Source organism: Micromys minutus (genome assembly GCF_963924665.1).
Source record: "Micromys minutus genome assembly, chromosome: 20".
Lineage (NCBI taxonomy): Eukaryota > Metazoa > Chordata > Mammalia > Rodentia > Muridae > Micromys > Micromys minutus.
In genome coordinates, this window is record NC_137955.1 from 11,771,452 (window position 1) to 11,843,540 (window position 72,089).

Sequence of the window (72,089 nt, forward strand, 5' to 3'; positions counted from 1 at the left end):
TGTATCTATGTCCTTGACTGTACCAAGCCCACGCTCCCCTCTCACTGGTCGCTTGTTCTCCTTTTCAAAGGCCCAAACACCTCTGTGCAAATCACAGTTGAATTCACATTACACTGGATCATGCTCTCGATTGAAATAATTTGTTACTGATAAAACTGTCATTGTCATTTTTCATGTCTCTGACTTTGCTTATCCTTAACAACGATATTACCTGTGACAGAAAAGCTAGAGAGAAGTGCTTGTATGCTTGGAAAAGGACCTAACAGCAAAGAGTTAGAGAATGCTGCCCTCTGCTGGCCAAAAACCATGGCTTGGCCTTAGGTGCTTTTGTATGTGGGCCCACTTGTCACTTCCTTTATAGAAAAATATGACTTGTGTGCAGTGGAACTTATAAGTCACGGGGCTCTGGGTGGGCACAACTCAAATGATGTGTAAATTAAAATTTTAACTGTTTTACTTGACTTTATACAGACTGCCTCAACATACTAGTACCCTAAAGTCTTTTTGTAAGCCAACTTGGACTGGTAAAAATGACCCCATAGTTATCCCACTTAGAAACAAAAGGTACCACATTTCTTATAGAATCAAGAGAGATTGACCCCAGCACCATTTATTCACACCTTCCTTCATCTACCTTTTAATCCATTATTCTGGGGGAAATGGTCTTTATTCCTTAATCACTAGAGGGAAATTTAAAGTATAATGATTTTTACAAAGAGCATTGTTTAGTGATAAAATTATACTTAATACGTCATAAGCCAGGAGTAGTGGCATGAGCCTTTAATCCCAGCACTTGAGAAGGAGAATCTCTGTGAGCTCAAGGCCAGCCTGGTCTACATAGAGACACCTTGTCTCAAAACAATCAAAGCAACACAGCCACAACATCTAAGAAAATTAGGATGGGCAGGATTCTAAAGCGGTGGACCTTCCAGTCTTCTGTTTGGAAGTTTTCCGGCACATTCAAGCAATCACATCCAGCCCCTGCTTTCCACTCGCCTCACTGCTTCCACTATGCAATCTTCACAGATCCTTACTTACAGGGAGACTGGCTACCCACTCCTCTCCAACCCCCTTTGCATCATTTCAGCCCGAAATGCAGAAATCAGCAGAGCTTCCTTCCTCATACTGAAGGTGAATTCCTTCATCTCCCTGTCCTACATTTTGTCTTCCCATGAGTCCCACTGTCTGACATCTGGAGCTAATCTTTGCACTGTCAGCAGCTCCATGGGCTCCATGACAGCGATCCATGGGCTCCATGACAGTGTTCCATGGGCTCCATGACAGTGTTCCATGGGCTCCATGACAGTGCTCCATGGGCTCCATGACAGTGCTCCATGGGCTCCATGACAGTGCTCCATGGGCTCCATGGGATTCTGCTGGAGAGGATGCTAGCTGGTACTCTTTCTTCATCATCCCTGCACACCTTATTCAAGGAATTAAACAACTATCTCTGACTCTGCATAGATTATCAGTGAGTCTTGGCAGATCTTGCTCTCTGTTGATGTTAGCATTTTGCCTCCTGGAGCCTCTTTTAGCTACTCCTTTGTTTCTAGCTCTGCTACCCCGCTTTTTTTCACTCTTCAAACTCTCAGGATTTCACCTTTTTTTTTTTTTTTTTTTTTTTTTTTTTTTTTTTTTTTTTTTGGTTCACGAACTTCCTATTTAAATAACATTTAAAATGATGCACTCTTTCATGGTGCTGTAGATATTTGTCGTAAGATTATAGAAGCTTCAGAGATTGTGCAGATAATTATAGCAGAAATCTACAAAATATTCTACTCAAATATCAAAGAATATACATTCTTCTAAAAAAAAAAAAACCAAAAACCATGGAACTTCTGTAAAATAGATTACATACTCCCTGATGGATATAGGTGTAAAACTCCTCGATTAAACACTTAAGAACTGAACATAGGAACATATTAAAGATTACCTGCCATGCTCAAGTTGGCTTTATGCCACAGATACAATTATGATTCAACATATATGTCAATGCATGTAATCAAGTATGTAAAAAGATGTAAACCCCAGCCATCTCATCTGTATAGAAAAGACTTCTGACAAAATCTTACATCATTTAAGATAAGGTCTTAGAAAAAAATAGGAGTAGATGAATGGATACAAGAATCGTGGTATATTTACACCATGGAGTACTACTCAGCTATCAGTAACAATGACTTCATGAAATTCCTAGGAAAATGGATACATCTAGAGAATATCATCCTGAGTGTGGTAACCCAGTCACAAAAGAACAGACAGTCACTGATAATTGGATACTAACCCCAGAAAGTTCTGATCACCCCAGAAACACGTCACAGGCCATATGAAGCTCAAGAAAAACAAAGGCCAAAATGAGAAAGCCTCAGTCCTTCTTAGGAAAAAAATAAGTGTATAGTACCCTCTCAGAGTGTGGTACAGCTGGACCTTAAATCATTAATAATCCAAGAGCTAAGAATATAGCCTTGTGGCAATTTTTGGTATTCAAAAATCATCTATACACACCAAAACAAAAACAAAACAAAAAAAAAAAAAAAACAAAAAAAAACTTCTAACTGTTTCTATGTTACGTTCTGTTCTACATGCACTTTATGCTTATGGTAACTAGTAAGATTTAAATGCATATTATCAAACCTCTAAAAGAATTAAGTACTGACAAAAATCTATTCATATAGTGTTACACCAAAATACCTTTAAAAATCTGTACATGTGTCTCTCTTTTTAAAATGAAGTTGTAAGAGAAAAAAAGAAAGAAAGAAAAAAAGGACTGAGGGCAACTCAGATCTGACAAAGCCATAGCCAACATCATCTTAAATGGAAAAGCAATTAAAAATTAAAATATAGTCCCAGTAAAATAAAGAATGAGACAAGCGTGTCCACTATACCCAATCATTTCTAATAAAGTCCTAGAAGTGCACCAAGAGCAGAACCTGAAATTAGAATTAAAGGGAAAACAAACAATAAATGAAGTCAAACCACCCGATGTGCAGATTATATTATGCATAATAGATCCCAAAAATCTTCACAGAAAACCCTCCAGAAAGAATCGGTGATTTTAGCAAAATGTCAAGATACAAAATTAACTCACAAAAACCCTAGTGGCCTTTGTGTATAACAATAGAGCCTTGGTATAGAAAAATGCATCCATGAGATCCAACCATAAGGCATTTTCTCAGTTAGTAATCAATGGGGACAGGCTAAGCCCTGGGAAGGTGGTCCTGGGTTCTGTAAGAGAGCAGGCTGAGCAAGCTCTATGAAGCAAGGCAATGGGGAGTACTGCCCATGGCTTCTGCATCAGTATCTGCCTCCAGGTTACAGCTCTGCTTGAGTTTCTGTCCCAGTTTCCACCAGTGATGACCTACCATCCAGAAGTATAAGCCAAATAAACCCTTTCTTCCCCATCTTGCTTTTTGGTCACGGTCTTTCATTGCAGCAACAGAACCCATAAGACAAATAAAGCCATGAAGTGGAAGCTGCCTTGGACACCTCAAAGATAGTAGGGATGTTAGAGCTGGGGGATGCCTGCTGACGAAAGCCACTAACAGGAAGTGGAAACATCCAGAGAGAAATATTTATTTATTTATTTATTTTTGAGAAATATTTATATTGCAGCTGACAAAGCTGAAAGGAGTTAGACAGCAGACATGAAGATGCAGAGTTTGGAGTTTTCTCAGCTGGACTTTGGTCTGTTCTGGTTCAACATTTTCTCATGACATTTCAGAGTGATAATGGATACCTGTAATATTGGAAGTACGTGAGCTAGAGTTTTTGTTTTCATTTTTATAAGGGATTACATGGTATTGCATAAATCTCAGAATAGACTTTGAACTTTGGACTTTTAAACATTGTTGAGACTGTGATAGGCTATGGGGACTTAATGTATTTTGTATTCTGCTATAGCTCAGTATGGTCCCCTTACATGCATGTGTTTGAACAAGCCTATGGGGGACCAGGAAGTGGAATGTGGTAGTTTGAATATGCTTGGCCCAGGTAGTGGCACTATTAGGAGGCATGGCCTTGTTGCAGCAGGTGTGTCTTTGTTGGAGACAGAGTATCACTACGGAGATGGGCTTTGAGAGTTACTAATGCTCAGACTCAGCCAAATGCAGAAGACTGCCTCTGGCTTCCTTTGAATCAAGATGTGAAACCTTTGGCTTCTCCAGCACCATGTCTGCTTGCAGGTCTTCCTTCACACTATGATAATGGACTGGACTTCTGAGCCTCGAAAACCCGAATTAAGGGATTCATATTAATCACTCTGTGCAATAAACTAATTTTAGATGGATCAAGACCCCGCTGGGAAGCCTGAATCTGATACTTCCAGAAAAAAAAAAAAAAAAAAAAAAAAACATAGGGAGTACCATATAATATATAGATGTAGGAAAGGACTTTCCAAATAAGATTCCTTTTGCTTAAGAATTAAGGCTAATAATTAACAAATGGGCCTTATTTAAAAAAAAAAAAAGCTTCTGTGCAGCAAAGAAAAAATAGGCAATGGGTCTGAATTGAGAGGGTTCTCAAAAAAAGAAATAAAAGTGGCTAAGAAATATCTCAAAAAGCATTAAACATCCTTATAGGTAAATAAAAATTAAAACTACTTTGAGATTTTGTCATACTCTAGTCAGCATGGCCAAGATCAACAAGACAACTAACAGCAGCTGCTAAAACTAACCTATCATACGGCACAGCTGTACTAGTCCCTGGCATGTGTCTAAAGGATCCTGCTTCCTACCCCACAGCACTTACTTAACCATGTTGTATTGGCATGTTATAAGTCCATTTGGGTTCTTTTTATCTCTCTACCTGACTTCTAACCTTATTTCTTCCAACACCCCAACACCAGGTAGGAGAGAAAGGAGGTTAGAAGAAAATGGGGACATAGGTCTCTTTAAACTGCTTCCTCTGAATAGGGGCATTGAGAAGCTTGGGCAAGTCTAATCTTCATCTTGTCAAGATATCTCCAACGTTTTGTTCTTGTCTCTTTTCTCTGGATCACTAGCAACAGCAGCAGCAGAAACCAGTGGGAAGAACAGCCACACCCCTGTCTTCAGAGTGCCTCCTCCCTTCTTCAGAGAGTCCCATCTCAGTCTGGCCTCTGGCATTTATTCCCTCTCAAGAATTCCCAGGATTAAACCATCTGCAGAGCTGGCACAAACCGTGCTCCTGAGAGAGCTAAGGTAAATAGTCAGCTGCTGTATATCTAATCTGAAGCAGCCCTGTGTCCCACACCTGAGATTAAGACAAAAGCAAGTTTACGTAACATAACTGAGTTTTTAAAGAAACCAAAACTCTCACAACATTGTTCATTGCTGCTTTATTTACAATAAGGAGAGAGTGAATGCAACCTAAATGCCCTTTGACTGATAGGTGGAAATGAAAATGTGACACACACACAAAGGGGTACCGTTTAGCTAAAAATAAAAACAAAAACACCCAATTTGCAGGTAAGTGGATGGAACTAGAAAATATTGCAATGAGTTGGGTAATGCAAACCCATGAAGACAAACATCACATTATCTCTCATCAGTGGTTCCTAGCCAAACTTTTAACTGTGAGTGTTCAACCTTGGGTAATCACAAAATACAGAAAAATCACAGAGAACCATGGGGATGGGGGTAGAGAGGAGATCTACAGAAGGAAGGAGAACACAGGTGCTGTGAGTGTGGTAGGAAAACTGGGCAGGGCGTAGAAAAACTTACCCAGGGAGGGGGCAGGTCAGGAAATACAGAGAAAGAGGGTGGTGGGATAAATAGCAGTAAGGATGTTTGAAAAAGCTATAGGAAGTAAGAAGCTGGAACTAACCTAGAAACCTCTTCACTAAGGAATAGCTCTCACAACATTAGAAGGAGCGGTATAAGCTGCCAAAGTAACCAGCAGCCATCTAATTAAATTTAGTGCTGGCTTAATAGGAGGATGTTCATGCCTGCTACTGTAAACCACGCCATGTCCCATGGCTAAACAAGTCATAGGCCCTAGAAGAGAATCTACTACTGCCCTTCATTAAACCAATATAATTTCTACCTGTGTTCTAAATACTCATCCTTATACTTGAAGATAATTACATCTCTTACCTCTAACCCTGGAAGCCCCCAGCCAATCCCACTTCCTATAGATGGAGACCATTACAGAAAACAGCTAATCAAAATTCAGAGAATTGACCAGAGGTGCCAAGTACCAACTATTACATCCACAACCCAACTCAAGGCTCAAAGACTATCACAAAGAAAGGCTGTATGTAAGAGAAATACTGAAGTCAGGACCTATCAACAATGTGGTTGCTTAAACAAGACTTGAACAATGACAGCACCACCAATAAACACCAATATGTGTGTGAGGGGGGAATCTCACAAGACTTCACTAATGGCTGCAGAGATAGACAGATGGACGGATGAATAGATAAACATACAGGGTGTCTAACAGAGAGAGACAAAGAGAGACAGATAGAGATAGAATGAGAGAATGAGGCTCCATCTTCTTCAGGGATGAACTCCCGAGAGTTTAGCCAATCCCCAGAGGTCATCCCTAAACACATGTGAGCAACATGAAATGATCTCGGCAGGCTGCTTCTATAAGCATCTAGGTATGTGTTTATAATTATTATAATTATTATAATTAAATAATATGAGCTGTGAACTTGAGGAGCATCAGGGACATGGAAGGAAACAAAAGAAGGAAAGGAAGGGAGAAGATGATGTAGATATAGGTCTCTTATATGAAATTCTCAAAATATAAATATAAAAAATATAAATTTAAACAGTAAGAAATGTAGGGTCTGGTGGATGTATGGTCTAGGGTAGGAGAGATGTGAAATGCTGACTTCTGAATGAGATATTGCTGTTGCACACAATTCTCACAGCAGCAGGGAGGTACCTGCAAGATACCTGCACAAGATCAAACTAGTCTTGGCACTGATCAGAGAGGGGCTGTCAAAACCCCACCCCTGGCAGGGAGATTTTGGTAGTTAATAGATATTAAGGGAGAGGGAGTCTTTTTTACCCAATAAATCGCCCGTGCCTCAGTAGAGGGCCCTATATTGTGAAAAGATAGATAGTTCTAATTGGACACTAAGGATTGTTGATAATAATGATAATTATAATATTAATGAAGTGAAAATTGAGATGAGAGGGAATTGAGGCAGGGAGTTCTGGGGGGTTGGAAGGAGTTGAAGGGGGCAGGATGGATATCATCAAAGGACATCATATTCATGTAGAAAAATATCAAAGAATAAAAAGACTAGGCATTTAAAAAATTCTTGCGTTTTAAGTATGCTTAAGACTCAGAAAATACCTAAAGACCCAGCAATACCACTCTTGGAAATATACCCAGAAGATACCCAACCATGCCACAGGGGTACATGTTCCACTATGTCCATAGCCTTATTTGTGACAAACAGAAGCTAGAAACAACCTAGATATGCCATGACAAAAGAATGGATGCATTCTTGTGGATCATTTACACAGTGGAGTACTTCTCTCAGCTATTAAGAACAAGGACACCTCGAATTTTACAGGCAAATGGATGGAACTAGAAAATATCCTGAGTGAGGTAACTCAGACCCAGAAGGACATGCACAATATGTGCTCACTAATATGGGAATATTAGCCAAAATAAATTGCAAAATAACCCAAGATGCAGTCCACAGAACTCAAAAAGGTCAGCAAGCTGAAGGCTGAAGTGGGGATGCCTCAGTCCCACTTGAGACAGAGAAGAAAGCAACCACAAGGATCTGCAGGAAGGAGGGATCTGGGAGGAAAAGGGAATGAAGAAGAGGGGAACATGACCTGCTATTGTGTGTGTGTGGTGGGGGTGGGGGGAGAGCTAAAACCCTGAGGGTCAGCAAAAACAATGAAAACAGGTGACCACAAGGTAGGAAGTTAGGGGACTCTTCAGAATGTACCAGAGAGATCTAAGAGGTAAAAGACCTCAGGACTCAAAGGGTTTGAACCTTGGATGAAATGTCCTACAGTGGGGAGAGGCAACTTGTAGAGCCCCCATCCAATAGAAAGACAGGCATCAAGTGAGCCAAAACTCTGACCCATAATTGCTCCTGTCGGAAAGAAGTGCAGGCATTGAAATGAAGAAGAGTCCAAGGAAAAGAAGGTCTAGGGAAAGGCCCTAAAGGGGATCCAGCTCAAGGGGAGGCCCCAAGGCCTGACACCATTCACTATGGATACGGAGCGCTCACAAAAAGGGACCTATCATGACTGTCCTCCAAAAGACCCAACAAGCAGCTGAAAGAGTCAGATGCAGATATCTGCACTGACCCAATGAGCAGAAGCTGCTGACCTCTGTGGTTGAATTGAGGAAAAGCTGGAGGAAGTTGAGGATGAGGGTGACCCTGTAAGAGGACCAGCAGTCTCAGTTAACCCAGACCCCTGAGATCTCTCAGACACTGGACCACCAACTAGGCAGCATACACTAGCTGATATGAGGCCTCCAACAAATATACAGCAGAGGACTCTCAGGTCTAGAGGTTCGGTCAGAGAAGATGCACCTAACCCTCAAGAGACTGGAGGACCCAGGGAGTTAAGAGGTCTGGTTGGGTGGGTGGGGTGGGGCCATCCTTGTGGAGATGGGGGGCGGGGCAGGGAGGAGGTATGGGATGTGGAACAATAGGAGGGTGGACCGGGAAGGGAAAAAATCTTGACTGTAAAAATTTTTAAAAAGAGTATTAAAAATATATTCTTCCCCACTCCTTTATTATTCTATGTAATCATGCTTCACCCACACATCTGCCTTACACTTGATTTTCAGTGTTTATTTTTAGGTCCTTCCATATTAATCATTGCATTTGTTTGTGTTCTGTTTTTACAACGCCCTTCAATACCATTGTGTGAGTTTATCATCATTCGTCTAATCCATTTTCTATTTATAGGACTTCAGGAGATTATTAATTCTTATTCAGCAGTGCTGGAAGGAATGACCTTGGACCCCACAGGGCAGCTGCTTGTTTCTCTAGAGGCTTTGGAAACAGATAGTCTCTCCCTCTACCCTCGAAGGATAGCTCAAGTCTGTATGAGCACACATGACCTAGACAGGGTTACTATTGCTGTGCGGAACTAACAGCAACCTGAGGAGAAAGGGCTTGTGGAGCGTACACTTGCACATCACAGTTCACCATCAAACAAAGTCAGGACAGGAACTCAAACAGGGCAAGACCTGGAGGCAGGAGCTGATAGAGAGGCCATGGAGGAGAGCTGCTCACTGGCTTCATGCTTATGGGTTTTTTCGCCTGATTTCTTGGAGAATCCAGGCTCAGCAACCCAAGGTGGCCCCATCCACAGTGGGCTGGGCCCTCCCACATCAAGCACTAATTAAGAAAATGCCATGCATACTTTCCCACCTACAGCCTGGTATCATGGAGGCATTTTCTCCACGGAGGTTTCCTACTCTCAGGTGACGCTGGCTTGTTGTCATAAAATTAGCCAGCCTAGCTTGCTTTTCAATAACTCCCACTTTACAAAACTCGTCTTGGGTTTCATTTCTCATTTGCTAATGCCTGGCAGACATCATTTTATACACAGGATCTTATTCGTTAAATGAATTCTGAGTGAGTCTGTATATATACTCAAGCCAACTTACCTTTTTCCAAGACTGAACTAACCTCTATTCCCAATGTATGTAATGTGTGTGAATTAACACTTCATCAGTACAACTTGGCCACAACGTGTCGTGTTTTACCAGTTTTGGGGCATCTCAATACACTTTTTAGTTCCAGGTTGTTTGCTTTAAATGAATTTGAGCAAACATGAGAGGGATTTGTTTGGTTTATCAGCCCTTTACCCTCTTGGTAGAAGCTTTTTATATTATAGGAAGACGTGTGCTTTTGGGGATTTGAAGCTGAATTTTTCAGTGTATCATCTTTTATTTGCATTGTCTTTGACCAATGAAATATTATTTTAATTTATATGTGGTGGTTTGAATGAGAATGGCCCCCACAGACAAATATGGTTGAATACTTGGTCCCCAGATGGTAGAACTGTTTGGAAAGGATTAGGAGGTGTGGCCTTGTTGTCAGAGGTGTGTCATTGGGGGAGGGCTCTGACGTTTCAAAAGGCTGATATCATTCCCAGTGTGTCTTGTTCTTCCTTTATCTCACAGTTCAGGATGTGAGCTCACAGCTAGCTATTCCTGCTACTGCACCTTGGCTTCACCATCATGGAGCAGTTGTTATAGTAAGCCCACATGCAATGATTTCTTATGGCATTTTGCCACAGGAGTAGGAAAATAGCTAAGACATTCTGTAAACATATTAATGAGTCATTTCTAAGAATTATAAAATCTAATTTGTGTTGGCCAATCACTCCTGAGCCTGGAGCCTGCCCTGGAATGTGGCACATATACCCAGTGTCACGCTATTGAAGAAAACTGGTTTCCCGTCTGCCAGTAGCTATCAACTGTGAACAACTTTTTGGCTGGGAGTAGGACTTGGGATTGACTTCTTCTCAGCACTGAGATTTTGTTTGGCATCAGCTTGTAAAGGTCTTATGCATGCAGTCACAGTCTCTGTGAGCTCATAATGCCTGCCCTTTCTCTCTCTCTCTCTCTCTCTCTCTCTCTCTCTCTCTCTCTCTCTCTCTCTCTCTCTCTCTCCTCTCTCTTATAAATTCTTGAGCTTTGGGGAAAGGAGTGTAATAAAGATGTCCTTTTCATGGTTGCACACTCCATAGTTGTGAACTTCTGTGTTATTATTTACTGCAAGAAACAGCTTCTGTGATGAAGGTTGAGCGATGTGTGGATCTATAGGTATAGCAGTATGCATTGCTGTGTTTATTTGCCAAAATAAATGATAAGATTCCTCCTAGAGCTCACAGGCAGTCTAGTCTCAGGTACTTGGCCTTATTAACAATATCAGGTATGAGTTCTATTTCATGGTGTAGGCCTTAAATTAAGTTTTAAAAAGTGAATTTAAGTCCCTAACATCTATGCCTCTATTGCATTGGTGGGCTTATCTTGTAAGCAGGTCATTATTATAGATTGTAGGGTCTCTCTCTCTTCTCTCTCTCTCTCTCTCTCTCTCTCTCTCTCTCTCTCTCTCTCTCTCTCTCTCTCTCTCTCACTCTCTCTTTCCTCCACACACACACACACACACACACACACACACACACTCACATCACTTTCTCACTTACTACAGAGACATGTACTCATCTGTGCTCACTGCTACTCTATTCCTAAGAGCCCGGAATTGGAAACCGCCAAGATGCCATCAACAGACAATGGACAATGAAAATGTAATACGCTCACATAATGGGATACCATTCAACTACTAAGAGAAATGAAATTTCCAGGTAAATCGATGGGTGAAACTAGAAACAGTCATCCTGGGTGAGATAACCCAGACCGGGGAAGACATGTTGTGTTTTCTCTTCTTTGTAAACATTAGCTGTTACTCTCCAGACTTGTGAGTTCTGTTTAGAAACTCACAGAGGTTAAGCAGAGCACAGAGAAGGAGGGGACCGCAAAGGAGATGAAACAGAACATGAAGGCTAACGGAAATGTGAAGCGGAGAATCAAAGGGGTGGGTGATGGGGCCGGGGAGATTAGGGAATATGAGCGAGGGGAACACCCAAAATTAAGAGTTGTTTGAAACACTACTGTTGAAGAAGCTTCTTAAAATATATACATGAATAAAAGGAATTTAAATGGAGTTATATAGCATCGGAGGCAACACTGTGATTTGATGCATCATATGCTACCAAATCAAACTTCAGAACGTAGGTTACATGTTTTTGAGTCATTGACCAAAATGGTCCCATAAACCATTGCCCATTGCCTTGCTTACCCCTAAAACTTTTTGGTAAGACCATATGCTGGAGACAGACAACACGTGCTTATGGGATAGAATATGGAGAACCTGATATGGCAGTCCACAGGAAGCTGCAACCCTAGTGGCTAGAATTTTTGTTTGCTTGTCTGTTCTTTGTGTCTGAGTGATTTTTGCATTTGTATCTTTGAAAGCAGCTTTTATCTTAGCGTTGCTTGTCATTTTATCCTTGACCAGCAGAGGGCAGTGTAGGTCCAGGCAATAGATTCAGTTATCAGTTCACTAGTGCACAATCAGTTTGCTGAAAAATGTGTGCAGAAAATAGATGATAAAAATTACCACAAATACATGAACTAGTGATAAGAGAAATGTGACTTTGGATACACTTATTATAAAGCACTTTTGAAAAAATCAAATTACAGGTTAAGATTCACTGCACTATTTTTACCAAGAGCTGGCAGGTCAAAATAAACATAGGGGTTGGAGGGGGGATATTTGATACTTAAATCCAAAATTAACCCTTTACCTCTTCAGAAGCTAATTTACTAAGAGTTGAAGAGTAAACCTCAAAGTCTAAGTGTTTTGGGAGGAATAGAATACAAAGCCTGTTTCCTTTTTAGCTTCAGGATCGGAGTCTCTGGAGCTGGTGTGTGTTGGAGCCAATACCCACAGTCACATGAGTTCTGCTTTGCCGAAAGGGAGCAGTACCTGTACAAAAGAGGGTGCAGGAAGTATTCTAGATCCCATTCACCCTTCGCAGGCTTAACAAGAAAACTGTGACACAGAATCTGCGCAGGGCACTACCTTTCTTTGTTCACAAATTATCCAAATGAAGTTATTTTGTTATAGTACCAGGAATAGACCTTAACAGCAGAATACCTCTAACTAAGACTCCAGTACATCCAAATCTCAATCCTCAAATCTTAGAAACACACCTACATGTTGAAATATTCTTTTACTGAACCACTTTCCTCAAGATATGTGCTCATCAGAAACGTTTTTCTCTCCTGGACTTAAAGGACAATTTTATTATTTGTTATAGCTAATAAATAAATAAACAAGCTGGTGGTGGTGCACACTTTTAATCCCAGCACTCGGGAGGAAGAGGCAGGCCTAAAACTCATGTCTGAATCTGTTCTTAAATTATTAGTGAAACTAAAACCTCCAAGAGGGGATCCTGAGTTTTCTGACATCGTCTGGTGACTGTGAAGGGACACCCCTGCCCCCAAATTCAGTAACATAAAGGCTTTCAATTCAAGCCATAAAACTTGGAAGTTGCAGTGTTTCATGGTCTGTCTCTGTCTACACATCTTAACTTGAAATGTTCACTGCTCATTGGTCTGGTTCGAGGTCCCTGACTTCTGCTACACCATCAATACCGGATCCTCACTGGGATGCCTCTCAGATACCCTGTTGTTGCCCTGTGTCATAGAGATCCTGCAGCTGTGGTTCTGCAGAACTGGCCCCTTCATTTGTCATAGGTGGGGTAGATATTGAGGTGGGCCAGTTCAAAGCCCTGGGTCTGGGCCTGGTGGTATCTCAGTTGGACAGCCCTCAGCTCTCCTGACCCAGGGCCAGCTCTCCCACTGTGCCCAAGTGAGGGGCAGGGCCAGAGTCTGGCTGCTGATTTTAAATGCTCAAATAAGCATGTAACAATTTTAACATGTCTCTTCCCATTCTATACATACACAGTTTGTCCTTTGTCATTTAAGCTTTCTTTTGATGAATTGAGGTTCCTTTTTAAAATGTTTTATTTATTTTATACCCCAATCACCACAGTTTTCCCCCTCCTCCCTCCCCTCCCCCACTTCCCCTCTCCACTCCCTCCACACACACCCACTCCTTCTTCCTTTTTCTTCAGAAAAGGGCCAGCCCTGATGAATATCAACCAACCAGAGCACATCGAGTTGCAATAAGACAGGGGTACTTCCCCTTTTACTAAGGCTACACAAGATAACCTGGGGGGCTGGGGGGAGTGGAGACAGTCAACAGATGAGTCTGTTCCCATTGTTAGGAGTTCCACAAGAAGGACAGGCTCTATAACAGTAACAACAATGTGTAAAGGGCTTAGGTCAGTCCCATGCAGGCTTCCTGTTGGGCAGGTCAGTCTCTCTGAGCCCCTACTGACTCAGTTTAGCTAATTCTGTGGGTTTTCTTCCTCTGATGAGAATTGGGCTATATGTCCCTCTGCCCATCTATAAGTATAGCAGAATATCATTGACTGTTTTTTGTTTGTTTGTTTGTGTTTTTGTTGTGGTTTTTGTTTCTTGCCATTTGTGTTTAGCTCTAGCATGGGTCTAGGCTATCCAGGCTTCTAGCCCTCCAGACAGTATCAGAGATGATTCTCTCTCACAGCACAGGGCCTCAGGCTGGGCCACTCAGTGACTGGCCATGCCCACAATTTCTGCTCTACTTTTACCCCAGCACATCTTGTAGGTAGGACAACTTGCAGATCGAAGCTTTTGTGGTTAGTTTGTCATCCCAGTCCCTTTACTGGATGTCTTGCCTGGTGACAGGAGATGGCCAGTTCAGGTTCTGCATCCCCCACTGCTAGGGGTCTTAACAAGGGACCCCCTCATTGATTCTTGGGAGTTTCCATTGCACTAGGTTTCTAGCTCATCCCAGAGATGCCCCCTCCCATTCCAGTTGTCTTTCCCAGGCTTCTCTCCCTCCATCCTCCTCAAACCTGATCTGTTTTTATCCTCACCCCTACCCCATCCAGTTCAGTCCTCTCTCCCTATCCACCTATGATGCCTGTCTATTCTGTTTCCCTTTCTCAGTGTTATTCGAATGTCCTTTCCCTTGAGCCCTTCTTGATTCTTAGATTTTGGGGGGTCTGTGAATCCACTTACAGGTGAGTACTCTTTCTGGGTCTGAGTAACCTCACTTGGGTTGACTTTCTCATGTTCCATCCAGTTGCCTGCAAAATTCATTATGTGTTTGATTTTAATAGCTGAATAGTATTCTGTAGTGTAGATGTGACACTTTTTTTTTATCCAGTCTTCAGTTGAGAGACATCTAGATTGTTTCCAGATCCTGGCTATTATGAATATAGCTGCTATGAACATAGTTGAGCAAGTGTCTTTGTTGTGTAGGGGAATTGTTGTGTAGTTGAGCAAGTGTCTTTGTTGTGTTTGGGTCTATGGCCAAGAGTGCTATGTTGTGATAAATATTATAAAGATCCACCAGCCCTCACTATAACCAGTGTCATTAGAGCCATATGGCATCAGCGGGATATATTATCTCAACAGTGGCTGGTTCCAGTGTGGCACCATGCCATGTGTCCCCCCAGGTACTCTCTGACCCCAGTGGTCTCTCTCACATTAGTTTTGGCACAGGTGGGTCACATAGAACCAACATTATATTTATCTCAACATTGGCCGCCCTCTGGTTGTCTCTCTCCCGGCAGAGGGCCAGGAGATAAAGCCAAACAGATCTCTGTGTTCAGGGTCAGCCTGGTTTAGAGTAAGTTTTAGGTGAAAAGAAAAAAAAAAGCTTAAGTACATGCATGGTGGTACCTTTAAGGAGACAGACGTGCAGATCTCTGAGTTCAAGGTCAATCTACAGTTCAAGAACAAGGTTAGCCAAGCTTAGGCAGTGAAGGAGCTGAAAAACAGAAAGTTAGTGATAATGTAATAGACCAAGGGGCCGTGTTCCAGATCCTGCAAACAGCGGAACTTGGCAGCTTTAGCCACATGGCTCTGGCTTTAGAGTGAATATTAGAAGGAATTACTGGGATAATTGATGCTGGTCAGCTGGAGCTAAGAAATTAACAGTGATTATGAATAGACCAGCATCGCTGAGGTGAGATCTCCTGGGAAGTGTTTTCTGAGAACACAAAAACCCTCCCAAATGTGTAAGATCTCTAACCCCTAGTACTATAGAATGCAGTATTTGGCAGTAGGGATGTTAGAGATGCTTAAGGTCGAGTTATACAGTGAGTTGGTCGTAATCCAGCCTCTGTCCTTATACAGTTAAATAGATAAGACCAATGGGCACATGTACATTGGAGGGCCACCAAGTGAGTAACACGGGATCAATAGGAAGTTAAAAGTAAATTAAAAGGAGAAGTATCTAAAGAGACCAACAGCCAACAACTTTGTCCTTGGATGATTAGTGTCCAGAAATGGAAGAAAATAGTTGAAATATCTAAGCTATGGTATATTGGTGGCTCTAATTCGTTGGTGGGTGTTTCTGCCTCCCCGTCTCCTTTGGTACCTTGAACTTTTGAAGTAGATTTTTATTCAGCTACAGACGTTGACACGGATTCAGTCAAGAAACATCCCAAATTTACAAAAATGAATGGACCTATCAATGAATTGATAGATTGTCAACTGCCAGCTTCACTGTCCTCTCCAGGATTACCAAACCGGCAATTGGAAGTCACTAGCCATTGGTTGTCCTAAACCTAAAGAAGTCTCTGTGGATCTTGGCCTCTGCTCTGCGCCATCTTCTCCTGCAGTCACTCATTTCTAGGAACAACAGGTCAGATGCTGCAACAAGTCCTCTGGGGGAGAAACCTGAAGCCACCCAGGTAATAGCATCTTTCTCCTCACGCAGCAGGTCCCCAGCTAGAGCTACTGATTGGCCGGATCGCCGATGGAAACTGAGGATGCGCACTTGTGCTCCTCCCCTCCCTCCCAAGTGTGTCACACGGAAGTTCTTGCCAGAGCCTCAAAGATGGGACAAAGGACATTTGAATCCCCGGTCCTCCCCAGTAAGGCCACAATAAACAGAATTTATTCCTGCCTCACCATGGTTCTTTCTGTTTGGTTTCTTTAAGAAATCGTCTATTTTGGGATCCCTTCTCTCACGGCTCTTTTTAGTTAGACTTGCTTACCGTAGGGATCTCACCGCGGATGAAATACTGCTCTTTTGTTGATCCGAATCTCTAGTCTTATCCCTCACTAATGTACCTCATTTTTACTCACACGGAAGTTATCTGTAAATGAAATTTACTGTTCCTTTGCTTATTCTGTCCCTTTGGTAAATGTGCCTAACTACCTCAGCAGCTTACTAGCTACAAAGTCCTTGTACAGCCCAACATCTGCAAAAGAAAGACGATTCCTTCCTGCTTGAAGCTGATTTTGCTAATTTTGATCACTTTAAAGATGATAGAAGTTAGTTTTTCAGCTTCTCCCCAAAAGCCTCATTGGGATTCTGGCACCAAAAAAAAAAAAAAAAAAAAAAAAAAAAAAAAAAAATCTCCATTCAGAGCACAGACCTACAGAGAAATACTTTGTAATTAGAGTTACTACCAGGGAAAAGCAGCTTTGTTGTTAATATAGACTACAGTTTTGATTCTGTCCACATGATGCCACTACCATAAAGAAAATCATTCTTCCCCAGTTGGCAAGGACTCAGCATCTGTAGTTTATGAAATGCCTGTATATTTTTGGTAGAATTGAATTTCACACGGAATGTTCAACAGTCTAGTAAATACTACAGTATCCCTAGGAAAAAAATATGATAGTGTTTGACACAAAATTGAAGTTAAAAAATGTTTTAACTCTCCTTTTAGTATTTTAATTGTAAGGAGCACACACACACACACACACACACACACACGCGCGCGCACACACACACACACACTCACACACACACACACACACTCACACACACACTCTCTCTCTCTCACACACACACTAACACACACACACACACACACACACACACACTTAGAGCAAACTCTCTGTGGGAAGTAAGGTGGTCTTCCCTCACCAGCAGGTGCATCCAGTGGCTTCTCCCAGGCTGGGGAGCAAAGGTCATAGCCCCACATTTATGAATGAAGCATGGGGATTGTGTAATTCTGAGTCTCCACTTCCAGCCCCGCCTCCCTCTTTTTCATACCTGGGACAATCTTGGGTTAAAGTCTCCCGTGCTTTGTGAACAGCATGCCCGGGCTTGCAGTGAGCTAAAGCACTGGAAGGGAGAGCGTTTTGCCTGTCTACTCTGCGCTGCTAATGAAGCTTCCTTGTACAGAGCTGGGAGTACCCAAGGCAATACCTTTTAACTGTAAAGACTGGATTTGCCTATGTTTGCTCGTGGTCTGAAGGAAAACCCATTTGCTCTTAATTTGAAATTCTACCTGTCATTCTTTCTCAGTGGGCAAGAGCTGAGCCTGCATATCTTTAGAAGTCAGAACTCCAATGCAAAGCAACTGTTTACATACTATGTTAACTGAGACAACAGGTCTGGCATAGAGTTCACAAAACGTCGTGGTTCCATGAAAAATGCATTCATAATAACTATTTAAATTGTCTAGGACCCAGTTTCTTCGCCTGTAAAATGGGAAAGACGTAGACTAGACTATATTACTCAAAATGTGTCCACAAGAAATTAGGCTGTCGCAACCTCAATATACTGCTGAGTCGGGATAAGTCTGAGTTGAATTAAAAAGGGTAGGTAGACACAGAAGCCTTGAAAATGGCTCACCGCTCTTTTGTAAGGAAAAAAAAAATCACATTTATTAAAAGAAATCGCAAGTCCTAAGAAAGTTTCCTGAACCAGACAAAAAGAATGATTCTAACAGAACAGTAAGCGCCGGCACCATTGTCATTGGAACAACAAAGAAGGGTTAGAACTGAACAGTAAAATCGATCTTGTTGACAGCCACATTTTAGCTCAGCTGCACTGCTTCTTCACTTTACCCCCACCGTGGGACCTTGATTGACTGTGTACCAGGGCGGTGACATCGCTTAGTGACACTGGATCCACGCAATCTGAATCACCTAGTTGGAACAAGAAGTCACAGATGACTTCAACTGTAAAATCATAATTAGCAACCGAACACTTTTAGCATTACTGTGGAAGCTCATATTGTTGCTAACGAACCTCGGCCCACTCAGACCGTTAATCGTTTTTCTGAAAAATTCCACAGGATGGCGATCTTGCTCAGACTTGTTGCGTACCAAACCTTCGCCGGGCGTCAAGCTCTCTTCTCCCCAAGGTTAAGAGCCTGGCTCCCGACAGGGGTCACTTATCAGACTGTGGGAAGAGGCTGCCGGGAGCTCAGCTACACCCACGCCACAGCAGGTCACCGGGATCTACGACCCGGATTGCGCCTCGTTCCGTAGCTGCCCTGACTCTGCCTGATGCCCGATTCCACCGGGCCAGCCACTGAACCCCCGGCTCCACGGGATCCTAGACTCAAGGAGCCCGCGGTAGCGGCGGAGGTCCCCAAGTGCTCGGGGTCTCCCGGTGCAGCCCCGCGTGGCTCGCTGGATGACACCGGTGCCGGATTGCACGGCGGTCAGGAGGGCTGTGCCAACCCTGTGGCTCGCCCGTCTGCTACCCCGCACCCCAGCAGGGTCAGGACCCAGACAGGGCGTCCGCTCTTGAGTTTCTGTTTGCCACGTCCAAAGTCAGGGCACTGGAAGAACCGGGGGCGCTTTGCGTACCGCCGCCTCCAGGCCAGGCCGAAGCCCATGACAGCCGCGCGGCCACCCAGAACCTATTCACTGCGCTCACGCCAAGGGCCGGTGGGTGGAGCGCCATCCGTGACGTCACGAGGCCCCGCCCACCAAGCCGGCGCGTATTTAAAGGTTCGCTGCTCGCTCTCGCTCGCACAAGCGGAGCTGGACGTCAGGGTAGACAGTAGGGAGAGGACTGGGGCTTGAGGGCCAGGGCTAGACCGGACGCGTGTCCGCGCCTCGGAGGTGGCAGTAGGCAGTGTCGGGTGGCGAGGCTGCGATGGAACTCCTGCGGACTATCACCTACCAGCCAGCCGCCGGCACCAAGATGTGTGAGCAAGCGCTGGGCAAAGCTTGTGGCGGGGACTCAAAGAAGAAGCGACCGCAGCAGCCTTCTGAAGACGGGCAGCCCCAAGCCCAGGTGGCCCCGGCGGCCCCGCACCACCATCATCACCACTCTCACTCGGGACCCGAGATCTCGCGGATTATAGTCGACCCCACGACGGGGAAGCGCTACTGCCGGGGCAAAGTGCTAGGCAAGGTGAGAAGCCGCCGGCGCCAGGCTGCGGGGCGGGAGGGCGAGCTGCCCGGGCAAGCTGAACCGAGCAGGGACCCAGCGCCCGCTTTGCTCGCTCCTTCGGCTGGCTGGTTCCCCGAGCGACCTGGGTCCCCCTCCTGCCCTCCTGGGCTTCTGTGCGCCCACAGCGCTGGGGATCGGCTTTGTATCCTCAGCTACGGTTTCCTCCCGGTCTAAAGGCGGTTAGTCTGGGAGGGTTAAAGGCGTTCTACCTTGGCCCCGGCTCTCACTACCTGATCCCCGGGGAGCTAGCCTGTCAAATTTCTTCAGAGGGCATTTTCCACCCTTTCCCCTTCCACTCCCTTCTCTTTAGAGTTCTTTGTAAAGGGGAAACGAGAAAACTGGTCTGGTTTCCAGGAATGTTTCCCTTCCTGAAAAACCAAAGCAGATTATTCGCTCTACCCACCCCTTGTTCCTCAAATGTTTGGTTCCCCCCCCCCCATTTATGTATTCATTTATTTTAAACGTTGGCCCTTCGGGATTTTTCTTTTTTCGTCATGCCCAATTCCATCTCGGCTTTGTTTCCTCTCAGGGTGGATTTGCAAAGTGTTACGAAATGACAGATCTGACAAACAACAAAATCTACGCTGCAAAAATTATTCCTCACAGCAGAGTAGCTAAACCTCATCAAAGGGAAAAGGTGCGCATGACTGTTGAGTAAAGTATTCTCTTTGTGTGCAGGGGATGGCCCTACCCTGTTAGAAAAATGTCTTCTGCATGTGTAAGCAATGTCTTTCCAGAACGATGAGAGGCCAATAAGCCTTATCTTGCTTTCCCCCCCTTAGATCGACAAAGAAATAGAGCTTCACAGAATTCTGCACCATAAGCATGTCGTGCAGTTTTACCATTACTTTGAAGACAAAGAAAACATTTACATCCTCTTGGAATACTGCAGCAGAAGGGTTAGTGTTAACTCCTGGGTCAGCGTGCTTGCTAACAGAAAGCTGGGGTGCTGTTTGGGTTACATTTTATCTGCGATCTTGGCTGCAACAGTTCATTCTTCTCCCAGAACATGAGCCTGCCTCACTAGACCAGCCAAGGGAAGACTGCTCTAGGTAACTGTGCTTGACATGTTCTCCTTTCTCCTCCTCTTCCTTCTAGTCCATGGCTCATATCTTGAAAGCAAGGAAGGTATTGACGGAGCCGGAAGTCCGATACTACCTCAGGCAGATTGTGTCGGGACTCAAGTATCTTCACGAACAAGAAATCTTACATAGGGATCTCAAGCTGGGTAAGCCCTCTACCGCAGCAGCTGGGGGAGGGGAGGAGGGAGGGAACTTTGCCCGGCCTCTATCCTCTTTACTGTGCTTTTTGAATGGGTGCCTCCAATGGAAGGTGCTGGCCTTCAAATGTGAACCTTTTCAAGGGAGTTCATGTTTTGTTTTGTTTATCTTTCAGGGAACTTTTTTATTAATGAAGCCATGGAACTGAAGGTTGGAGACTTTGGTTTGGCAGCTAGACTGGAACCATTGGAACACAGAAGGAGGTGAGAGGCATGTCCTTCCTGGGTTTTGTGGAGACCAAATACACCTCTATTATTAGTTCATAGAAAGGTAGTTCACACTACAATCTGCAAAACACAGCAGTGTTACTGAAAGGAAACCAATGCCTACTCTGAGTTAGGTAACTTACACCTCTGAATTGATTATTAAGGCAATCAATAAAATAAATGTTCAAGTTTGCCTGTTTAAGTTTGCATACATATGCACGCACAGTCACACATACACACACTTTCTGGTCTCTTTTGGTTAAAAACACCTGGTCATAGGGGCTGAGAAAATTATACACATAACCAAAAGAATCGTGGTCAAATAAAAGCACCGAAAAATAGTGAAGTAGAAATTGAGCAAAGAATATCAAGCTTCATTTCCCATTGTGTCATCCCCAGTGAAATAAGTTTTATTAAAGTCATGTTCCTAAGGAGATCTTTCTATATTCTGTCTTCTCAGAACAATATGTGGAACCCCAAATTATCTCTCCCCCGAAGTCCTCAACAAACAAGGACATGGCTGTGAATCAGACATCTGGGCCTTAGGCTGTGTAATGTAAGTAAATGCACCGGAATGCCTCAAGAAAGCAAATCTGACTCAGCGCTCCTTTTTGACCATTCCTGAAGATGTGCTTCTGTATACCCAGGTACACAATGCTGCTAGGAAGACCTCCATTCGAAACTACAAATCTGAAAGAAACCTACAGGTGCATAAGGGAAGCGAGGTATACAATGCCGTCTTCGTTGCTCGCCCCTGCTAAGCACTTGATAGCTAGCATGCTATCCAAAAACCCAGAGGACCGCCCCAGTTTGGATGACATCATTCGGCATGATTTCTTTCTTCAGGTCAGCACACTCTTTGACCTTTCCTTTCAATTGTGTGGCATTGCCCTGGTTGTTGGAGAGGTTTCTGACGATCTCTGATCTCTGGTTCCACAGGGCTTCACTCCAGACAGACTGTCTTCTAGCTGTTGCCACACAGTTCCAGACTTCCACCTGTCAAGCCCAGCTAAGAATTTCTTTAAGAAAGCCGCCGCTGCTCTTTTTGGAGGCAAAAAAGACAAAGCAAGATATAATGACACACACAGTAAGTTCTCAGCTTTTCTCCCTTAAGTCTGGCAATTCCACTATCGTATGTGTGTACTGCTGACCTTCGACACGAATGGAAGAGGAAATACACAGCTAGAATTGACTGATAGCTTTTGTTCACCCCAAAACACTGAAGGGTGCTGCCTGCATGGCTGCAGCCAAGATCAGTGATGACATCGCCCCAAGTCTTGGTCCACCCTTGTTGAGATAAGCTAACATGCGCAACTCTTTCCCTTGATTTACAGATAAAGTGTCTAAGGAAGATGAAGACATTTACAAGCTTCGACATGATTTGAAGAAAGCGTCCATAACCCAGCAACCTAGCAAACACAGAACAGATGAGGTATGCTGGGTAAACACATAATGAAAAGGTCATTTCCATGCTTAGATAACCAGCATTTTGATGATTATTGGGCCGAGGCAATGCTTCTAGTCAGGGTAGCCCAGCAGATTTCTCTGGCGTAGACCCAGTGCTCTTCGATAAGCTTTTCCAGTAATTACCGTGATCTTATGCTAACCTGAAATTTCAGATGGAAATAGACCTAGCCCTTTGACTCACTGTTTGGCTCTTCTCTCCTGTTCCAGGAGCTGCAGCCACCTCCCACTACCATTGCCAGATCTGGGACCTCCACAGTGGAAAACAAACAGCAGATTGGAGATGCGATTCGGATGATAGTCAGAGGGACGCTTGGCAGCTGCAGCAGCAGCAGTGAATGTAAGTGCTCAAACCGAATTTTAAATAAACCGTGGGACTAGTGCTGAGTAACCTCGGTCGATTTTGTAATCTAATTTACGTAGAAATACAGTTATAGAATTAGGGAAAAGGCATTGAGTAGCCGTAATTTCTCTCTGTGTGTCTTTCAAATTAGTGGAGGGAAACAGCATTTCCTGATCCCGAGGTTTGATTGTAAACAATGTTGTCATTTCCGGTTCTGTGACTTTGCAGGCCTGGAAGACAGCACCATGGGAAGTGTTGCAGACACAGTGGCACGGGTCCTTCGCGGATGTCTAGAAAACATGCCTGAAGCTGACTGTATTCCCAAAGAGCAGCTGAGCACTTCCTTTCAGTGGGTCACCAAATGGGTCGACTACTCCAACAAATATGGCTTCGGGTACCAGCTCTCAGACCACACTGTTGGAGTCCTTTTCAACAATGGCGCTCACATGAGCCTCCTTCCAGACAAAAAGTAAGTGTGTCTGCTTAACGCAATCTGCCAGCCCTCTGCCGTTGCACTAATGAGATCTGGAAGGAGTGATGAATGACTTCTAATCTTTCTTCTCTCTCCTTCCTGGTTCTCAGAACAGTTCACTATTATGCAGAACTCGGCCAATGCTCTGTTTTCCCAGCAACAGATGCCCCTGAACAATTTATCAGTCAAGTGACCGTGCTGAAATACTTCTCTCATTACATGGAGGAGAACCTCATGGATGTAAGTACCGTGTTAGAGATGTGTGAAGCAGTCTAGACCCAGTAGCACTGCATCCCTTTGAAGTCTGTTTAGTTGAGATTCTCATGCCTTAGCTTAGATGCAGTGCGGCCTCAATCTCTTTGAGGCAGAGCCAGGAATCTCAGGCCATTCTGAGGCTTAAGTTTGAGAGGCCCTGTGTAATGTCTACACTGTACAGTTTCAGAGGCCTTAACCCTCTTCTGATTTCTCCTAGGGTGGCGATATCCCTAGTGTTACTGACATTCGAAGACCTCGGCTCTACCTCCTTCAGTGGTTAAAGTCTGACAAAGCCTTAATGATGCTTTTCAATGACGGCACATTTCAGGTAACTGAGTCTTTTATGGACCTGAAATCTTTCTACCTAGCTACTTTGCTTTTGTGGCAGAACCTTTATTACTTGTTACTCAGCAAGTTCTAATGTCTATGTCTATGTTTTTAAAGGTGAATTTCTATCACGATCATACAAAAATAATCATCTGTAACCAAAATGAAGAATACCTTCTTACATACATCAACGAAGACAGGATATCTACAACGTTCAGACTGACAACTCTGCTGATGTCTGGCTGTTCGTTAGAATTAAAAAACCGGATGGAATATGCCCTGAACATGCTCTTACAGAGATGTAACTGAAAACCTTTTTTTTTTTATCTGAGCGGACCTCATGGGACTCTTTTCCACTGTGAGATCAACAGGGAAGTCAGTGGAGGGATACAGAGCATGTTAGAGAAATCGGACAGGTGTTGGTACGAACCCAATCCTCTGGCCTGCTGGACTGCTGGAACCAGACCAGCCTAAGGTGGACAGTTGACTCTGGACAATCTTAAGTGTGGAGCCGAGTACAGTTTTCCCGAAGAGACCTGTCTTTAAAGGGTTTAATCAGACAGTTTTGCAGAAAGATGCATTGCCTCTGAAGTTCTCTCTGCTGAGAGTGTTTTCAGTTGGAAGACTTGGAACTGTGAATATACTTCCTGAAGGGGAGGGAGAAGGGAGGATTGCTCCCTTCGGTTTAAAGGCTACAATCAGAGCAGCTTTTAGCTGCTTAACTGTGAACTATGGCCATACATAATTTCTTTTTTGGTTATTTTTGAATACACTTGTGGCTGGAAAAGTGCATTCCTTGTTAATAAACTTTTTATTTATTACAGCCCCAAGAGCAGTATTTATTATTAAGATGTTCTGTTTTGATTTTTTTTTTATGTTGACCATTTTGAACTCTTGGCAATAAAGAGTATGAAATAGACACAGTGGTGCCCTGTCCTTATTCCTACACAACACCGCAGCATCACCTCAGATACACAAGCAAACTAGAAACCTCTTTTCTTTCCCTAGTGACCCTCCTAGGAAATCAGTCTTTAATGTCATAGTTATAATAACTTGAAGAGTATAAAGCTATTGTCACTCTTTACAAGCTCCCCCTAAACAATTGCACTCTTTCCAAATCCTAAACCACTTTGTGCCAAAAATAGCTATTCAAGAATCATTTAACTTACAGCCGAAAGTCAGAATAATCCTGTGCAAAGAGACCCCTCATCACTAAATGAGTAGGTTCGGGAGGTTTACCTTAATATGGGCAAAACTATGAGTTACAATGCATGCATCACTGAGATGTGGTACCCAGCGTTCAGCTGCCTAAGCACTGCCAGTGCCTCTGGTAACTAAGCTTCATAATCTAGTAGCAGGAAATGCGAGGCAAATCTGACACGGTTTTTCTTTCGGTGAAAGGTGTAGAAGCAGTTGTTTATCCTGCCTCTCTGAGCACACAGTGACCTACACAGGACCCTAAGAAGACTTGTTCAACTGTAATCATACTACAAGGAGAATCACATCCACATTCTAGAGCAATTTACACTGTGATTGGGAGCTATATGTTTACCTGAAGATAAATTCTGTGCCTCATACACTCTTACTGAAAGCCACATCTCAGAGACTGCTATGGATATCGGAAGTCCTCAATTACCTTTTATTGCTTTGAGATGTCTATGCATCAAAATGTGTTTTTTAATGACTTTCAATGATGGCCAAGCAAGACTAAATAACAGGTGTGTGCAACATTAATCTAATTTTATGAGGAGAAAACAAGCAATAGAGTTAAAATAGTTACACACACACACACACACACACAAGAACAAGCAATAGAGTTAAAATAGTTACACACACACACACACAAGAACAAGCAATAGAGTTAAAAGTTACACACACACACACACACACACACACACACACACACACACATCTTTTCCTTTTGAGATTGACATTGGAACACCGCATGTTACTTTAAGGTGTTAGAACAGAGTTACTCATTCTTGGAGTTACTGAGTATATGCTGTGTGGCGGGGTACAGGCTCCGGCCTTGAGTGCAGTACACCTAGGTCTCTTTTTGCCCTGCAGGGAGTCTCCCAAAGGTAGACAGTGGGTCAGCCTTGGTCCGATAAGAGCTGTGATGTGTTGAAAGTGTGCACTGGGTGCTGTGATGATTGAGAATGGGAATCAGGAAAAAGCTCTGATTCCGTGGTAGACTCAGAAACAGCTTCTGCCAGAGAAAGAAAATCTTTATGCTGTGGTTGTGTGTGAGGGCCAAATAGTTTTGAAAGCCAAGAGAAGCCAAATAGGTTTAAGCACGTGAAATAATATAAAACAAGAAGCCGAAGACTGGAGAGTTCATAGCAGATGTATGCATGCTAACTTGGTATGTAATTTAGAGGCAGCAGCTAATGTATTTCTCATGCATCCCGATGCATTAAAGCTGCTGAGTAGGGACCTACTGAGGAGTATTTTTGGTTTGTTTTAGGTTTAGATTTTTGTTTTATTGAGATGCTATCTAAGGCAGCTTGCAACTCAGTATGAAACCTATTCTGGCCTGGAACTTGGTAATAATTTTCCTGCCTCAGCCTCCTAGTGAGTGCTGGAATTACACACATTTGTCACCAGGTCTGGCTTGCTGAAATTTAAAATAAAAGAAAGGAGTGTATTAGATCTACAAAATGTATCCAGGTAGCATAGATGGAAGGGATGAAGAACAAAATAAACAGAGGGGGAGCCCAAACAGGAAGGAGGTGAGTCACGTGATCCAGGAGAAAAAAAAAAGAAAGACAGGTTATCCTCTCCATTGGCCCAGTGGGGGATACGGATGTAGGTTGAGATAGCAGTTGGATAAACCCATCTGTCTCTCCAGAGTGTGATTTGGGAGTGACAAGGTGCAGAATAACACCCTGGGAATGGGAACACCCCAGGGATTGATTCTTATTGTCTATCCACCCAACAACCTTTGCATTTGAAACTGCAGATGGAATCTCCATAAAACACAACAGCAATAGTACAATGTGACCATGGAGGAGAAGGTTAAATATTACCAAATAACCACCACAGACAGAGATGCCACAAAATGTCCCTAACATCTTACTGAGCAGATTTGGTCTAAAGACTTTTTTTTGACTAACTACAGTAACTCCTTGCAGGACATAGCTGAGAAAAAGACAAAATCAGTTAGCCTTGTGAACAGCAGTAACTACCTTCAGCTAAGCTTGGTATGGCCATGACATAGATGTAGTTACCCAATACTCACAATGTATATATTTTAGGCCCCTCAAGCCTTCCTGAATTATTTCTCAGTGTAGTCTTAAGTCTGCAGAACAGGAAGCATTTTTCAACAAAAAAAAGCTTCAAAGTCTGTTCTGACCTTTCAAAAACAGCATGAGTTTCAATAAAAAGCCATCTCCGAACACTGGTCCCTGTTTGGTCCTAAGAAAGCAATTAATACATCAGAGGTGCTCAATAAATACTCCTCTTGCTCTGGTTACCCTCTTGTTTCCCATGTGCATGTCACCCTCTTGTTTCCCATGCACATGATGACAGGACTCCTGATTACCTAGGACACAAAGCAAATGTCTCCTTGTTTCTTGCCTATCCAGTCTTCCTTTCTTTATGAGGCCTGGTTCAACCAGGACAACAAAAATAATTGTAAACTGTTCAAACAGAAGGAATTTAAAGGAGAGCATTGGCTTATACACACTGAAACAGCTGCACCACCAAGCAGGAGTTACAGAGGAAACCCAGATACTAGCAGCAACTGGAAATCATTACTACCCCAATGGCTATAGATATCCAGAAACAAGTTGGATTGCTGAGATCTGTGGTCTTGTAAAATATACAGCCATTGCCTACCAGGATTTTAAAATCATGGAACAAATAAATGTAAATATTGCTGTGGAGGGCCTCCTTACATAGTTGTTTGAGAAACAAGAGGAATACAATATTCTGGAAATTTCCTCCTTGCTCTTCAGCTTCCAACTATCCACATGAGAAGGAGTCAGAAGAGGATCCTGGGAAACACAGTTCCAAAGGTGGATTCTCACACTACAGAGCCAAGGAAGGAAAGGCAGGGAACCCATGTGAGGCTCAACCTGAACTCTCCTCTCCTTTCATTTGGTTTCTTGTCTGAAATCCCAGAGTGAGGTCACTGTTTGGAGCAGCAGTGGCTCACACAGAACCCACACAGGTCTGCGTCAGATGGGGTGCTATAGCTCAGAGGAGAAGTGGACACACACTCTTATCCCTAATCCAGAAGCTGTCATGATGGCTGCTTGCAAATAAAAAGTTTTCTTTGAGGGACGACCACTGGCAAAAGAAGCCACACGTAAGGGCAGGACCGATGCCCAGTTGGAGATAGTCAACAGAGAATGGACATCTTGGTAGGTTTGTTGTCTCTTGGTATTAAGGCAAGGCATTTTTGTTTTTGTGACCCTGTGTACCCCCCCCCCCCTACCTTACAGGACCTTTGCATACATATTATTGCTCACAGTTTGGGGGGTTTATGGAATTCCTGAATGTGTGAGTGTGGGTGTGTGTGAGTGTGTGTGTGTGTGTGTGTCTGTATCTATATGTGTTTCCTATGTATTTCTTTGGCTCTTATTCAGCTGTTTTGTCATATTCTAAATTGTTTGTACTTATTTATTTTATCACTTTTAGATACCTATTTGGTTTCTAAGAAGAGACAGAAAGGATGTGGGTCTAAATGGGAGGGAAGGTATGTAGGAATTGGTAGAAAGACGGAGGAAATGCCATAATCAAAATATATTGTATAAAATAAACTTTTTAATAAAAGGAGGGAACAAAAGAAGAGCTATAGTCATTTGTTACTACAAGCAGTGTGATATTTAGAAGGGGAGGAAATGGTAGAAACATTAAAACAGGGTTTATTTGTACTAAGGACTATATTCATGCAATATCAGATAAGATTTTGTATTATAGAGATATTATTAACCTATTGAAAACTGAGTGACTAAAAATAAATAACGTATGTGAATAAGATACCCTTAGGAATCAGTTATCAGTCCTACATGGCAGTTCAGTATGTAGGAGAATGAATATATATTTTTAAAGCTTGTAACATCTGACAAGCCATCTTGTTTTCCTTTGCTCGGATGATATGCCAATCTTTGTATGATCAGACTCTTGTTTCTTTCTAATGTTTTTTAATGCCTCATTAGCTTTCATAATGGAATGAATTTCTTTGAATTTCCACAACTTAATTGTATTTGTGGACTCAAATACAAAAAGTAAAAGTTCCATGTGAAGCTTTGGACTACAATATCATGGTTCATCAGTGCTCAGAATTCAGCTCAATAGGATATATGGATTTTGCCTCTGGGATAAGCCTGATAACACCTTTCTGTATAAAGCAAAATTGATTTGAATCTTTGAGGTACAAGAGAAAATGGAAAAATTACTGAGTTATCTCTGCCATGAAATACTGGATGATTAGATATTTTAAGCCAACCATGCAAGTGAGAACAACTGTTTCCAGCTAGGCCTATAACAAATTAGTGCTTTGAGAAGTCAGGACACATTTTGTTTGTTAAATAAAACAAAATGCACAATGCCTCTCTTTTGTGTTCCCTTGGGATCTGTAGCTGCAAGTTGACCTTCATGGTTGAGATTCTAACACCGACATGCCGTTAGAGGCCCACTGAGATATCAACTTGTAGGATGTGCAAGATCACACTACACAGAAAGACTGAAACAAACAAGATCGGGTGAGTTTTGAGAACTTTGAACAGAGAAGATGTCCAAATATGTCAAGAGCTGAAGGCTTGCCAAGTCCAGGCAAGTGACACAGTAGCTGGGAAAGGAGCCAGTCAGACAGTTAGATGATGGCAGAGCTGTTGCCTGGTGAATGTGTAACCAGCAGGTCTTGGTAAACCAGAGAGAAGCCTGACTTGGTGTCTTTGCTGACTCTGACTTCAGGACCCCAGAGTGACGTCACTGCACATGGAGATGGAAGGAGATATATGACCGCATGCCATCTCAATCATAAATACAGATTTAGAAAAAGACAAAAGTAACTCCAAGAGACAGGAAATAGTGAAGATGACCAGGTAACAATGCGTTACCAGTATTTATCCATTTAATATTGTATTTTATAGTTTAATTTTTAATGATGGTCATGTTAGCAATTGAATTGCATAATTCCTGAAAGTTTACTGGTCATTCTGACGAACTTGGGTAGACAAGATCCTGTGTGGACAAAACCAATAACTCAAACTTAATAAAGATCTCTGAGAACCAGGAGATTGCCCTACATTGTGAATAAGCAGCAGACTTTGCTGTGGTCCTGTGAAATCTCCAACAGTAGCTTGGCCCGTGGTATGAAAGGCTTGGATACTTCCTCCTAACCATATGGTATTAGAGGGCATCTCTTGGTTCAAAACAACTCCAAAGCTAGAAAGGACACTGTCTGTGTGTGTGTGTGTGTGTGTGTGTGTGTTTAACTGAGATTAAGGATGTGATTCTAGGTTCACAGTTAGGGATCCACTGGAATACATGTGTAGGCTAAGCTTTTCTAGGTCACAAGCAAAAAATATTTAGTTTCTTAAGTAGTCAAAGTATCATCTATATCAGAAACCAAGAGTGCCAAGTATGGTGATACATATGTTTGAAAATACTATAAGAAAACTATTTTATGTTAAGCTATGATTTTTTTTTAAATATATTATCATGGTTTGAATATGCTTGGCCCAGTGAGGGGCACTATTTGGAAGTATGGTTTTGTTGGCATAGGTGTGTCACTGAGGGCTTGGGCTTTTACACCCTAGTCCTATCTACCTGGAGGTCAGTCTTCCACTACCAGCCTTCAGATAAAGTTGTAGAACTCTCAGCTGCAACAACAACAACAACAAACCACCAAGCAAAAAACCTCTAAGCTGCCTGCACCATGCCTGCCTAGATACTGCCCTGTTCCCACCTTGATGATGACAGACTGAACTTCTGAACCATGTTGTCATTGATAAGACTTGCCTGGGTCCTGATTTCTGTTCATAGGGGTAAAATCCTAACTAAAGTGTATCTATATACACTTTGGTGTTTTATATATATATATATGTAAAGAGTGAAAGTAATTATGGCAACAGAATCAAATGTTAGTCTCAGAAACATCTCTCAAATTTTGAGCTCTCATGTTAATGGTATTTTCCTGATCTTGTTTCAAAATATTCCCCAGTTGTGTTCCAAATCCCATAACAATGGCAAATTGGAAAATCCCTGAGGAAAGATGCTAGGATAAATAAATTTAAATATTTATTTTTTTAAGTAAGGAGTTGTTGAGAGCTTTATCCATATTGATTAGCTCCATGAGAGGAAGGCCTGGAACCCCAGGAGAGTGTGTGTATGCCAAGAGAAGCATATTGTGTGGCCCCAGCAAAGGGACAGCAAGTCCAGGAGAGGGCCAGTGTTATGTGAGAACTTTCCTAATTGTATTTGCTTTCATTGTAATCACCTTTGAAATTTCAGAAAACGTTCCTTGGGAACGTATTTTATCAATAAATGTAGTAGTTCATTTCTCTTCTCCTTTTTCCTCCTCTCTTCTCTCCTCATCTCCCCTTCTTTCTCTTCTCCTCTTCATTTTTTCATCTTTCCACTTTTGGTAAAGGGTCTCATTATGCAGTCAAATCTGACCAAGAACTTTTTGTATAATCCAGGTCAACCTCTTTCCTCTGCTTCCCAGAATTGCAAGGATGGGCTTCTACACTTGAATATTACTCATTGTCTATAATCAATATTTAGTTCTGAATGGCAATGAAATCCAGAAAGCAAGTTTGTCTGGCAGTAGGATGTCCCCTCTAAAACCATAGTTCTATAGGTTTTAGATTTTTATTCACATTTTTACTCACTAAGAAAATTTCCCTTCTGAAGAGAAAAATGCATTGACCAGAAACCAACCCAAGAGCAACTTTGTAGTGTAGACCCTAGCTAGGTAATAAGGATTGGCCTAGCTAGCTGTTAGATGCTTCTATTTTTTTAAAAAAATAATGACTGACTACAATGATTAAAATGAATTGAGTCTATTTAAGCCTTGGTGTGTAACAGGCACTTGAGATTAAGAAAAGATTGTCTTGGCAGTCCTTCATGTTGACTAGCCCAGCTGTGCGAGCACGAGGCTGCCTCCTCCTTGACGCACCTCCTGAGAAGAACTGGCCAAGCACAGCTTGTGGGAAACTCCCAGTGAATGTGTAAGGGCAGTAATTTCACTCTTGATCACAGTCAAGGGAATCAGAAGTGGCCAGAGCATGATTTTCAAATTTAAAATTTAAAATTTCTACAGAAAGCCCAAGTTCAATAGAATTTTTATGGGCATGGTGAAGAAAACACATATATTTAGAAATGAATAGTTTCGTGGAAAATGTCAGAAAGCACAAATGAGTCCACACATAAAAGTGTTTTTTATAAGAACTGTAAAGCATACCATTCCTTCAGTGGCCACTATATGTTTTAGGATATATGAGGCTGATTAGTGACAAAATTGTCTGGTTTTTATAATTTATCTTCTGTGCAAAGGTTACTGAGCCAGGTGTGGTTAAGTTTTCCCAGGTAAACTGGGATACACACTTATTCCTCACATATAGGCATTATATTTTCTGCACTAACCTGCTGTTTATTATTGGTGAATAAATGTCTCTTTAGAAACATTGTCAGCCATGTGATTTTTTAATCGCATCCCACACAACCATTGCTCAAGTTACCGCGCCTTTGTCTTGGTGTTTGGGAAAAGAAGGCTAATATTGTTCTTCATATTGTGAGTATCTATGACATTGTTTTATGGTTCATTAAGCAAAGCAACAAAAGAAAATGGATTCAGGATATACAAACTTACTCATATTTTAGGTCACACTATGTCATGTGGTACTTCATAGGCTTAAGAAAATTATAGTTATTTCAGTAAAAATGATTGACAGTCAATGGCAATATGGTAAACAAAGATGAAAGACACGCATTGGAGCGGACATGATCTCACCAGCTCCTAACCAAAAAGAGTCTGACCCATAATCAATTGCCAGTCTTCTGGATTTGAAGGATCGGGGCTGCAGTAAACAGTAATATCACTTTGTGTTAGTTACAAAGAGAACAGACAAATAAAAATATAGACTACTTGCTTCTAGGAAAAGGGATTCCCTTCTGTTTATGGCAGACATCATTGAGAAATAGCTCATAAGGAATTAGACGAAACAGAAATATGCTCCAAGAATAACAGAACCTATTGACTCCATTGTGATCACCATGTCAGCATTGGGGGTGGGGGTGAAACTTGCATGGTGATAAGCATTTAAATTTAGCCACAGGAGTTTCTTCTGTCAGCATTAGTTGAAATATCCTTGGTAACTAAACAAGCTACAGTGTTGTAATTGTTTACTTAGAAACAGAAGTGATAGCACGCTAGTCTTCTGAGTTCCTAGAAACATCAAAAGGGTTTCACCTTGGACACACACATTGTTAATGGTTTAGTGATGCATTCAGAATGGCAATTGAGCTGATTTATTTTATGGGCGTAGGTAAGGGCTGCAAGTATTAGGAGCCTTGAATAATTCCATAGCAGCTGGTACATCTGAGTGAAGTATAATCGATCAGATAACAATTTTCAAAAAGATTCATGAGAGCTTTTCTGATCTAAGGGGCTTTTCCTTAGCGCTTGTTCTACAAAGATAGCACGTTATTTCCCACCATTGCATTTCTAGTTTATTGATGAAAGGGAAGAAAAATAAAAATCATGTGTTAGAACAATAAACACCAAGACCTTTGTTACATGTACCTAAAGACTTACAGCGGGTAAGTCCAAAGGAACAGTTTTCAAATCTTTTGCCTGTATAAACTCTTTCATCGAAAACCTAAAACTCTATGATATGTAAAAAATAACCTACTATGGGTTGCACCACAGTGTTCAAATTCACTAAAGAGGATAGAAATAAACTTTTATTATCATTGTAGACTAAAGTCTTTTTTAATATATTGTTTATTGCACCAGAAAATCTGTCAAGTTTAAAAACACCTGCTACTCTTCCAGAGGCCTGGAGCTCAGCTCCCAACATTAAAGTCTAGTGTCTGCTTACTAGGGTCTGTAGTTCCAGCTTTAAAGAATGCAAAGCAGCTCTGACTTCTGTGAGAACACACACTCATGTGGTTCTCTTCTCTCTTTCTCTCTCACACACACTCACACACACAGTCACATATAGTCACACACAAAGAGTTACACACACACAAAGTCAGACACACAGAGTCACACTGAATCACATACACACACACACACACACACACACACACACACACACACACACACACACCTACCTTAATATACCGCTATTTCAGTGACGCAGAAAGTTTTTTTCAGTAAACCATTGTAAAGTTTTCAGCACAGCATTAGATGTGTGAAAATTCTTTTCCCAGCACAGATGTCTCATTGCTAATCTGAAGGGAAAGCATTCTGAGTGTGTGCTTGTTCTGACAAGAGCTATTGGGAGACATGGACAGGTGGGAATCTCATTGTATAGCTGTGGTCTTCTCTACTGGCTCCATTGAAAACACTGGGTGCTTGTTTGAAATAGGTGTAGGATGGACAAAAGAAAGCTTCCTGACAACTATATGGAAGCTCATCGCTTAATTAAATAAAAGTACCACAAAAGGCACAGCGACCGAAGACAAACACACTTGGGCAGTTGTCAGGAGGAAAAATTAACAGTTTTTTCAACCCATTGAGCTAGGCTTTAATGTTTAACAAAATTAAGTTAAGATATTTTCTTTCCTGGACCTTTTCATGAAACACTGGCAGTTAGGCATAAAGAAAACATGATTTCAGATGTTTTTTTTTGGGGGGGGGGGATATCTTTCTTACTTTGAAGGCATTTACCAGTATATAGACTCATCTTGTTGCTATAAGGAAGAAGATAGAAAAACTAAATAGTTTTAATCAGCTTCAGAAAAATGTACTTTCCACAAAATATTTAATGATGTACAGCTCACCCATAAAAACAGTTCTTTGTCAATTTTTGGTTTTGTTAGAAAAATGTTTCTTCTCAACGAGAAGGAAGGCCAGAAAGTGGATGATGCCTCAGTCCTTCTTAGAAGGAAGAACAAAATATTCACAGGAGGAAATGATGGGACAAATAGAGGAGCAGGGATTGGAGAGAAGATCATCCAGAGACTGCCTCACCTGGGGACCTATCACATATGCAGCCACTAAACCCATGAACTATTGCCAATGCCAAGAAGTGCTTTCTGGCAGGAGCCAGATATGGATGCCTCGTCAGAGGCTCTGCCAGAGTGATACTGATTCAGATGAGGATGCTTGCAGGGAACCATTGGACTGAACACAGGACCCACCACAGCTCCCAGAGACTAAAACAACAACCAGTGAGTTCGCATGGAGAGACCCATGGCCCCAGGTGCATATGCAGCAGAGGACAGCATTCTCTGGCATCAGTGGGAGGAGAGGCCTTTGGTCCAGTGAAGGCTCGTTTTCCCAGTGTAGGGAAGGCCAGTGTGCTAAGGTGGGAGAGGACAGTTGCGAGAGGGAGCACCTTCATGGAGGCAATGGGAGGGGAGGAAGGATGGGATTGGAAGACAGGGGATAACACCTGAAATGTAAATACAGAGAATATCCAATTTAAAAAAAAAAGAAAGAAAAATGCTTCTTTATCATCTCAAGGTCAATGTTCATACCAAGGGCACCTGTGTGGAAAACTTTTCTTTGGTTCAGCTGCTCTTGTATGTTCAATATGAAAGTTTGCACTTCTTATCTTAAATGTCCTTTCAGGAATTAGCACACCAGATCAAATTTACAGGTCAGGGTTGTCTCCAGGGCTTAATGGTTCCATCCACAATAACTGGCTTGGTTAAGTAGACTCATCCATTTGGAAGACTTCAGCTGTCTGGCTGCCGTACCCTGGGCTCTTTCTGCGAGATTGCATCCCCTCCAGTTTCCCTGTGTAAGCAGCCTGCCAACCTGACTAATAATGACTGTCCCTGGGATTGACAGTCACCAGGCCCACCTATGCTTCTCAGCCATTGCTGTGTTCTGTAGTGCAGTCACACTGTTTCTATCACAGTCGCTCCAGCTTTGGCACTTGATGCTTTTTTTTTTTTTTTTTTTATGAGCTAGTGTCTGAAGAACAAGGTGTTACTTAAAAGGAGCAATAGCCATGTTCGTATCCAAAGTCAGGGAAATCAAGGATGCTGCACAGAGGTAAAAGATAAGGCATCTGAAGTACAGAGCTGTGAGCTCGGAAAGTTCATTTACTGCCTTGGCGATTACATTGAAAAAGAAAAGCAGTACCCTCCCGGCATGCATCGCTGACAGCGCCTTAGTAAAGTGAAACACCATATTTACAAACCAGCCATATAACTCCCATGTTTCTTAGCATGGCCCTTGACAACACTTCAGAAACGCTAGTCCATTGGCTTGGGTTGTAGTTTGTGTGTCAGGTATCTTCCTCCACGTGATCATGGCTCAGTTTGCTCTTGATGGGTGACTGCTTTTCCTGAAGATTATGAGTATAAATAAAATACACTTATCTCTGTCTCTGTTCTCTTCATCACAAAACTGTTTGAAGGTGCCCCATAATAATTCACGGAGACAAGCAAATCCTGGGACCGACTCTTCTACTGACTTAGGTGTTTGTTCTTTGTAGAAATGTGGCCCCAGCTAGAGCAGCAGAAAGGAAGGGGAGGGGCTATGGCTAGACAGCAGGGGAACTGTTCACTTGGCTTCCTTGCTCATGAGCCATCTTACTTAGACCAGGTCTCCCTCTGAGTCTACGTTTGTCCTCATTTATAAATGAACACAAATGCTTGCCTTCAATCCACACACCCTTATTATGAGGATCCCAGTTTTTGATGTATCTTTGATTTTGCTGTTGATGTTTTGGGTTTTTTTTTTTTTTTTTTCCTTTTGTTTTTCTGTGATTTTTTTTTTTTTTTTTTTTTTTTTTTGTCTTTGTTTTCTGAGACAGGGTTTTATTGAGTTTCTGAATATGGCCTAGAACTCACTATCCAGCAAGAGGCTAACCTTGAGCTCTTTGCAATCCTTCTTGATAGACCTGACTACTGGAATTACAGACACGAGTCTCTGTCTAGCTCTTGATATACTGTTAGAAAAGGCAAACCACAAAAGTGCTTTACTCAAGTGGGGCAGGCAGAGGCTTCTGCTGAGTGTCCTGGGCGTGGTCTGGTGGTAGGAATGACCTTGTAAGCAGGAAGCTGAGATGAAGTCTGAGTGCGAGAAATAGTTTCCATGTTCATTTCTGGGATCTCTCTTCAACTAGTTATTACAAAATCTTCAGCTTCCACATTTCCTCTCCTCTCTGTTCTTGGAGGCTGCAGGGGACTTCATGCTGGTATTCAGATGTGGCTTCTACATGGGGGCTGGGGAGCAACTTACATAGTGTGCAGAAGCTGTGTTTGAAGCTTTGTTGTAACAAATTCATCAAATGCCTTACCATGTTTAATACACTTTGATCATTTCTACAAACATATGCCTTTAATTTTTCTTTGAACTTTTATTGTTCAAATAAGTGTCCCCTACTTTCCCTTCCATTACCAGATTATTTATAATATGTGAATTTTTATCACAGTCTTAATATTTTCATTCTAAATTTTCTTTATGAACAAAATGAGATTATTCACACAGGTACAAGAGATATAATGAGATATAACTAGCAAAACTAATCAAAATGTTCTGAAGGGCAGCACGCTGTGTGGATAAGGATGAAGTGGGCATGGGAAGTACAGCATCAGCACCAAGAGTCATGTTTTATCTCTCCAAATGCACATCACTAATAAACTGTGCTTATTATATGAGACAGGGGATTAGGTGATGCTCAGTTTATGTTTGAAACACCTCCCTTTTCATGTCTACAGATGTGGATGTGCTCAGAATGAGAACCTAGGCATTTAATTAGCATACAGAAGAAAGCCATTTCTAAAATCTTCTTAATTGTATGTGCTGTGCCTTCTCAAGGGTAAATATATTACACTTTAAAAAAAAAGATTAAATTTTAACTCCTTTCCAAATAGACACTTCAAAGCACTAAGTTCCGTTCCCAATATGTGCCCTGGAGGCAGGCGCCCCAGATTAAAGAAATGAACCTTGTGTTGTGAAAGTTACCCCAGAGGATTTTATTGCACTAACATCCTTTTTATTCATAAAGAATTTATGTCAAACTTATTTTCATGTATACTCATGAATATGCTAATATAAATTTTGTTCCTATGCACAAATGAGTAAATATTTTATGGGCAAAATTAGTTCACTATCAGGCTGCAGATGCTGACCCACATGCCTTTTGGAGGAACTTCATAAGCATGCACAAGGCTGCACAGATCAGGTTATTAGAGATTTGTATGCAATTCAGGCTTATTTAAGTTTGCCTGAAACCACCGAATCATATTTACTGATATGAAGTCTCAATATATATTAAACAAGTCCTGCTTTTATTTCCTGAATAGTAGTTCTAGCATTTCAAGATGAAAAGTCACAATTTACTTAAAATTATCTATATTTACCATTTAAAGATATAGTTCTATAGAAAAGAAATGAAGCAAGAAGATTGAGTTAGGGACACAATTATGGAAAACGAAGAATTATAAGATTTGTCAAGTTAATGGAGAATTCTTATTAACATGAAACACAACAAAACAGAGAATTAGATGCCAGTCAAGGAAGCACTGCACACAAGTGTCATATTAATCAAGGTGTCATACACACATGCCCAAGTTTTCTTGTCTTAACATTTCAAGCTGATCGCTAAACACTAGTATCAATTAAATAAGGAAATCCAATCTTTAAATATCAAACCACAAAAGGTTATAATGTTTCTACTTGTTGAGTCAGCTGGCAGGTTTCCGAGTTTGCAAAGATTTGAGAAAGCGTGATTGAGCCAAGAGGCCCCACTGTCTCCTGTCTGTGGGTGGTTTTAGGCAGAAATAATGAAATGTACTTAGCTCAGCTGAGTCAGGCTGCACCTTTTGTTCTAAGTGAGTGTTTACCATCTCCACGATTAACCACCCAGTGCCTGTTTTACTCAAACCACCCTCTTCATCTAGCTTATCTTTTTCTCATCCTTCCCAAATGCATTGATTATGATGTTTATGTAACAGGATAACAGTAGCAATATATACAGTTTATCAAGGGCTTACCAAATGTCAATTTCTGTCCTCCGTATTTAGCATTTCATTTTTACAGTAGTCAAGTGGATGGAAATGCAGTTGACGAACTGGTCATAAAGACATAGGGGTGTGTTCAGCCTCACAAAACTGACAAATAGACCTGGAGAGAGTATAGTTGTAGGGATTTTAATATTTATGTGGAGAGCTAACAGTTGAATACTTTCTCCCATAGTTTCCCAATTGTTGAACAAATGGACACTTGTGGAGTTACATATGTTCATATACATTATGAGGCAACATATGGATTATCATCAAGTGACAGTGTAGTTGTAAGGACTGTCTGGACTAAGTGACACAGGCTTATAATGGCCTCTGCTTTCTGTTGACTCACTAAGTGTGACCACATGCCTTATGATTTTAGTGTCCTCTGAAACTTAATCAGGTGTTTTAGATACTTGATAGAACGTCAGAGTTCCCATTTTTACTGCATAGTTCCTAAATGTGTGTGTGTGTGTGTGTGTGTTTTGGGGGGACCAACAAATGTATTAAAAGCAATACCAGGAATTTATGAAGGATACAAAAGTTGGGATCCATTGTCTTGCTATCTTTGGCTAAAGAAGTCTAGTAATCTCCCAGAGAAAACCTAAATCATATGAAAAAGAATAATCTACCATTGCCTATTCCTCATTGTCATGACCTCTTCGGGAAAGAGAAAAAGTTTTGTTTGCTTTGTTTTGGTTTTCTCGAATGAATTTCAGACATCCCAGGTCCCCAAAAATAATTCTTAAAATATTGGAGGCCACACACTTACCACTTAGAAAGAATTCCTTAGTAGGTGTTTCTTGATTATGTGTTAACTCCTCTGAAGACAGACAGCTAACACTTGGAAGCATTGAACCTAAGCCTTAGAGAGCAGATACAAGGAAGATTTCTGGAGCTTTCTGCTAACCAAACTTCACAATTTGGGAACTTTGGATTCAGTGAGAGACTGTGTCTCAAAATGTAAGACTGACTATGGAGACGGACACCCAACTCCAACCTTTGGCTTGAACACTTGGGCATCAACATATACACTCATGCATACAAATGTGTACACAATTCTCAATACTCCCCCACCCCTCCCATACACACTCATGCCAGAATACCAAAACTAAAACACCAAAACAGAACAGCCTCCCCTCTAGTCCAACTTGAATTCTGGCTTTACTGTTTGGCAATTCAGAGATCTTTTCAAACCTTCCTTAACCCTTCTCAGTGTTTGCCTTTATTCATTTTATGCCTATTTTAATGAGAAATTTAATGAGAAATACATTAATATAATATGAGACACATTGTAGGCATTCTATAAATATTGGCAATGATGGTGGTTCTTGTACAGACCAGTCATTATGTGATTCTGCTTGTGATCTTTTCAAAGCTTGTTGAGTACAGTAGACTCAACTAGAGCTTCACAAGCAGGGCTTCAGGGGAGGAGGGACACCTAATTTCAGGGTGTAAATAAAACTGCAGGAAGTGAAGGTCACAGAAATTCATGTGTGATAGTTCGTATATGCTTGGCTCAGGGAGTGGCACAGTTGGGAGTTATGGCCTTGTTGGACTAGGTGTGGCCTTTTGGATATGGACTTTAATTGCCTTATCCTAGCTGCCTGGGTGTCATTCTTCCAGTAGCAGCATTTAGTTGATGATGTAGAACTCTCAGCTCGTCCTGTACCATGCCTGCCTGGATGCTGCCATATTCCTGCCTTGGTGGTAATGGAGTGAACCTCTGAACCTGTAAGCCAGCCCCAATCAAATGTTGTCCTTATAAGACTTGCCTTGGTCATGGTGTCTGTTCACAGCAGTAAAACATAAACTAAGACAACTTGGCCACTAACATTCATGGAATCTTGAAGTTCAAATAACCACAAAAGAAGACCATCCAAGTTCACAGCTGCAAGAATCACAAAATAAAGGATTAAAAGTCTTCATCTGTTCTCTTGTAGAGCTTACTCGGTGGTTTGTTAATGAAAAAGGGATAATTATGTGGCTTTGTATAGCTTTTGCTTCCAAATTTTGTATATATTGTTATCGGTCAATTCTAATGCAAGGGGTTTCATGGTAGGAAGCTCCTTCTTTTCCATTCTGTGAAACACAGAGAAATGTCAAAGACAAGAAAATATTTGAATGCATTACTGAACAGTGGACATTTGCTTTTGGTGAATTATCTGTTCTTCTGTCTAGCCAGATACTTCTATGAATTGCCACTGCAACTTTGCTATACACATATGGCAGCTCCCACATGCAACCTTGTAATACAACCACTGGTCACTGTCCATCTCCACTTCCACAGTGAGACAGGAGGTGTAAGTTAAAACAGTGCCCTGCCCTTAATGAACTTTCATTACGTATTCACCCATTACATGTGAACAAATGTATTGAGGCATTTGAGTTTTGTTACTCAGTCTATTATTGTTTTATGGGCATAGGAATCTGTAACGATTAAGAGCTCAACTCAGACAGAGAAAGAAGGAAGGATCAAACAAATACAAACAGAATGGCTCGTTTAATGATTCCAAAGAAATCCTTGGAATGTTTCCATGAAACAAAAGCATCAAAAGCAAATGTTGACATTTCTACAGAGGTTGACTAGCAGCATCGTGGCACTGGCCTTCTGCCTAACTGCTGCTACCCAAAGAGAAGATGATTTTATCTCCTACTTCCGCAGTGGATTAGGACATCTCCACTTCTCACTGGGAGATTTGTAAAGGTGCACGATGGAAAGGCAATGTGCTGAGTTCAGATTAACTAGCAGAACACACCTAGGTCCTGCTCTGATGTCACCAGTGATGAATCACCGAATCTATTTGGCATGACCCTCTGCAGATTGGCATGGTGATGCTCTTTGGGGCTACTTAGAGATGTGTATATTTGTACACATTTGTGCTAGCATGTTATGTGCTCACATAAAAAGCGACCAGTTCCCAAATCTGCAGGCAGTATTAAGCTCTTAGAATATGAACACACTCTGTTGCCTACATCTTCCTGAGATTTTTAACTATTAGAAACCCTTAACCAATTACATTTTCTTTATTTTGAAAATGATTTGGTTGCTTTTTCCTAGATGGTTTGTGCTATTTTCTGGAATCATAGTTCATCTCAACACAGGCTACTTTTCTTGAACATTAAAGTATGTAAACTAAAGATAGAATCTCACTTTCAGTGAACTTACAGACTAGCAGGCTTCCCTTCCTTCTGTAGGAAGTAGCTGTTGTCAAAACGAAGAGGCTCTTGTATAATGGGAAAGTGCTGTGTGGAGCTTCAGGGGTCAGTGTGTATTATGACATCTGTCAGTCCCCAAATGGTTCTATACTCCTCTAGAATTCTGACATATATAATTGGAAATCCTTAATAATATTGGATCTAATTTTATTTTAAAAAAGCATGTCACATACATATATTTTAGTTGGGAGGCAGTTGCACTTTGAAAAATGTAGCTTTTTTTTATTTTAAACCTGTGGGGCATGCTTCACTGAGAGAGCTGTTAATCTCCAAGTCAAATCCTTTTACTAGGTAAAAGGTGACAGCTTACTGAGCTTCTACCAGGAAAATTATAAAAAAGACAGCAGCTGGAACTGATGTTATCTGGTTTTTAACTCTTCCTACCTTCCTACATTTTTGTTTGGTTGGTTTTTGTTGTTTAGTTGGTTAATTTTTGTTGTTTGGTTGTTTTTAATTTTTTAAAGCAGGAAAATCACTTGGACTTTCAAACTTTATTGAAAAAGCAAGCAGGAAGGGAATTAAACATTTATAAGATATATTTATTATTTTTCTGACCAAAGTGCAATGATTTTTAAAATCTTTTAAAACAAGTAACCATGAAAAACATATTCCAAAAAATAAAATTAAAATGAAAATTTTAACCATTAGACTGCTTTTTCTAATTTTTCTAACTCTGTATTTAGTCTAAGAAACAAAACTACAAACTTTGAACTATTATTAAAATGAGAACAAATTAGTGTAAACTAGTGAATGTGTGTCAAGGGTCTACTTCTAGGAACTATGTTAATATCAGCTGAATGATGACTAGCCTGTGTCAGAGCATAGGAACACAAGTCACAACTTGTGATCCTTGTCCCACAGCTTATATCAGAAGAAAGCTGACAATCCTGCCCAGGCTCTGAAGGCCCTGTCCCCTAATTCAAACCTTGGAAGCAAAGACTATGCCCTGCCATACAACTTTGCACAAACTGTAATAAATCAATCTCTAAGTTTTAAGTTTCGACAGGAAATGGTCAGTCATTTGGTAAGTATAACATTGCTAGGAATTTATTTTATGATTTTTTTTTTTTTTTTTTTTTTTTTTTTTTTTTTTTTACTAAACACATTGAGCAAGAACTAGCTACACAGAAAGTTCCTTTAAATTTGATCCACAAATTCACTTGGCAGGTTGGAAATTTTAAATGTGCAGCAAGAGGATATGAAAATACCAAATCCCAACACATTGCAATTACAAAAGAGATATTACGCTTGAGCGCTCGCGCACACACACACACACACACACACACACACACACACACACACACAAATTAGCTCACAGAAGAAAAAGACATAAAAGAGATAGTCTTTTAAGACAAACAAGAATTAGCTGATGCCCTTCATTTTGTGAGCACCCTAATACGTAAAATGATTTAAACCTAAATTCACTGTGTACAATGAGCACAAATTTAAAAACCATATTATTTGTCTTACTGTTTGTTTTTCTAGGTATTAATTGAGTTGTAATTTCTGAAAGATTAAAACTGCCTTAAAAGGGGGTTTCGAGAACAGCTATCAAAGCAACATTCAAGCATGATTTCAAAGATGTCTTCAGGGTTAATGAGTCTTCTTTGTCAAAAATCTTCACAACTTCACCGAAAACTTCATCCACAGATTTAGCAGCATCTATTTTCTTGACTTTCCCCATTTCTTCACGTAAGTCAATAGTTGGTTTTGTTGAGTCAAGATGAGTCTGAATTCTCTTCCCAAGCTCTTCCTGTTATCTTGCCTTCTGCCACTGCCTTACCTCTTTTCAGTACGATCTCATTATTACAGTCAATAAACAAAAGATACATCTGCTTTCCCATCCACGGTCTTGTTCCAGCCCTGAAGGTTGTCTTCATCTCTTGGAAATCCATCAGTCAAGAATATATTCTTATGAGCATCGGCAGCCATTGTTCAGTCCATTTCTTCTTTAATAAATTGATGGTTATCTCCACTGGGACAACCTTCCCTTCTTTAATGTACTTTTCAAGAAGTTCGCCATAGGGTGAGTCTGGATTCTTCCTTTCAACAGAAAGAGAAAGGACTGAAGGAGTTGACAGGGTCAGCAACCCCATGGGAAGAACAAAATTATCAACTAACCAAACCCACAACTCCCAGGGACTGAAACACCAACCATTGAGCGAGCATGAAGAGACCCATGGCCCCAGGTACATATGCAGCAGAGGACGGCATTCTCTGGCATCAATGTGAGGACAGGCCTTTGGTCCAGTGAAGGCTCATTTCCCAGAGTAGGGGATTCAGTGTGCTGAGGTGGGAGACGGTGGTTGAAGAGGGAGCACCTTCATGGAGGCAATGGGAGGTGGATGAGAGATGGGATTGTGGGAAAGGAATAACATCTGAAACGTAAATGCAAAAAAATATCCAATAAAAATACAAAAATAGAAAAAAGAAAGAGAGAGAGAGAGAGAGAGAGAGAGAGAGAGAGAAGGTGTGTGTAGCCGTATTTCTCGACAATGTGTGCACACTGTGTGCACCGGGCCAGCCCAAAGTGAACTCGACCTTCATGAGGTGGAGAGGGCAGAGGTGCAGTGCCGGGGGTGAGCGGCGGGAAGCCCCAACCTAGAGATGCAGCAGAGAAGAAAGCTGCTCAGCATGCAAAGCACGCACCCCTCTGCTGTGTGTTTCTGTTGTGGTTGTTCTTTGGTTTTTATTATTGTCCTTGGAAAGCACACAGTGGGCAGTGTGCCAGACCTCTCTGCCTGTCTGTGTGGCTCTTTTAAAAGGGAACTTGCCCGCTAGTTAGTTCTTAGTGTTTCCCGGTTTGCAGCTATACTTTAGAAACAGATAAAGCTGGAGACAATATGAGGGGGAGAAGATCAGTACTAAGTTGTTAATTGTTCCGGAGGGCGAGTGGCCCTGAGGGACAAGCATGGTGGCTCCAGTGGCTGCCTTCTGCAGTGCTGGCATGAGGAACCAGTACTGACTGCTCATTTTCCGTATTTTAGGACCTACTTCACATTCCTTACTCATCTGCGGCAAGGCTTTATTTTAATCTTCTGTAATGTTAAGGAAGAACAACCTAAATGTTTTCCCACCCAAAAAAAAAAATGTGTTTCTCCTCCCTGTCTAATTTAAAATGGACATCCAAGGAGCTCAGAGGTTCTCTACCAGGGAAAGGTAAAGTTTGATGGCGCAGAACCTTCTCGAAGGTAGCTTTGAAGTGTTATAATGCGTCTAAGGGGAGAGAAGACTGTCTATTAGAGCTGCAAAGGCATCTATGCATTCATCACCTGGAGCCCAAGAATTTCCCTCATACTCTGCCTTTCTGTAAGATGCAGGAAAATGGTGACTAACTCCATGCCCTTACCGTAAAGACTGAATGAGATGTGTAATAGCATCTCGCTCGCTTTGCCTGGAGGCAGCCTTTCCTATTACACAGCTCTGCTTCTTGCTTCCTTTTCAATAGACAGAAGAAGGAGTGTCTGGTTTGCAGAGTAAAAACTGTCATTACATACATATGATAAATAATAACGAAAGCCAAGGGAAAGGATCGGAAAAGGAACAATGTAATCAGAGGCATCAAAATCATTTCAAATATCAGTCATCACTTTATCTGCTTAGAAAGGATGAGTCAACACTCGGCTTGTGATATAGATTTTTTTAATGTGTTGTATTTCAGTACAAATCCAGGCTTTTATGGTTCCCATCGTTGTCTTCCCCGTGCACTATGTAAGAAGCAGTGAGTTCTGTGGGCAGAGAGCACACACAGGCTTCGAGCAAGCAAAGATGATCAGAGTCTTCATGTTGGCCCGGCCATCCTCCAGCCTTCTCTGACCTCTCCTTTGCCCTACGTACAACCAGAGCTTGTTTCTCTCATTTTTATCTTCCCACTATTAGAAACACCAGGCTCAGCTTGCCCTTGCCTTCAAGACACAGTCAGTAGGATGGCTGTGGGCACACTTACAACTAATTTAAATGATTGAGTGAAATTATAACTCGCAAGGACCATTTCCTCCATGTGGGAAGGCACTCCTGCACATCCTTCAAACCTGACTGGACAGCACAGACCTCATGTGGTTCTTGATCGTGATCTCAGGAGGATTGCTCTACCATTCTGAGACTTAGGAGATGGGTGAAGAAGAAACGCAAGCCTCCGGAGGAAGCCCATTAAAACTACTGTGCAGCGCAGAGCAATTCACTGTTGTATTCCTACAAGTTTTACCAACAGGGAGGGACACAGACATCTTAATCTTTAAAATAACCTTTATTATCTTGACTTTAAAATTCGGCATGTGCTCCCGACTTTCTAGGTGTCTCCTTGCTCACTCTCCACTCTTTACCACAAGACTTTCCTCCCATACTTTAAATGTTGAATATCTTCGAAATATCAGCATACAACCATCCCCTGCTGCTTTTGTCACTGTGATCAGGCAGATACCTTCCAGCAGAAACATGCAGCTTACCTCTTTTCTAAGTGGCACCCCAAGGTGTTTCATCGCTTGTGTGAAAGGTCACCTAGGAGTCCTCACATGAGAGTAAATCCAACACATCTAACCTAAACTAATGGTCTTCCCACTTATTTTGGCAGATTTTTTTTCACTTGTCATTCCATTTTCCAGTGACAAATTCTTTCCCCTACACAACTGTTAGAATCTGGGAGCTTATAGGAATCCATAGGAACTGCTGTTTCACGTGGACCGTCTGTTGTTCCTAGCCACAACTTTTCATGTGACCCTCTCATCACATGAGCGGCTGAAAGCGGTTTGATTACTTTCTGGAAACCATATTCATTGGTACATCTCAGGAAATCTACAGTAATAAAACTCAAAATACTAAACATTTGCGTGTTGAGGGAAAAAATGATTAAAAAGTGCTCAGAATTACCTTTCCTAAAGATCTATCTACTGTCCTGTAGAGCGAAGGGTAGAAGCGCTCTCCACATTTTTAACTTCTAACAGAAATTTCTGTTCACACAGTTACGTTCTCATCTTGTAGCTACCGAATACCTACCCATTCAGCACATTTAATTTCTGGATCCATCTTGGGGACAGCATTTTCTTACAAATTCTTTTCACAGTAAAGAAAGAAAATAGAAAGACCTTATACCCAAGAACTAGATAAGCATTCAGGGAAAATTTCAACAGTGGGCATCCAGAAAATTGTTTAAAAAGTAATCTTTTTCTCATTGTTTTCAGACTGTATGTTCTGCTTCTGTATCTGAGGACACCCTGGCCTACATAGGAAGACACCCTCTAACACAAACAAACATCATTTTACACAACCAGAAAAGACAGTGAACCTCAACCGCTGGCCCACATAAGTCACATGTCTTGGAGACTTGCCTATTCACCTTCCAACAAGGGGCACCGATCTGAGGCTCGATTGGCAGCTCCAATGGCTGACGACTGCTACAAAGGCCACAAGATCAGAAAGAGATTTCTAGACAAAGCCTGAAAACAGTTACACTTCCCAGCATGTCCTCTTGAGAACTTTTGTCTGTTCTGTACGACTGCCTTAATCCTTACCTGCTGGCACCAGATGCTGGGCTGACCGCTGATCTGGGGCCCCTCTTGCTGTTCTTTAATTGTAATTACCAAATTCCCTGTGTTGTCAGCAGGGCAAAGGAGGACAGAGCAGAGGAATGAAATCCAGGATCTCAGGCAGGACAGACTGACTCTTCTGACAGGACTGCTGCATGCCCTCACACGTTCTAAAATCAAGGCCTCCTCTTCCCTTGGGTCTTAACCATTCTGGACAGTGCACGGAACATCCTGGGTAGTTCGTGACCTTTGACTCAATGGTGTACACAAATGAATTCAAAGAGGAAGTATAGTGATATCTTAGGTCCTGGGGCTGGAACAAAAGTAAATTCAACCTTTAACCACGGACCCATCTTTCCAGCCCCTGATTTCCTTATTTTTAAGACTCTTGTTTGTATCTTACTTTTCTTTAGCAATTTTTATGTTTCTTTTTCAGTTTCACATTAATAAACCCGTTGTGTTCTTCTCATGGTTCTTTTAAAATATTTGCACAGACTTAGCAAATATCCCCAAGGTAGTGAAAGCTCTGGGATATTGGTTCTGCCCGAAGGTACTCATTTATCACGCTGCCGCTCGGAGAGATAAGAGAGAGTGAACTCAGCCCTCTCCACCTAAAGGCTCAGTATCCGTGGATTCAACCAACCAAAGTCAGAAAACATTTGAAATAATACTGCCTCCGTATCGGATGTGAGTAGATATTATTTTTGCCAACCATACTTCAAACGAGAGGTCAATATTTAGACTATGTAAAGATGTAAAAGAAATGTAACAGTTTGAAGCTCAAAACTGCCAATCAATAAATAGACCAATGGAATAAACAAATGTTTTTCAAAAGAAGAAATTCTAGTGACCAATAAAAGCTTTAATTTATATATATATATAAATTATATATATATATATATATATATATATATATATATATATATATATATATATATATATAAAACAACCACAAAGCATAAAAAAATGAAAAACAATGAGTGCTCAACATCCTTAAGCATCTGGAAAATGAAAATAAAGGCTGCTTTGAAAATCTATCTAACCTCCGTCACAACAGCTGCTGTCATGAACACAACAAATACTGGTGACCAGATGGGAAAAGTGTAAACTGACAAGCCCCTTTGGAAATCGGATTGGAGGGATTCTAAATAAACTAAAGTAGACCTACTGTGCAACCCAACTATATGAGTTCTGGACATGTACATATCCCCACAGTAAAAAAAAAAAAAAAAATTCTCTGTGTGCTACCACAGAGACACTTGCATCCTCATGTTGATTACTGCTCTGATCACAGTGATTAGGAAGTGGGCTTCATTCAGACATAAAGGGAAAAAGTGTCAGGAAAGAAGTGGTAAAAACTATTTGACACAGTGAGGTCACCTACGCTCAAAATGGTAGGTACCGCGTGCCCTCCCTCATAAAGAGAACCTAGCTTCTGATGCATGTGTGTTTGTGTTTAATGTAGGTAGATCAGAAAACTAAGAAAGGGCCAATGGTGGGGGGGGAGCTTTAGGGGAAACTTTTGACAGAATAATAAACCATGAGATATAATATGAATAAAAGTAGAGGGTAGATTAGGGAGACAGGAGAGAGAGAGAGAGAGAGGGAGAGAGAAAGAGAGAGAGAGAGAGGGAGAGAGAGACAGAGAGACAGAGAGAGACAGAGAGACAGAGAGATACACAGAGAGATAGAGACGGAGACCGAGAGGTTTGGGTTAGATAACAGTTCCTTATCTTTATCTGTTTTGTCATCATCTAACTCAATCAGAGGACAAAGAATCTGTGTCAGTTTGCAAAAGTCAAATAAATCTTTGGAACCCAGGAAATAGTGGGTTCGTGTGGCAGGTGAATCTGGAGGAGGGATGCATCTGATTTCACCTTGGGCATAGGGATGGTCACATGGAGAGAGCAAAAGGGGTCTAGGTTGGTGCTACCAGGAATGACTAAACAGCAACAAACGTGTTGCCAAAGCTCTCTGACTTGGGGAACACAAATGTTTTACATAATGACTCAGAGAGATGAGTCTATAGGTATACTTGTCACCTCCAGTAAATATTTTATCTATTTGCCTGATAGCTCCTCACTGGGTTTCATATAGAGCTGGGTGTTTGTGCTCAGCACAGAGGTTCATTGCTCAAGAGGCAGACGTGGCTAACATAGAATTCTCAGTTCTTCTCTTGTTCACCATCACATAGAACAGCATCATTTTGTAATGATTACAACTCCTCCCTCAGAAACAAACAACTTCAAAATGCAAAGTAAGATTCTGAGGATATTCAGGTAGAATTCATTGCAAACCTAGAGTATTTCATCAAATGATTGTTTTTCTTTATGGGTCAATGTATAAATGCAGAAAAATCCTCAGAAGTCTTTTCATTTTGACTTCAACTTAGCCCGGAGGAACACTTCATCAAACTTAGTCTTTCCTTGCTTTTCAACTGTTATAATAAATGATGTTAGCAGGAACATTTTCTTCCCCAGTCCTGTAGACTTCTGGTTTAAGAGATGTGCAAACTCTTGTGCATGTTCTTCCCAACCTAGAATAGGTTTCTAGTCTATTTAAAAGTCCAACTAAATTTAAAACTGGCTTAACTACTAGAGAGAATAGTTAAAATTGGTTCTTTCCAGGTGTTTTGAACATTGGACACATATCTATTACCTTACTATAAAGGAAAAGAAAGGAGAGAGAGAGACAGGGAGAGAGAGAGAGAGAGAGAGAGAGAGAGAGAGAGAGAGAGAGAGAGAGAGAGAGGGAGAGAGAACTGGAAAAATGAATGTGATATCATATCCTATTCATTAGTCACAGTTCAAGATCATTAAGAAGGAACAACTTTTCCATTAACAGACCCATTCTAGATTTTATGTGTAGGGTAATGTCACTGTTTTAGAACTATTTCCCCCCTGAATTGAAGTAGTCCTTCTCTTCAAAAGGAGATAATCATAAGATTTAAAACAAAACTTACAAAATTCAAGAAGCTCCTGAAGCTTACAAGATTTACTAGGCACCTTTCTATGCTCCTATAAGGAGTAATGATTGCTGAATAGAGGAGACTCTGGCTGTCCACAATGTGTGCAAACTGTTCAGAGAACCAGGGATCTGGCTTTTGTGATTTGTCACCCATATTGCAATGGGTTTCCGGGTGATGCAGCTGCTGTTTTCCTTTATGTCAACAGTTAATACTGCAGTCCTTTAATACAGTCCCTCATGTTGTGGTGACCCCAACCATAAAATTGCTTTGCTATTACTTTACGACTATAATTTTGCTGTTGTTATGAATTGTACTGCAAATATCTGGTATGCATGAAATCTGATATGTAACCCCCGAAAGGAGCCATGACCCACAAGATGAGGAACACTCTCTGTGTAATTGCTCCCTATGTGCCTATAAGAAACCCTACAAAAACTCACTCATTATGGAGGTCATACGCTACTCTTGCCTTTAAGCAGAGAAGGTTCTCTTTGAACGTGTTGAGGTGAATGCAGACACTCGTGGCTGCTTAAGATGTTCAGAATGCAGGATGGCTGAGTGCTCCTCCCTCAACAGGTCATTAACACAACCCTTTCTAAAGCTCAGGGAACATTTTGGAAGAGAGATTAAAATGAACGAGCAAGTTAGATGGATGATCTGACCAATCCTATTGTTAGGGTATGATCTCACAGCAACTGTGATAGAGGGCCCCAAGCCTGCACAAGACTGGGTATGTCAACATCCAGTCACAGATTAGAAAGAGTTTCATGGTTTCTAGAAAGTTCCAGAGACTGGGAATGGGGGAGGCTCCCAGGATTCAATGGGACCACCTCTAGTCCAGTGGAGGGATGGTGACACTAACCCATCTACAAATCTTTTGACTCAAAGTTGTTCCTGTCTAAAAGAAATGCAGGGATAAAAACGGAGCAGACTAAAGGAATGGCTAACCAATGACCTGCTCAACCTGATATCCATCCCAGGAACAGGCACCAGCCCTGACACTGTTACTGATTCTATTTGTGCTTGCAGACAGGAGCCTAGCATAGCTGTCCTCCGAGAGGGTCTCCTGGCAGGTGCCTGAGACAGATGCAGATACCCACAGCCAAGAAGGAGGTGGGGACCCATGTGGAAGAATTAGGGGAAGGATTGAAGGAGCTGAAGGGAATGGCAACCCCATAGAAAGACCAAGAGTGTCAACTAACTCAGATCCCTCAGAGCTCCCAGAAACTAAGCCACCAACCAAAGGACATACATGGACTGGTCTGAGGCCCCCAGCACATACGTAGCAGAAGGCTGCCTTATCCTGCGTCAGTTGGAGAAGAAGCACTTAATCATGTAGAAACTTCATTCTCCAGGGTAGGGTGATACTCAGGGAGGCATCTTCTCAAAAGCAAAGGGGAGGGAAGGGAGGACCCAGGAAGAACTCTTTGAGGGTAGACTGGGGTAGGGTAATGATTAATTAATATAAAAGCACACCTTTTTTTTTTTCACAGAAAAATGATTTTATAAATCCTACAATAAAAATTCATCCAGGATACTAATAATTAAATACTGTTAATAGTTTTAAAAACTGAATAACTAAAATGAATGAGAGTATCTTATTAACGAGATAGTAATAAATTTCAAACCATTTTAGCCAAGGATAATGTACTTAAAATATTATGCAATTCTCACAGATATGAGATATATTTTCCCAGTTATAAACAAGAAAGCTTTCTGCTTCAGCTCTCTGAGTATGGGGGATTTTCAATGTGGACCACTAATGCTGCTAAGTCCTGTGATGGTGAGGAAAACTGGGTTCAATGCCAACATAGTCTAGATTGTTTGTGTTTAAATGGCTTGAATTTATAGTACTAAAAAGTTTATAGCTAAAAAAGGGGAGGGGCAGCCCTTCAAATTACTATACAGTATGGCTGGAGTTTTCATTTTCCTGAAATTTTATGTGGGAGTTCTCAAAACAACCTTCCTGGACCTAAGCTGTGTTATTAGGGAAGTATTCAGCTGTAATGAACATAAAGTCTGACAGTTGCTCACACACCAGTATTTATAAAATAGGGATTTATTTTCCCACCAAGCAAGAGATCTGGAGAGAGAGTGTTCTCAGTGTCGACTGAGTGGATTAAGAACGTCAGGTTCAACACCCTTGCGATGTTTTATTTTATTTTTCAGCCTTTCTCCCACCATACCTCAATGTTTGTTTTACATCCATATTCACAAGAGGATTAAGAACAAAAATCTCTTTACCTCCCCAGCACTTGCTTAGTTTTATTTTCTTATGGACATCTCTAGGTACACAGGATAACAAAAAGCCAAGGCCTACACTGAGAACCGGGTTAATCTAGCCACACCCCATCATGAAATGAGGCTCCACATGGCAACTCGTTTGCCTCCGAAGTGCAGGCCATGATCTCTAGTAGCTGCTCACCTCTGCTGATCTGCAGTGAAAAAGCCACCCGCACGTACTTGGTAAATAAAGAGACTCAACCTTGTGTCAGGAAACTCTTATGTTAGATCTGGTCTATGGCTCTGGCTTAAGACTACTGTGAAATGTGGTTACAAAAGTAAGAGCAATAGCCGTCGGCCCTCCATAGGTGGGCTATCATGTTTGACGAGGAAGCCTTGAGGGTGGCTGCTGGCCTAAACAAACTGTGTTGCCTATTTGGGCAATATGTGACTTCCAGGCACCAGTGTGATGAACACGGCAGCTGTGGGCCAGTTATCTTTCCCTTACTGGTCAGCAAAGGGAAAAGCCATGCCCACAATGGGCATATATTTTAAGAAGTATATTTCTAGCCTTTCAGGCAGCAAGAGTTGTTCATAAGACATTATTTTGTCTAAGGACATACAAATAGATATCTACAGGTGAGAAAATTATTCACAGGAGTAGTGCCCCCCAACATGGCTCTGTTTTTACTGATCTTGCAACCACCGTACACTGAGCATGAAAGGGAAATCCATTTACTGAGGTAACCCAGTCACAAAAGAACAGACACAATATGCAGTCACTGATCATTGGATAGTAGCCTCAGAAAGCTCTGAACACCCCAGAAAACAGCTCACAGACTATTGAAGCTCAAAAAAAGTGGAAGCCTCAGTCTTTCTTGGGAAAAAAAATAATAATAAGTGTATAGAACCCTCTCAGAGTGGGGTACACCTATACCTTAAACCATTAATAACTCCAGAGCTAAGAAGATAGCCTTGTGGCAATTTTTGGTAGCTAAAAAGCATTATGTTTAATCTTTACATACCAAAAACTTTGACTATTTATATGTTAAGTTTTGTTGTACAAATACTTTATGATCTTTGTAAATAGTAAGATTTCAATGCATATTATCAAACCTTTAAAAAATCAAGCACTGTGAAAAATATAGTCATATATATACACGCTAAAATACTTTTAATAATCTGTATATGTATCTCTGTTTTTTAAAAAATAAAGTTGGAAAAAAAAGGAATTTGGCAATGTCCTTTATACCAGAAAGAGTAATGTCCTATGTCCTAGGGTAGAATTAGGCCTCAGGTTGGATTCAGAAGGAAAACAAGACAAAAAATAAAAAGTAAAAAACACTGCTGAAATTATTCTAAGATAAGCAAAGGTAGGGGCGCTCATCAGCCTTGGTACATATCGTTCACAGTGCATTTTTTTTCCAGACAGGAATAAAAATGGCCCAAAGGGGAAGCAAGAGATGCCTAAGAACCTGGATGATGTGGTAAAGCTCCTGTACCAGCCATGAACTGCCCACCTCTGATAATGTTGTACAAAGGAAATAAAACCATTCAACTAAACTGTATAAGGCTTGGTTGGAGTTTCTATTGCCAGAGGCAAAGAGTATTCGAACTTGTGGCATATGTAGACAGAAGATTTGAAGTGGAGGAAAAGAAATGGTTTTCTTAGTACTGCATGTAGTAATAAAACGAGTTTCCTCTGCAGCCTGCCTACTGACTTCGGCCAGGCATGAAAGGTGTAAGTGAGGGGTAGTCTGGCCAGGTTCTCCACACTCTGGTTGAGACTGCTTTGCTGTGCACTACTGTGCAGACCATGCTGCTAGGAGGAGGCTGGGATCCGGATTTTCCACTTTGGTTCCCACCACACCTTATTTATTTATTAGGTCACAGAGGTTCGTAAAATCCATTAAAGCAGTCCAGAGATTTCTTGATTAGCTTGTCTCACTCCAGCTCTCCTGAATTGGATTCTGGATACAATAAATTCACAACAGGCTTACAGCATTTCCTTATATTTCATTTGTCTCGGAGGTTGGCTGGCCACATCTTTTCTCCATACATTTTTCTTAAGTCATAAATGTCTTGGGAGAAACAAAACTGAACATCAAGTCTTTCTTGCTGGTTGCCGTAATCTGTCTTTGAGCCACCGCTATCCTAAATAACATCTCTCACAATCCCTGGCGGTGAGCACAGAGTGCTAGATAGGAAGTTTAAAACCCCTTTTTATAGCTTTAATATTTCTATCTCATCTCTGTGGCTACTTCAGAAATGGTGTAATTTACCTATAAATATGCTTTGATTTTCTTTTAAATTTAAATCCTGTCGGGCATAGTTTTAAACCTTTTTATGACCGTCTAACTTTCTTGAAGCCAATTAAAAGCCCAGGGCAGACTTTTATCAGATTAGATATGTTTCGAATGCTCCCTTCTGTTTTTATTAGCACCCACTTGTTTATTTCAGAAAAAACACTGGATTTCAGGTGGAGCTTATTAATACTTCTAAGTCCAAATAAGCAAGTTGTTGAGGTTCATGGCATTTTAAATACAGACTTCCCTTTCCTGCTGTTCTTTGCTGAGCATCCCTAACAGCTGACTCCTTATTGTGAAACCAGAAACTGGTGATGTCATATCTAAGAATTCTGTGGGGCAGCATTTTCAGTGGGAAGGAGAGAGTTCTCTTTTTCTCCTGCCCCCCTTTGTATGAATGCCATTCTATTCTTCACCCTGCCTTTAACAGAAAACAAAGATAACAATAAAAAAACAACCATACCAAAAACAAGCAAAACAAACAAACAAACAAACAAAAAACAACCCAAAAATAAACCCAACAATAACAACAAAATCCTTATCGAATTTCTTGCCTGTGGGAAGACTATAAGACCACTGTGAACTGGTTCTCTAAACTCTGGGTAACTAACTCAGAGATTTTACTTTTTCTGGGTTTTTTTCCCAATAATTTATTTATTCACTTTACATCCCAATATCAGTCCCCCTCACTTCCCAGTCCCTCCTTCACTAGGTCCTTTCCACCATTCCAACCTCTCCTTCATCTCTAAGAAGGGTAAGATCACCCTGGTTACCAACCCACCCTGGCACATCAAGTCCGTGCAGGACTAGGCACATCCTCTCCCACTGGGCCAGCCAAGACAGTCCAATTCGGGCGACAGGATCCACAGGCAGGCAACAGAGTCAGGTAAGCTCCTGCCCCAGTTGGGAGAACCACATGTAGACCAAGTGGCACTTCTGCTACATATGTTTGGGGGCCTAGGCCCAACCCATGCTTTGGGTTGGAGGTTCCATCTTGGAGAATCCCTAAGGGTTCCTTTCAGTTGACTCTACTGGTTCTCTTGTGGAGTCGCTGTCTGCTCTGGCTCCTCAGGGCTTCCCCAGACTCTTCCACAAGATGTCCTGAGATCTGTCTAAGGTTTGGCTGTGGTCTCTGCATTTGTTTCAGTCAGCTGTGGGGTGGAACCTCTCAGAGGACAGTTAGCTAGGCTCCAGTCTGCAGGGATAACAGAGGACAGAGATTGTGCTTTAAAGTAAAAATAAAAGTGCAAGTTCTCTTTCAAAGGTTTTTTTTGTTTTTAAAAACTTGAACTAAAACAATAGCAATAAAACCATATCAAGGAAATATTTTTATCAAGTTTATGGGCTATAGTAAACTAGATGAATAAATTAATGAAAAAAAAACACAGAAAAATGAAATCTCTGGCTTAGTTACTTAAAGTTTAGAGAATCAGTTCAGAGTTTACTAGTTAAGTCACAATGTATTCATTTTTTAAAAGTAATACAGGATGTGGGGCGTTAAAGAACTCAGCATTACTTGATGTTTCTCTTCTGAAACTATTATGGCAAGGCAGTTGAGATTGGTAATCATAATTATAATAAATTCTGTCCCTCAAACTCCCACTGCATTTTTGTCATGGCAGATTCTGGCCCATACACAGTCTTCATGCAAGTTTTCATACCCACCTCCCTTCTTACACCTGGAGGATGTGACGTTCAGCAGGCAGGAGTAGCTGTTTTGAAGATTGTAAAACTGTCCCTCACCCTTCGAGGAGCTGCGAAGGTCCAGGCCTGGAAAACCTCATGGGCTCAGTTTTAGCATCCTGCCCGCCCCCTGCCCGCCCCCTCAGCAACTCTCTGCTTCATAGTATTATTTGTACCCCTACCCCCACTCGGAAGTGTTTTTATGTGGCTTAAAATGTTTCACCAGGAGGGTGAGACCTCTGTCACTTGCAAACTATTATTGAAAATGTAGTGACTTTAAATCCTTCATTGAAGTTGGGAGAGGTAGCTCGGGAGAGGTTCTTGGTTTTCTGGATGCTTCCTAGGTATCAGCTGGGTTCCCCACTGACCCTGAAGTAGAAGAGAATCGCCTTCCATTAGGTTAGAAACCCTGATGTCTGAAAGCTAGCAGAACCAAGAGACTTTCATCGCAGCTCCGTCTCAGTGTTTATAAGCATGGGAGAAAAGGAGAGAGCTTTGTTATGATCTGGGAAGGCAAGCCTAATAAAAAAAAAGGTGTGGTAATAGTTACTGTAAACCTTAGCAAAAGCATGGTGAAGCTGTCAGAGATGGTCGAGTAGTGTCACTTCGGAAATGTTTGTCCTTTGTTTAATATACATACTAAAACTTGAGGAGATGAGAAATAAAAGGCAATGGGCTGATATTCCCCACTCACTCATGGGCTCCTGATTGCTCTGGGACTATGTAGTACACTTGGAAACACAACGGGCAGATCAAAAGAGAAAAACCAAGAGATGCTGGGGGATTTAGTTTGACATGGACAGACACAGAAGCTCACACTGTTGCACGAGGTTAGATGACTGCCACAATAAAGCAACAAGCACCGGAACAGTACCCAGTAAGTGGGGGTTGTAGTCTCATGTGATGCTACAGGCCTCTGTCAGAAAGAGGGGCACTGTGAGAGTTCAGAGCTTATGACTCTGGACTGTTTCCCATGTATCTTGTTCCAACAACTTCTTCTTTTAGAAATGAAGAAGACGATGATATAGATAATGAATTTGTACTGACAATAAGAAAGGGGTGGACATCTTCTACAGTTTGGGCAACCTCTGGACACTCCTATGTGTTCGGGAGATGGAGAGATTATTGTTACTAAAGCAGAAAACCCACCTTGAATGGAAGACTAAATCGATAGGTTAGTGCAAGCCAGAATTCAGAGGACTATGGATTCCAGAAGAGAATAAATTGTTAGTTTGAAATATTAGTATTGTGATATCCCTTTTATGATGATGAACATGAATTTATGGAGGTCAATAATCTAGTGAGTTTTAGAAGTCGATAAGGAATTTGAAATCAAGTTCAAATTTGAATCCATTATTTTTTTCTTTTGTTCTTGAGATTATGATATTATTACATCCTTTTTTTTCTTCTTCCCTACAAACCCTTCCATACAGCCATCCTTGCTGTCTCAAGTCCACAACCTCTTGTTTTCATTAACTGCTTTTATATACATAGGTGAGCATGTATATTCCTAACTATAGCCTTTCAGTCAGCATAAGGTTACTCCTATGTATGTTTTTAGGGCTGACCACTTGGTATCAGCTAAGAAAGTGAAAAGTACGTCTCAGGGGAAAACTCTCCCACTCTCCACAGTTTTAATTCCCTGTAGTTCTTTGTGAAGGCTTAAACTTCATGGACCAGTTGCTACCTACTTTGACATGTCGGTTGGTACTGTCTTTGTTCATCTCATAGTCAAGCAGTTCTGTTGGTGAGACAATGAATGAATGAAGCTTCTGACAGTTCTCGGAGCTCCACTCTTACAGAAAACTCCCCAACCCTCTGTCTTTTACATACCACTTGCATTCTGCAATCTTCTCTAACCCTTCTATGTGGGACTGTTCCGAACATGTATTCACTGGGACTGAGGTCCTACAAAACTCCATTTTGATTGTTTGTGGTATTTGGTAATGGACTCTGTTGTACCGGGAAGCTTCCTTTATGGGAGGGAAGTCTCTATAATTACCTGTGGGCATAAGAACAAATGAGTGGTTTCAGGGATTATGTCAAGTTAAGTAAAGTAGTGGTTGTAGGTTCTTTTCCAGTAACAATGATTTCACTAGTACGGAGATAGTCAGCTAGACTTCCAGTATCAGGCCTGGTTTCCTTCTTGTTGAGTGGGTCTTAAGACCAATTGCAGAGCTGTTGGTTATTGCCAGGATATGTGTGCCACTATTACACCCTCAAGATTATTATTTTTGTGCTGTTCGTTGATGTATTTTATATGCATATAATATAATGCATGTATGCATATGTGTATATCATAGCTAGGTAGGACATTTGCTTGGTTCCTTCCTTTGGAAGCTTGCATGGCATCTTATAGTACCAAAAAAGTTAGTCCTCAGGCAGCTTTCAGTTCAGCTCCAGCTCAGGGGCCTCTGGGCCCTGTGTCTGATGTTCATGGTGTCTTTAGTGGTGGGGGCTTATCTCTCTCCCATTGTGAGTAAACAAAGGCTATGTCAATAGGCTATTTGTTTTGGGAGTTTCTTTGACTACCCTGACTAACAACTTATAAGAGGGTTTCTCTTGCTTATTGTGTTCAGGTGAACCTAAGTTGTTTTATTCTCAAATTCAAATCCTTACTAACAAGTGTTTCTAGGATAAAGTCTACAGCTTTTTTGGTGTGAAACACAAATTTAATATCTAAGAAACACTAACTAACACAGTTGGAGCAAATGAAAACAAATGAGTATTATTGACAGTTCTTTTTTATTTGTTTGTTTGTTTTCATTAAGTAGTTTTAGAGGAGACTTTAGCCAGGGTATAAAAAACGGGGACACGGCTAGACATAAAAGACCTATAAGAAGATTCACTTTGTCTGTGAGAGTACATGGGACTTTGTGTGGGATAGAATAACACAATTAACAGGTGAAGCAAGAAAAAGTAGCCAAGAATGAGTGTTACTTAAGAACGTGCAATGGGGGTGAGACAGGACTTCATATGTAGTCCTGGCTTCCCTGGAACTCGTTTCATTGTCTAGGTCTGGCTTCTGGTTTACAGCACTCCTGCTGCTGCTTCCAAGTGTTGATCCTGCAGGTACGCGCCGCTCTGTCTACCATCTCAGTAGGACTTTGAGAGACTAGGACCTGGGCCAAAGTAACGACTTGCCGAACGAAAGCCGGATCTTTTGAACTCATTCCTGCTCATGCCAGTGAAGTAGAGGGTTGTATTAGGTATTCCACCAGGTGTAACCCAGCTCTAAAATTCAAGGGAATGCTGACTCAAAGATTACTCAAAGACAAGCATCCTTTCATTGACGGTTATGCAGTACTAGGGGAGGGGGAGTTAGTTTTGAGATGGAAGAGTATGTCTCCTGCCTTGATGTGACTTCTGCCTGGATGCCCCTTCACTCCTTACGTGATCACCCACCCTGGAAGAACCTTCTTATGTCTCCTCATCTCTTTTCCTTCTGACTTGCTTTACAATTTCTGGTGTCCTTTATTGATGATAGCTACGGTGCTGAGCCTTTGCTCTTCTGTGTCTGTAGTTGGGCTGCATAGTCTAGAATTTCTGTTCTATTTACTCTTTCTTCTGAGGGGGGGAAAAGGCAAGACTCCCAGATCCTTTACGTTCACACTCATCTAACACTTCTTACTGGATGTAAAGACACTGTTTCCCCGAAGGCACCATCACAGGCTGTACAGAACCTTCTTCAAAATATTTGAGAAAATATCTAACAATTAATTAGCACACAAATATGAATGCTGATCAAACGGGTAGAGAGCCGTCTATTTCCAGAGTTTCTCAGCAGGTACCGTTTTTACTAGTAAGATTCTCCAGTTCATTGAAAACATGACTCAAGTGTCTTAAAGTGTTATTGGCATGCGTGTCTCTAGGTGCTTACCCTGGTGTACATACTGAATACCTGTGATGAAAGGGTAATCGTTGGAATCACATTAGTAATCAACCTAAAACAATGTTTGAGAAAGTAAGCCGCGTACTTCGAGTTTCCAAGATTCAAAGGGGTAACAGGAAATAAAGTAATAAACTCTTTCTGACCTTGCAGATGAGATTTGCCAAACAATAGGGGGTAATCATCAATGGGAATTCTTAGGTGTCACTTGACAGGAACAGTTTCTCCTGTGATTCAGGCAACCCTGGAGGTTTTGAAAGAGTTTGATTTGCACAGAATTCTTGCAGAGCCGGCAGTAGGCAGGGGTGTGTTCTTTATGGAACTTAGTTTGTCATTGGCTTTCCTGCACCTAATCTTCTAAGAAGGACTTCTGCCAGAGAAATCCATGTGTCAGACTCAACAGTTCATTAAGGACACATTTTGAATGCTAAGGTGTTTCAATTCTTAGAATATTGGTTAAAAGCAAATACGTGGCCCGGAATACAAAACAGATTAGCATCGTCTGTCTGTACCCAGCCAGCGCTCTTAGGCCAGTTATGCTGTGCCTCTGGGCTTTACAGCTTTGCTTCCTCTGTCCTCTTTCAGTAAGGAAGTTCAGCTGAATTATTTAATTTTCATTTTAAATCAAAATGGCCTAAGAATTTATTTGTTTTTTTTATCCTATGTTCTTATTGTTCGATAATTTCATACACATATGATACATTTTAGTCATACTTACCATCATTTTCTTCCCTTAACTTCCTTCCTCTCTCATATAGAGAAGTAAATATTACCCATCAGAGACATGTTGAATGGGGTAGATGCTTGACAAATACTTCTTATGCTGTAGTCACTGATCTCTGATCTCATAAATGCGAAGAATGTACCCAAGGCCACAGCATTCAGTTATAGCAGAACAGAGACAAGGCTTTCAAACTCAGTCTGAGACACGTGCCACACCCTGTGCACACCAGCTGGAGAGGAGCAGAAGGGCTTTTCATAGTTCCTCATCCATGGTCAAGGTTCGGGTAGTCTACAGTAGACATGATAAAAATAACAGCAGAACACGCCAGAGGGACGAGAGGAACCAAGGACCCTGAGCTTCTGGGATCTAGTTACTGATTCCCGCATTAGGAGGAGGAGTAGATACAGAGCTGATGTTCTCTCCCTGGCACTTGCTCCGGGTGGGTCCTGCACTTTGCACATCGCAGCACGGTTTTAGAAGTCTTATAGACTTAGATCTTGCCAGTAAATAAAAATATCATACACCCAAATTAACCAGGCCCATATACCACTTAATGAGCTTCTTTATCTGTGGATCTCAGCCTTCCTAATGTTGTGACCCTTTACCACACTTCCTCATGCTGTGTGATCCCACAACCACAAAACTGTTTTTGTTGCCACTTCATAACTGGAATCATGCTACTGCGATGAACCATGATGTAAAAATCAGTCTCTTCTGATGATCATGATGTAAATATCCGTGTGTTTTCTGATGGTCCTAGGCTACACCTGTGAATGGCTGGTTTGACACCTCTTCCCTGAGGGGGTTGTGATCCACACAGGTTGAGGGTCGCTTTTCAGTTAGAATAGGCATTATGAATGGAAGCCGTGAAGCTACATGATGAGTTTTACACTTGCAGTATAGAATAAGTCTCATGCACTTATCCACCACCCAAAACAAAGAATTCCACAGCAGAATTGCAACCATAATGAATTAACTTCATATCTGATTCCAGTCTTTGTCCCCATTACCTGTATTCATTTTCTCCTCACCCCCTCATATGCAGCACTGTTTTTGTTGTTGTTTAGAAATTAAGAAAAAGAGTTCATGATGAACTCTTATAGTGGAAGAGCCAGACTCAGGACGGCAGTGTGGCGTCACTGTCTCTGTGACCTGAATTCACTATCGCCATTCCCACCCCACTCACCAACCTACTCTGTGGTAAACTTCACACCCACGATTTTCTTGGACACGGAGAAAGTAGAGAAAGTAGAATGGAGTGAAAGTGGAGGAAGAAGACAGAAAGACTGCCAAGCTGGTTCTTCCCCTGCCGAAGGCATTGCGTTTCCTAACTGGAGTCAGGAGCTGCCTGCACAGGCAGGCACAGATGAAGTTCACTGACAAGTAAGGGCTCCTCCTGCCAAAGTCAATCCATAGGTGCTACCCACTTCCTTCTTCCTGGCTGTAGAGACAAGTCTCAGAAATCCTTTTTTCTCCTTTCTTTCTTCCTTTCTTTCTTCCTTTCTTTCTTTCTTCCTTTTGTTTCCTTTCTTTTCTTCCTTCTGTCCTTCCTTCCTTCCTTCCTCCCTCCCTCCCTCTCTCTCTTTCTTTCTTTCTTTTTCTTTTTTCTTTCCTTCTTTCTCTTTTCTCTTCTTTCCTTCTTTCTTTCCATCCTCCTTTACTTTCTCCTTTTTTGAGACAGTGTCTTATTCTGAAACACTGGTTCAGAACCTGCTATGTAGACCAATTTGTCAAATATTGCACTTTATATACTTATTTTAAAATTATGAATGCATGTGTGTGATTGTCTACATGTGTGTGTGCATTGTATGGGTGTCTACATGTGTGTGTGTATATGTGTGTCTGTGTGTCTGTGTGTGTGTGTGTGTGTGTGTGTGTATGTGTGTGTGTACAAGTGCCAGTGCTAGATACCCCTAGAACTTGAGTTTCTGTTGGTAAAAAAATTCGATACTAGCTTTTGGAAGCTTTTCTGCAATTTTTTTTTAATGTTTGTAGTCCGTGTAGTTCAGACTAGAGGAACCACCTTGCACCTCTATCCACATATCATACGTTGGTTGTAAGTTTGGTTATGTCTCCTCTCCCCACTCAGCAGTGCTAACCATGGTGCTTCACGGTGTCCTGGGTTAAGCAGTGATACCTGCCATTCGAATCACATGAGGCGGGATGTCTGGGTTTCTGTGAACAGAAACAGAATCTGTCATTGGCTGAGGGCTAACGTGGAAAATCACCTTCCCAGTAAAGCATGTGTCATGCTGCAGAGGGATGGTGGGGCGTTGCTTTTTCTTGTTGGTTGACAGGTGGTTTGTGTGGTCAAAACTGTAAAGCACATGCCTTATTTAACCCCAGCAAAGTCAAGCTTGTGCTATAAACCAAGGCAAAGCAAAGTAAAATGTCCCATTTCCTAACATGTGAGATCACACTGCATTCGCATCTTCATGTGCCGAACCCAGATAGCCACGTGCTCACATTCCAGCAATAAACACAGGTAATGGCTGTCTGAGAAACCTCATCAGGCAAGAGATGCACACAAGCATCTGTGCTAGATTCTCGACATTTCGGTTAATCATGTCACTTCAGTGACAACTTTCAAGAGTGAATATGTACTAAAAAAGGAACGATTATACAAGTAAAGGCCAGGTCTGCATAGGTCTTCATGTCAGAGTGCCGTAGAGATTGGCAGAAGAGAAAATAAGGAATATTTCTCGCTGCTATGCACCAAGCAAGTTTGTGTTGGGCTTATTCGTTTTTAAAGCAAAATGACATTGTTATTTCTGTGTGAATATTTATACAATAGGATTGTATCTATGCTGCATGTGTTTTCCCCACTGGAAATGTATGCACTAGAAAAATTTAATACTTTCAGAATGCAACTTTTTCATAATGCATCATGTGCTAATATGTCCTGTTAAACACGGAGAATCTACTTACACTCACAAAAATTCATGGGTTTTTAATATTTAACTTCCATTTAGCAAGTAACACTGCATCCACTGTACTCTTCAAACACATAAAACTACAATGGGATGACTTTCCTCTTCATGTATAGAAGATTTATGTAAAGAGTCTCTTTCTCCAGCCCTCAAGTATGTAGATGTCCACCAAGGTCAATGATGGAGCTGTCATTCTTTTAACTGAATGGGAGGAGCTAGCTCATTTACACGTTGTGACCTCCAGGACAAACCAGTGCAGAAATGTAACAGAAGCATGGCTGATAGAATGTAGCTCATAACAGGCTCATTTTAAAGATTATTTCTACATATGTTCACGAAGCATGCTTTTCTTTTTATCGATAGTCAGTGATCATTGTATGAGTCAGCCTACTAGGAGACAAAAAAAGTTTCCAACCCTGGTCCTTTTTTATCTGTATGTAACCTTCATCACTGATAAGTATTTCAAAGGTGAGTATTGTGGTGTATAGCTATAATCCCAGCACTGGGAGGTTGAGAAAGAAAATTATCAGTGTAAAGCCAGACGGGACTGCACAATGAGCTTCAGCCTAGCTGTACTATGACAAAATCACCCAAAGTCTCAAAAAAAAAAAAAAAGCCAGAAAAAAATCAAAGGGGGGTTCTAACAGTTCATCAGGAAGGTAGTGTATTTAACCATGTAGCAAATGAAGACTTTGTGATAGAAGATCCTGTGAATGACTGAGGGCCTCTCAGTGTAGAGTGGTGTGAAGGAACCCCTGACGTTACATGAAGTTTGGGGGAACTTCTTTGTGCACAGGGTCCTCTGTAGTTATGCATCTTTGTGACTTGTAGTCTTTGGAAGTCTTTTGCTCCAAATAAGGTATCTCAAATGCTTAATGGAATTTGGTTACTTCTACAGGCAGAAAATATCAAGGACAAACAGTCTTGATTGTTGGAAAGAAATGTGCAGTCATTTTTTTTTTTTTTTTTTTTGAGGAACAGGAAGTCATGGAAGAAGGGCAGTAGTCTATCAGCAAAGCTAGCATGTAGCTCAAATGAGAAAGGGACAAGAAATAACTTGGATTCTCAAGATTTCCTTTAAAACTTGAGTGTAGGATGAGGAAGCCAGCAGCGAGAACAGAACCATGACACGAATTAGTGAGGTTCTACTGATCCAGGTGTGGTTGGTTCTGCCACCACATTATAGACAGCTATAAGTTGTAAAGTTGCCTTTCTGTCTAAGACCACTTGGGGTCATTTCTACCTCTCTGACTAACACAGACGGTAATGAACAAGGAACAGGAGCCTTAATTCCTCATTACAAAGAAGTGGCTTATTCTTTTTGGCAACTATGTATATATAAAATAGAAGATATTTATAAATAAACTTCCATAATTTGGATTCGATCAAATGAATCTCGCAGCCAACAATTAACAACAGATGATCAAACTCATTTTCTTCCTCCAGTTTTATTCCTTTTCCTTCAGTTCACCTCTGCACCAGGTCAACGCTTTCTGTAGCCTTATCTTTCCAGTCAACTATAAAGGACTAGTTCCCCATTAGGTACACAAACCTGGGGAAGGCATGTTGCCCTTTTTATGTACCTCCTGAAACAACCGATCTGTTATATAATTTTAAAATGTGAGATATGTTGGGTATCTATCTTGTCGTAGGGCAAAACATAAAGATAAAGGCAGCATCTTGCCTTCCAGAAAGCTTCAGAAAGTTAAAATAGTAAGTCACTCTCTCCTTGTCCTTGAGATTTTTAGATCCATGACTCTCAGAATTTGCTAAGTGGCTCAGCTTGAGGAGACGAAACTTAGATATCGTTTTTTTTTTTTTTTTTTTAAAGAAAGTTATTTTTTGTCTTTGTTCCTTTTTTTCATCCTAATGTTGGGTTTTGGCCTACATGCTAACTTTGGACTGTTCCCAATAACATTGTGACCAGGAAAGGCTATTGCTCAGCTAAGCTTGATAAGAAACCTTCATTCAAGGGTTTTGTTCTAAAGAGCCGAAGAAAGGAGCTGCTGTCTAGTTCCTCGGGCCCTGTAAGCATAAGAGGCCCATGGCGGCTGCAGGGTCAGTGTCAGTTCAGGTCCTTTCCAGTCCTCAGTAGAGACACATAAGAATGCCACCTTCTTCAGAAGCTTTTAGTCACTAGTCAGTACTCATGTCTCCTCTGTGATAAACCATGCTCAGACCTCAGGCCATTTTCTAAGCATGCAACCTGTTCCAAAAATCTATTAGATATCCAGATTTGATCAATCCAGAGTTGTCCTAATTCAGTGGGGAGTGGGGTCGCAAGGCTTTGATGACAGCCTTTGTTCTCTATCTGAACACACACTATTATCTGAAATCTACTTTAGTGATTCAGTGGGGAGAGGGGTCCCAAGGCTTTGATGACAGCCTTTGTTCTCTCTCTGCACATACTATTATCTGAAACCTACCTTAGGGGATTGTTTCTGAGCTATAAAAACTTACAAAACTACAGCTTGCTTGAACGATCCTGTTATCACAACTAGTAAGAGTTGCTGGCCCATCCAATAAGTTCAATAAGTATTTGCTTTAAATTAATCTGAGCCCAGTCTTATACTGGAGGGAGGAAACCACTTCAAGGTCTTGCTACAGATTTGGATAACATTCATAACTACAAGACATGAATCCCACTAGACAAGAGTTAAGGATACTTATTGACTACCTAAGCTGGTAGGTAGGTGACTATTCCAAAAATAAACAAGTAAATTCTCGAGTTTTATATGAGGCTAGTCAGCGATTGTTTTTGAGTGAAGTGTGAAGACAGACAATAATAAGATGCTGTGTGCTCCAGCATGTGCTTCTTAATTATGCTTTTTTTAAAAGCAAGAAACGGCGAGCAGTCTGAAATGCATTTCTAATTCACACTATAATAACTTGGAGTGTAAAGAAATTGTGGCACGGTGTTAGCCAAATAAATTTAGAAACCCATGAAACTTGGAGTTAAAACAGTGATACGTCTAACTTGAGAAGGGATGAGGTTATGACCTTTCTTACAGCTTTTCTACAGTCTAGCTTAAGTTCACATCAGAGAACCCTGCTCCTCCTCAGAACACATAGATCTGTCAATTCCTGGCAGATATTAGAATATAGAGTCTTAACACTCTAGAAATAGCATGTTTTAATCTCACTGTTGGCACAGCAGGTTTTCCTTGAGCTTGCTAAGAATGCCCTGAAAATGGTGTGGCTTATTGGAGATTTCAACAGCTCTTCAGCAGAGGTTAACTTCCATCTTTGTTTTTCTTTTTTTTGGGGGGGGGGGGAGTTGTGTGTGGGGGGGGTTGTGTGAGAGTTTTTGTTTCCTGAGCCAGAAATAAATGTTGGCTACTGATTGTAAAAATATAACCCAAAGGCATTTGATCTTTCAATGAAAATACCAGAAAAAAAGATATCTGCTGATAATCAGATTTCTATAAACTGCAAACACACATAAACACACACACACACACACACACACACACACACACACCCCACACACATCACATACACACACACATATATAAAACATATCACTAGGCATTGACCAAGGGCTGAAATCAGGGCAGTCAGCAACGCTACAACACTTCCCACCTTCTGCTTTCTTGTGGTCCAGTTGATAAGACAAATCACTAACTAAACAGTCATCAAGGTAAAATAGCCATTGCCAATAAGACTATGGTTTGTATGAAGCCAGTATTAAGCTTAGGAGGAGCAACGTAGATTTAAGATCTGTTTGTGAATGTTAAGAGACTAGTATTCAGAATTTTTAAAGGGGTTTTATTTCACTACTCAGAGAGTATCATATGATGAAGTTTACCTTCATTTAATGGTTACCTTCCTATGACATTGAAAACCAGATCAGATACCTACAGGAGGAGATTGAGAGAATATTGCCGAAGTCTGGGAGACACAGCACAGTGGATGTGCCTACAGAGATGCCTTTCTTATGTCCATGGGAAGTCAGTGGAACAACTTAGTGAGCAAGGAATGAATGATGTTGGTTTCCAGGAGAAACCAGACATTGCCCCCAGCAACCGTGTCTGGCAGAATGATCATGATACTTCAGTCAATTTGATTAATGTAACATATTTAAAATTCACTTGAAACAAAAATCAGCAAAAGACTTATCTTCCAGTTTAGAGCAAACTATTACCTGACTTGGTCGTGTTCTTTTATGTAACTGGGTAAATGCTGATTCTGCATGGAGCTTAATGGTGTGTGCATAGTTTCCACTAATGAATAAGATTAAATGCTAGGCAACTTAAATACACTGTTTCCAAAACTTCAAGACGTTTTTAAAGCAAATGATTCCTACTTTAAAGACTTCAGTGAAATCTAAACTCTCTTTCTAAATGTTTGAAGGATTTATTCTGTGCCAAGAGTTATGAGCAGCGTGTGTATAATATTTCTCTCTCCTTTTGGCTTGTTCTTAAACTTTAATTGGAATCTTTAGAAAATTTGAGGGGAGAGGCAGGGGATAAAAGTGTCGGGTGCCAAGGCTTGGAATTAGGTTTGGACACGAAGCCCAGCATTGACACTTAGTGTATGAGGCTGAGCCAGTGCCCACCTCTGGTCTTTATTCCTTGACAGTGGATAAAGTATATTGCTGTACATATCCGTATATGTTTATCTGTCTTTTTACTCAACTCACTTCTTTTTGGCTTGCCTATGGATAAAACAGAGTGCCACTTTTATTGTGATGTGGCCATTGTCCCCCTGTGACTCTGAGAAACTATTCCTTGCATTTGAACTCTGGCTAATTTTTCCCTGTTAGCAGCAAAGTGTCTGGGAAAGAAAACACACAGAGCTGCTGAGCCGGTTGTCCTCTGAAACACTTGAGATGGAAAGGTCATAGAAACGGGGATGGACAATGTCTCAAAAGCCACTTGCTGCCTTTTGTGTCCTAAGCATGACTTTTTCTTCACAGTTGAGATCACGGCCCAGTTTTCTGACTTTGGGTTTTAATTTGGCCTAATGTGTTCTTCATACACATAGTGTGCCCGTGGGTTGCTTTCACAGAACTACATGAACTGTCGGTTGAAGAGAGCCTTTCTGTCTCACACCAGAGATACTTCTAACTTTAAAAGCATTCCTTCCAAGTCAGGATAAACTGGTCCTACTGGTACGAAATCCTGCCTCAGGGAAAAGCTGGCCTGGCTCCGTCTACTGCACACTCATTTCTAAATGCTCTTTACCTACAGAAACCGGGAAATGCTAAGTCTGCAGAGCCTAGGACAGCCTCTAGGCAACTGTCCTTCAGAATCATCTCTTCTCAGACATGCTTCTCAGGACAGTGTTACCTGTTGACTTTAGTGCAAAGCCACACCAGAGGACCTGTGTCTGTTAGGAAGAGCTAGCTGTCACTCTGGAAGCTCTGTTCTTGAGGCTCAGGCTGTTCCTCATCCATGGAACAGAGGCTTGTCTTCTGGTGACCTCCAGGACCCAGCCAAACTCTGGGGAAAGATAAACCGCTTTCTGGACTATTCTGATAGGAATTCTATACAGAGAGGTGATCTTACTTATTTCTGTAATATCCTTCTGTTCATGCAGGACCGAGACTTTTGTCTAGTTCTTGCACACTATTTTCAATCAATTTTACTCAAATGTCCTCAGATTCAGGGTGCAGGATTCTCATAATCCCTTGCTATGCATGCTCATGACAAAGTTTAAGGTTTTCCCCTTGATCTTTTGAAGCCAGTGTGGACATATTACAGATAAATACTGTGACTCTTTCAGGAGTGTGAAGAGTTCCATAGAATTCCTCATTAACTCTCACATTTTTGTGTATGGTGTTCTTACAACTCGGGTAATGTTACTTTAGTGTTAAGGGCCCTAAGTAGTTCCAAACAGTAATGGTTGCTGCCTAACCAATGCAAATTGGAAGTCAATGATGTCTTTCTTGTTTCTGTTTTTCCTAGTTGAGAGGCTGGGGGTAAAAGCCATGCCGCCAAGCTGCTCACCCAACAGAATCAATTTGGAATTCTGTTGCCGTCCTTGGCTTTTTTTTGCCTCATAGCCTTTGGTTAAATGCAGTTATGTGACTATTTCTTATGGGTCAAAGAGGAATCTCTACTTTAGGGACAGCATTTTATGTGAGTGAGGATTAGGCTCAGAGGATTAAATGTTCTTTACAATAAACTAAGTACAGTGATCACATGGCTTTATCCAGTAATAGGATGATATAACACAAGGAGCAGAATAAGCCTATGTGGCTGGATTCTATCTCTGTTTTGCTTGATGGTTCGAATGTGGGTTAGACATTCCCCAGATCCAGATTTCTCAGCAGCGATGTTTCCTCTACAGCAGGTTAGCTCATGACTGATTCCTATACGGTGCGGTTACCTACCAGTCCCCCTCTCCTAGGCTTTTATTTTTACCACGTGTTCTAGCACGGAGCTGAGGTCTGCGGTCACGTGGAAGCGGTGCTGTACTTTTAGGCTCGCTCTCCCTCTGCCCGTTGTCTGGGTGCTGTCCTCTTTCTAGAGACATCTGTTTGTCTGCCAGGCTCGCTGTTCTTGTGCGGGACATCATGACCAGCTATTTGTCAGCAGACTGGCTACGGTATCACTCCACATTCAAACCTATCTGCAGATGTGATGTTCAGAAATGATGCATTTTATAGTCATCTTAGTCACTTACAGCGTTTGGCCATGCTGGCTACCATTTCTCTGTGAAAACGAAACATGTCTGACATCATGTGGGTGTGGGGAGAACATGGGATTCGAGAATCACTCCGTTTGGGTTGATTTCCTGCTAATTGCTTCATGATCCCTTTAATAATACTGAATAGCAACGGTATTGTCATGAGAGGATCCAGAAAGTGGTTCGTCCTCAGCGGCTCCGCGGCTCTCACTTCTTTGAGTAGCTGCTTCAGTGGTTATTTTTATAATTTTATAATTGTCCATGGGAGTCAAGATGGAAGAGCAATGAAATCAAACTCCCAAAATAAATGTATGTATTTAGGCATGCATGCATGTACATATATGTTTCAAGAGAAGGAACAAATGCTCACGGAAAGGACTAAAACTTTTGTCACAGATAAATACCGATGGGCTTAGAGGAAAAATAAATCACTGTTGCTAAAGCCTTTAGCAGAGAGAATATTTATGAAGGTTATAAAAGGGAGCTGACAGCATAACTCCATCTTGAAATATTCTACTGCACAGAACATTCTAGAAGAGATTCAGAGGGCTGTGAAAGAACCCCAAGGAATATTTCTGTGCGACAAAGGCAGGCCAGAATCTTCCTCTGCTGCGCTAGGCCAGCCTGGGGAGGTCGCCTGAACTAGACAAGTGGCCCGCCTAGAGCCTGAGGGTGCGCAGCTGGCCTCTCCTCAAAGGCCTCCAAGGCGGGTCGGCAGATGTCCCGGCAGCGTGCGCTGCACTGTGGG

At 41.5% G+C, this 72,089-nt stretch overlaps 1 protein-coding gene and 1 pseudogene across 2 annotated transcripts; one reads left to right on the forward strand and one right to left on the reverse strand.

Moving 5' to 3' along the window:
* Positions 1–19,354: 19,354 nt before the first annotated feature.
* PLK2 (polo like kinase 2) lies at positions 19,355–25,019 on the forward strand. The gene is made up of 14 exons (XM_080933819.1): positions 19,355–19,714; positions 20,283–20,390; positions 20,536–20,652; positions 20,852–20,981; positions 21,149–21,236; positions 21,700–21,795; positions 21,887–22,085; positions 22,179–22,326; positions 22,574–22,671; positions 22,914–23,043; positions 23,275–23,515; positions 23,629–23,758; positions 23,991–24,101; positions 24,218–25,019. Exons 1-14 carry the CDS (start codon positions 19,454–19,456, stop codon positions 24,407–24,409), a joined length of 2,049 nt encoding a protein of 682 aa, XP_080789945.1. The 5' UTR covers positions 19,355–19,453; the 3' UTR covers positions 24,410–25,019.
* Positions 25,020–43,988: 18,969 nt separating this feature from the next.
* LOC308433640 (UMP-CMP kinase-like) lies at positions 43,989–45,475 on the reverse strand (annotated as a pseudogene). The gene is made up of 3 exons: positions 45,329–45,475; positions 44,924–45,064; positions 43,989–44,528 (listed from the first exon to the last, which is right to left on the reverse strand). The product of its transcript is annotated as a UMP-CMP kinase-like (transcript).
* Positions 45,476–72,089: the final 26,614 nt, after the last annotated feature.

What these genes read in the sequence shown, in the direction of transcription:
- PLK2 (XM_080933819.1), top strand. Translation starts at nt 19,454, where the DNA reads ATGGAACTCCTGCGGACTATCACCTACCAGCCAGCCGCCGGCACCAAG. An exon ending in TGGGCCTTAGGCTGTGTAAT is followed by an intron (nt 21,796 to 21,886) that starts GTAAGTAAATGC and finishes CTGTATACCCAG; the next exon opens with GTACACAATGCTGCTAGGAA. An exon ending in AGCCTCCTTCCAGACAAAAA is followed by an intron (nt 23,516 to 23,628) that starts GTAAGTGTGTCT and finishes CCTGGTTCTCAG; the next exon opens with AACAGTTCACTATTATGCAG.